Source organism: Rhinoderma darwinii, chromosome 11 (genome assembly GCF_050947455.1).
Source record: "Rhinoderma darwinii isolate aRhiDar2 chromosome 11, aRhiDar2.hap1, whole genome shotgun sequence".
In the NCBI taxonomy this organism is placed as follows: domain Eukaryota; kingdom Metazoa; phylum Chordata; class Amphibia; order Anura; family Rhinodermatidae; genus Rhinoderma; species Rhinoderma darwinii.
The window spans coordinates 96,112,677-96,184,765 of NC_134697.1; the positions used below are offsets into that span (position 1 = coordinate 96,112,677).

General features: G+C 42.7%; 1 protein-coding gene across 1 annotated transcript; it reads left to right on the plus strand.

Moving 5' to 3' along the window:
- The first annotated feature begins 2,823 nt into the window (after positions 1–2,823).
- Positions 2,824–28,317, plus strand: LOC142663084 (membrane-spanning 4-domains subfamily A member 4D-like). The gene is made up of 9 exons (XM_075841385.1): positions 2,824–2,836; positions 2,909–2,969; positions 3,585–3,589; positions 4,271–4,554; positions 4,729–4,839; positions 5,321–5,377; positions 8,044–8,187; positions 11,833–11,955; positions 28,168–28,317. The coding sequence occupies exons 1-9, from the start codon at positions 2,824–2,826 to the stop codon at positions 28,315–28,317; spliced, it is 948 nt and encodes a 315-aa protein (XP_075697500.1).
- Positions 28,318–72,089: the final 43,772 nt, after the last annotated feature.

Here is a 72,089-nt window from a genome sequence, read left to right on the forward strand (position 1 = left end):
AACACGGCTTCTAAGCGGTTAATCGGCGGGGACAACGCGTTGGGAAGGAGCTGCGGCAATTGCTGTTCGAGACACAGCTCATAAATGTGCAGGGAGGGGGGCGGAAGGGCGGCTATTCCCATGATCTACTATTATCTACTATTACTAATAGTAGGTCCTTGAGCGGGAAGGGGGAGGCGTATTCACACGAATGGGTGTCAAACCGGCCGATTTGCATCCGTGCGGTACCCAATTTCACAGATCTCTCATAGACTTGAGTCTATTGAGGGATTCGTGAAAACGGGCAAAAAAGGACTTGACCTATTTTTTCACGGGCCGTTCACACGATCCGTTAAAAAAAAATAGCCATGTGAATAGCCCCTTAGACGTACCTTGATTTTAATGGTGGCTATAAAAAAAAATGTCCGTCGCACGGCCGATTATGCCATTCCTGTGAATAACCTCTAAAATAGCAGTGTTGGGTCCCTACTTGCTTGCCATATAGGGGTATATTCTTTATTCAAATTCAGAGTAAGAGAGGGCTCTCCACGACAAAATCACATACACCCGGCCCCGGTGCCAGGCTGTGCCAAGAAAAAAATATTTCTTATATCTTCAAATGGGTAGTACCAGAACTGGTTGGGAAAACAGGAGTTACAATTAACTTTACAAAAACGCATATTTCCAGTTGCCACCAGAATATGTAAATTATTTGTGGTCTCTGCAGTAAAGAAACATTTTTGGAATCCTTTCGATTCCTGTCTTGTCGAATGGGGGAAATTAACAGGCTTTCCAATCAGCTCCCTGCAGACAATGGGGGCACACAGCAAAAACAGAAAAATAGTCTTGTTGTTCAGCTACCCTCTGGCTCCCGCTAACTTGAAGCGGAGATCTCTTTTTCTGTGGGTGGTCCCTGGATGAGGTGGTGAAGGATCTGCGGCCAGAAGTGTAAACACGGCGTGATCTGGCGATTTAAGATGACACTACCATGACACAGACTGCTGGGGAAAGAGAAATCCTGCCCAAAGTAGGGGCCAAACACAGGGGAAGAGTATCTTCTTATTGGCTGCCATGTTAGGTGCAGACTATTTTACATTAAAGCGACGCTCCGGACTCAGGACATAATGTGATGTATAAAAGGAGTATTATTACATGGTGCCCTGAAGTTCCGGCCCTTTGCCATGGATCTGCCGTTTCAGGGTCCCCTCCGTGTTGTTCCAAAATGGCCACAGCATTTGACAGACTGAGTCTAAGACTCTCCCTCCATTCACGGATTGGACGGAACAACTCACGTGAGCAGATCTGGCCAATCCGAGAACAGTGGGAGCGTCTCAGACTCTTAGTAGTAGTAGACTTTGTGTTGTCCCAACATGGATAGCGCTGCAGCCATGTTGGGACAACACAAATGGGACCCAAAAATGGCGGATCCATGGCAGAGGGGCACAATTGATGGGAATCAGGAAATATTACTCCATATACATCGTCATATTTAAAATGTTGTCACAGGACCGGAGGGTCGCTTCAATGTAAGTAGAAACTTATGCCTCATGCAAAAAACCGTTGTGCCACTCGAGCCATTTTTGATGGGATCCGAGTGGTACCCGATAGTCTTCACGGACCCATTCACTTTAGCGGGTGAATCGGGTCCGTGAAAAATGATCCGAGTTTCCAATCCGAGGAAAGATAGGACGTGTTCTATCTTTCATCAGATCAATGGATGATAGGTCATAGAAGGGGGGTATTTAAAAGGGCAGAACAGTCAGAAGCACTTTCTCTAACTGCTACACTGCCCACCACTAAATGAGGAGATGTCTATGCCGTGCAGAGGAAATAACGAATGGCTCCTCACCGCTTCCCATAGACAGTCCATTCACTAGATGCAGTGGTTATTGTCGTCTATGGGTCTGTCTTCCTTGGGACAAGCAAGTTTGAGAAGAAAGTCTGGAATATAATATTTTTGAAGGACCTATAACATTGCTCACCTGAGACTCCTCGTCATGAATGGAATGCTAGAAGTGCGGCACCTATACATGAAGATTTGTTCAGTTGGGAACTTATTGTGATTGGTTGAGAATTGGGCAAGATTAGAGTCATGGCTTAATAAACAAAAAAAATTGCTGCGTCGCGCTTCACACGGGTGTCCCTCTTTCTTTATGAAAAAAGCTGGGACACATGTTAAGTAGAGAATTTTGTTTTTCAAGAAGCAGAGTGTTCATGAGACCCAATTCACATCTATGCAATGCAAGACACGATGATACCAGAAGCGAAGAAACTTGAAAATCCAGTTTCGTTTCCTTGTTCCTAAACCACTAAGTAAACTGCATGGTAATACCAGAGGGACTATGTAATGGAATATTTATTATTCACTTTCCGTAAAAACATTGTTCATCAATCTTAAGACGTACGCAAGTTGAACATATGTAATCATAAACCGGGTCATTTTCGTTTCTCCATGTGAACCTCGTGCATGTGAATGTAGGAATGTACTTTAAGCTAACCAGTATGTTTGGAAGAATAAGCTCGAAGACCCAAACTCTCAAATAGGGTCAGACAATCCCACCAGAATACCAGAGGATCCCCCAGTCGGCCAAGGCTCCGACACAGTAATCGTTTGCAAAGTTCCAGCAGAAGACAACCCCATTATTAGCCAATCACTTACACCCAGGGTCCATATACTTATAACCTATTAGATCTTATTGATATGTCCTGTGTCTGTCCTGATACATGATACCCACAGTCCGTGAGCACCTGATAGAAACCGACATATTATCCGCAATTCATTGACAATCAGCCCACAGTACTACCTGCTGCACGTCTGACCTTCCTGCTCCAAAAATCCTAATGATGGACAACAAAGGTAAGGAGAGAGAGGATCAAATCGGCACACAAAGGGGAGTGACTACTCGTTAGGAAAATTTTGTCCGCTCAGCCTCGGTGGATGGAGGAAGGAGAGTACTCAACATTGATGCAACCGACTACTGCCCTGGAGGGTAGGATAGGTGATTTGGAAAACGCTCCCTTGTTCCAACTTCAGCGCAACCTTTCTATGAACTGGAGCCCAGAACTGAACTGCATATTCTAGATGAGGCCTCACTAATGTTTTGTAAAGTGGTAATATTACATCCCTGTCCCGCGACTCCATGCCTCTTATATTACACAACAATATACCGCTGGCTTTAGAAGCAGCTGATTGACACTGTGCTGTTATTTAGTTTATGATCTAGAAGTCCACCCAAATCCTTCTCAACAAGTGACTCCCCCAGTATAGCTCCACCTAGGACATATGATGCATGCAGATTATTACTCCCAGATGCAGAACTTTACATTTATCTACATTAAATCTCATTGGCCAAGTGGATGCCCAAACACTCAGTGTCCAGATCGTCTTGTAATTTATGAACATCTTCCATAGACTGAGCTACAGTGGTGCTTGAAATTTTGTGAACTCTTCAGAATTTTCTATCTGGGTCTGCTAATCCTCAAGGTTCACAAACTTTTGCTACTCACAGATATGTGACATTGGATCATTTTCCTCAAAAGTTAAATGAGAAATTCTAATATTTTTGATTCATTTGTTTGATTTGATTCTCTTTATCTTCCTTTAGGACTTGTGAGAAAATGTGATGTAGTTTTAGGTCAAATTTATTCAAAAATCTCGAAAATTCGAAAGGGTTCACAAACTTATAAGCACCACTGTAAATGTAAGGTTTGAATTTCCCCCAAAACACTACAACCTCATGGTTTTTATAATATTATAATATGTTTTATGGTATGACCTATAGTTTAAAATCAACTTTTTTGCCCTCCGGCACTAGATGATCGGCTGTGACTGGTGTCGGAAGCAGATGGCTCCAGTCATGGTATAGTGGCAGTACTGCGGGATGGCCGCTATACAGTGTATGGAGCCATCTGCTTCTAACACTGGCCACAGCATATCATCTAGTGCCCGGAGGCAGCCGGAACAGCTGATCGGTGTGGGATCCGTGTCTCGGACCCCCACCAATCATATACTGATGACCTTTCCGTGGATTGGTCATCAGTATGAAAAACCGCCCTGTGCCCTCGACAACTCCTTTCAAAGCGCAGTGCCCAAATTTTTGTCCCAGCATAACTACAATGCCCTGTTGGGCCCAAAATACAATCGCGTGTAAAGTAACATCCCCCTTTAAGCTTAGAGATTTATCCCCCACACTTAACCTCCTCATGAAAATGTGTAATGAGTTGGAAATGACTTACAGTTGATGTTATAGTAGTTACTGGACTCACGTTATATTTCTACTTTCCGTTCCAGCGCCCACAATGTCTGCACCAAACAATGAGATTTCACCCAATACCTACGAGATATTACAGGGCCAATCTTCCGCTAATGTTCCCAATTGGAATATGCCAGTTCCAGCCTACCGACAAGACGCCTTTCCACCGCCCCCTGCATACAATACCGCTCCTTCAACACAGGTGTGGGCTGTCCCTACTGTGGTACCACAGTGGAGTGTGGCAGGGGTAGTGGCACCGAATACACAGACATCACCGCCTTTTTACCAAACATTCCTGAAAGCCAAACCAAAGGCCTTGGGGGTAAGTAGCAACAAAAGCAGTAATTTTATTTATAATTCAATTCTTAATACTTAAATTTGTCAAATTTGATTTATTTTTAATTTAAAAAAACTCAGATAATTGACCTATGCAAAAAGTTGTCGTGTCTACCTAAAATGGGATCATTGTTAAATTTTTTACCTTCTCTTTTCTTAGATTGTATTGATCGTTTCAGCCATCATAGAGATTGCTTTGGGAATTGCTCTGGTTTGCACCCAAATATCCACAACTGTATTCATTGGTATTCCTTTTTGGGGGTCAATTTTTGTAAGTACCAGTAACATTTCTATACTGTAACATGTTATATCAATGTGAATCTCCCACGAGTGAGTATTATGGGTTCATGGGCACATGTACATCTGACGGGCAATAACCACCACCAAAATCACCTCAATTTATTTCAGCGGTCTAGTCATACTGGATATAGAAAGGAAAAATAGCTCCAGCTTTGTGCTAGCTCCTTCAAATACGGAAAGGGCACCAGACCTTACAGTCCTTTTTTTTTTTTACCTGGGATCCCACAAGTTGGTCACATTATTTTCCATGAAAGTGAAGAAGAGTCCACCTCTCAACATAGCTTGTTGAAGACTAAGCTCAACTTACTAGTTAGGCTTCTGAGGATCTTCTTCCAAAGAAAAAATTATACCATTTTTCACACCTTTTTCTGGTGATATTGAGCTGACACCGTATTTTCAGATCCTTAAATACATGTATTGTATGATTCTAATTGGAAGTTTATTTTTTTCAGTACATCATATCCGGATCTCTGACCATTGCTGCTCGTTCTAAACCAAACATCTGCTTGGTGAGTAACTTGATAATATCCAATGTCACCGGATCCCTGTTAGAAATGTAGGCTTATTCATTATTTTCCTGATTCTTGTGGGCAACTAATGGTCATTTGATGATATTAGGCTGGAATATTTACAATATATATTTTTTTTCTTCAGTAATATTCACAGCGTTATTTTTTTGTTACCTGTCACAAACATAGAATGGTAGCCACCATTTTAAACAACCTTTCCTTGCCAGGGACGTATATTATACGCCCTGGCAGAGAGGCACCTCAGGAGCCAAGGACGTATCTGATACATCGCTGCTACTAAAGGCTCTAGCTGAGGCTCCATTGCAGCTAGAACTGGGATCTAGGTTGTTTTTGTTTTTTTAAACTTAATAGCCCGCTGAACTTGGATCTGCATATATTTGCAGGTCTAACTTAAGTTTGGCTGGAGGAGTAGAGGGGTCCAAGCTGGGGATCTGCTAGCAGGGTGCAGGGACAGAAGGGAGATCTATGATTCTCCTCCTTTCCCTGTATGGCTGTAGATGACTCCAAGGGAAGGCGTAGCATAAACTTTTTTTATTTTATTACCCCTCCTTATCGATCATGGAGTATACTTGTTCTCTGTTTGTCACAGATGGTTGAGAGACAAGATAAGCAATAACTTACCTAAAATCCCCTCAGCACCTAAATAGACTGTTTATTGACTCCACGACTCGGATGTTTACCAACGTTTGGATCGCGGTGTCAAATAAGTCGCCCCAAGCACTTGCAAAACACAGAAACATGAATAGAGTTTGGAGATTTTACACTGTCCCTATCATGTCTGTACCCGATCATTAGCATCAAATCCACCAACCCCCTCTCCACGCTCCGATTACACGCTACAGTCATAGCGATAGCGTTTTTTAACAAGAGAGAAATGTCCAATACATTTCTGATGGATAAGATTTCCATCAGTCAGAAAAGACAATTTGATCCACTGATGATCGCCATAAACGATTATTTCCAACTAGTTCCACTAAAAAAAAATATTTTTGTGTGAATTTACAAATTTAAAAATCAGAGAACTCTAAATGTAAAAAAAAATACGTTTGTACAGTTTATCCCTAATAAATCTAAAAATGAAAAATATATATATATATTAATTAAAAAATAGGTAGAAAAATGGGCACTATGTGTCACACAAAAAAACAACGCAAAAATGGTTTTGGTGGCCCAAAAATAATAAGAAAAAGTTATCACTGTTAAACCACATTGCGACAAAAGTTTTTTTGTTAAAAAGGTTTTACAAAGATATTATGATACAATATTATGGACATTGATCTCGCTTGCTAGGTCACCTGTCTGATGTCAGTGGTAGATTGAGAACCCCCATTTTTAGGGGTGGTGGGTGTTCCAATTGATATATGTACGAAGGGGCCCTGGCGCTGAACTCCTCCTCCTTTCCGACATGAAGCCATAGCATTTTCCTGCTACCACTAAGGGGAGCCCGGTGCATAGAGATTTTTACAGTTTTCAGTGAGTTTAGTGATCTATGTATAAATTCATATGTACTGAGCTCCCCCCACTGGTGGCTAAAAGCGGCGAATTTTATCATGTACTGTGTAGAGGGAAGCAGGGGATTTAGTGAAGTATGGAGGAGATTTATCGATATATTTGTGCCAGTTGTACATACATTGAAAAATATGACGTTCAGTCGGAGGACCATATTTATGAAGCACTGTTCCACTACGTCTAACATACAAGTCGGGTAAAGTTGGCAAAACGTCAAAGTCGTGAAGAGCACAATTATTATTTATTAAACAATCCCTCTACTTATATACTTGTAAAAGGTCCGAACTGGAGTTTTTAGGCTTCTTTAATATGTAAGTGAGTGTTGTTTACATATAGATGGACGCTCCGGCACTCAGATGCACTGCTCTGCTAGTTTCATGGCCAGTCACGTGACCACCGAGTTCCGTTCTTCTTTGTGAGTCCTCTAAAATGGGCGAGTCATGTGAATCACACCCAGCCCGAATCCCTCCCTCTCCATCGTGACACCTAAACCCGTTCCTCTAAACCTCTGCGTGATGCATAAAAACAGCAAGGCCCTTTGACCTTCAGAGGCGGCGGCAGCAGGATCCATCTTCAATTCACTATGCATGCGCAGTAAAGACGCAAAGGATGTGGAGAAGGACCGTAAGCCAGAGGATGGATTCGAGTCACATGTCTGGATGACACGCAACTACTGGGTGAGTTTAGGTTCTACAGCAGCGGAGGAGGACCACCAATGAACAGGTGGGGCTGAGGACATCACGTGACTGGTGGTGAAACGGGAGGATTGGCGCATCTGACCATGAAAGCGACCCTTGGTATGTAAGTGACACTGAAGTCTATATTAATTTAGCCAAATGTGTTCTTTGCCCGGAAACCCCTTTAGGCCAGCTTCATCGTCAGGGCATGGACGCTTCATCAGTATTAACACATCTCCCCAATAAACATCTGTTGTAGAATTACAGGGAACATCAACATAAAAAAATTGTACAATTGTTGGAGCTTATTGTGGGGAAAGGTCCATCCTAAGCTTTGCTCTTCGATCCTATGATTTCTGGGTACGCCCTTGTGCCTTACCACAGTTCAAATTTATGATTTTATCCATGAGAGATATTTTACATTATGCATTTATATTGAATTAGATTTTATTTCAACAGGTGAGAGGATCCCTCGCCTTAAACATCATCAGCTCCTTGTTCAGCATTATTGCTGTAATCCTAAATATCGTTGATCTAGCAATAATTAGGTGCTACTATAATGGAAACTATTATGGAGATGACTACAGATGCGAGGGAGAGCTTGTAAGAATTAATTACATTTACAGACTAAAAATTTTGGAAAAAGAGGAATTTTTGGAAAAAGAATCCATGAAATTAAAGTTTCTATTGGTGTACTTGGTGATTGCGTGCTTGGTGACTGTGTGCTTGGTGATTGTGCGCTTGGTGATTGTGCGCTTGGTGATTGTGCACTTGGTGATTGTGTGCTTGGTGATTGTGTGCTTGGTGATTGTGTGCTTGGTGATTGTATGCTTGGTGATTGTTTACTTGGTGATTGTGTGCTTGGTGATTGTGTGCTTGGTGATTGTGTGCTTGGTGATTGTGTGCTTGGTGATTGTATGCTTGGTGATTGTGTTCTTGGTTATTGTGTGCTTAGTGATTGTGTGCTTGGTGATTGTGTGCTTGGTGACTGTGTGCTTGGTGACTGTGTGCTTGGTGACTGTGTGCTTGGTGACTCTGTGCTTGGTGACTGTGTGCTTGGTGATTGTGTGCTTGGTGATTGTGTACTTGGTGATTGTTTGCTTGGTGATTGTGCGCTTGGCGATTGTGCGCTTTGTGATTGTGCGCTTGGTGATTCTGTACTTGGTGATTGTGTGCTTGTTGATTGTGTGCTTGGTGATTGTGTGCTTGGTGATTGTGTGCTTGGTGATTGTGTGCTTGGTGATTGTGTGCTTGGTGATTCTGTATTTGGTGATTGTGTGCTAGGTGATTGTGTGCTTGGTGATTGTGTGCTTGGTGATTGTGTGCTTGGTGATTGTGTGCTTGGTGATTGTGTACTTGGTGATTGTGTGCTTGGTGATTGTGTACTTGGTGATTGTGTACTTGGTGATTGTGTACTTGGTGATTGTGTGCTTGATGATTGTGTGCTTGGTGTTTGTGTGCTTGGTGATTGTGTGCTTGGTGATTGTGTACTTGGTGATTGTGTGCTTGGTGATTGTGTGCTTGGTGATTGTGTGCTTGGTGATTGTGTGCTTGGTGATTGTGTACTTGGTGATTGTGTGCTTGGTGATTGTGTGCTTGGTGATTGTGTGCTTGGTGATTCTGTACTTGGTGATTGTGTGCTTGGTGATTGTGTGCTTGGTGATTGTGTACTTGGTGATTGTGTGCTTGGTGATTCTGTGTTTGGTGATTGTGTGCTTGGTGATTGTGCGCTTGGGGATTGTGCGCTTGGTGATTGTGTGTTTGGTGATTGTGCGCTTGGTGATTGTGTGCTTGGTGATTGTGCGCTTGGTGATTGATTGTGCGCTTGGTGATTGTGTGCTTGGTGATTGTGTGCTTGGTGATTCTGTGCTTGGTGATTCTGTACTTGGTGATTGTGTGCTTGGTGATTGTGTGCTTGGTGATTGTGTGCTTGGCGATTGTGTGCTTGGTGATTGTGTGCTTGGTGATTGTGTACTTGGTGATTGTGTGCTTGGTGATTCTGTGCTTGGTGATTGTGTACTTGGTGATTGTGTACTTGGTGATTGTGTACTTGGTGATTGTGTGCTTGGTTATTGTGTGCTTGGTGATTGTGTGCTTGATGATTGTGTGCTTGGTGATTGTGTGCTTGGTGATTCTGTGCTTGGTTACTGGTGTACATGACTATTGGTGTGCTTGGTGATTGTGTACTTGGTGATTGTGTACTTGGTGATTGTGTGCTTGGTGATTGTGCGCTTGGTGATTGTGCACTTGGTGATTGTGCACTTGGTGATTGTGTACTTGGTGATTGTGTGCTTGGTGATTGTGTACTTGGTGATTGTGTGCTTGGTGATTGTGTGCTTGGTGATTGTGTGCTTGGTGATTGTGTGCTTGGTGTTTGTGTACTTGGTGATTGTGTGCTTGGTGATTGTGTGCTTGGTGATTGTGTGCTTGGTGATTGTGTACTTGGTGATTGTGTGCTTGGTGATTCTGTACTTGGTGATTGTGTGCTTGGTGATTGTGTGCTTGGTGATTGTGTACTTGGTGATTGTGTGCTTGGTGATTCTGTGCTTGGTGATTGTGCGCTTGGTGATTGTGCGCTTGTGCGCTTAGTGATTGTGCGCTTGGTGATTGATTGTGCGCTTGGTGATTGTGTGCTTGGTGATTGTGTGCTTGGTGATTGTGTGCTTGGTGATTGTGCGCTTGGTGATTGTGCGCTTGGTGATTGTGCACTTGGTGATTGATTGTGCGCTTGGTGATTGTGTGCTTGGTGATTGTGTGCTTGGTGATTGTGTGCTTGGTGATTCTGTACTTGGTGATTGTGTGCTTGGTGATTGTGTGCTTGGTGATTGTGTGCTTGGTGATTGTGTGCTTGGTGATTGTGTGCTTGGTGATTGTGTACTTGGTGATTGTGTGCTTGGTGATTGTGTGCTTGGTGATTGTGTGCTTGGTGATTGTGTACTTGGTGATTGTGTGCTTGGTGATTCTGTGCTTGGTGATTGTGTACTTGGTGATTGTGTACTTGGTGATTGTGTACTTGGTGATTGTGTGCTTGGTTATTGTGTGCTTGGTGATTGTGTGCTTGATGATTGTGTGCTTGGTGATTGTGTGCTTGGTGATTCTGTGCTTGGTTACTGGTGTACATGACTATTGGTGTGCTTGGTGATTGTGTACTTGGTGATTGTGTACTTGGTGATTGTGTGCTTGGTGATTGTGCGCTTGGTGATTGTGCACTTGGTGATTGTGCACTTGGTGATTGTGTACTTGGTGATTGTGTGCTTGGTGATTGTGTACTTGGTGATTGTGTGCTTGGTGATTGTGTGCTTGGTGATTGTGTGCTTGGTGATTGTGTGCTTGGTGTTTGTGTACTTGGTGATTGTGTGCTTGGTGATTGTGTGCTTGGTGATTGTGTGCTTGGTGATTGTGTACTTGGTGATTGTGTGCTTGGTGATTGTGTGCTTGGTGATTGTGTGCTTGGTGATTGTGTACTTGGTGATTGTGTGCTTGGTGATTCTGTGCTTGGTGATTGTGCGCTTGGTGATTGTGCGCTTGTGCGCTTAGTGATTGCGCGCTTGGTGATTGATTGTGCGCTTGGTGATTGTGTGCTTGGTGATTGTGTGCTTGATGATTGTGTGCTTGGTGATTGTGCGCTTGGTAATTGTGCACTTGGTGATTGATTGTGCGCTTGGTGATTGTGTGCTTGGTGATTGTGTGCTTGGTGATTGTGTGCTTGGTGATTCTGTACTTGGTGATTGTGTGCTTGGTGATTGTGTGCTTGGTGATTGTGTGCTTGGTGATTGTGTGCTTGGTGATTGTGTGCTTGGTGATTGTGTACTTGGTGATTGTGTGCTTGGTGATTGTGTGCTTGGTGATTGTGTGCTTGGTGATTGTGTACTTGGTGATTGTGTGCTTGGTGATTGTGTGCTTGGTGATTGTGTGCTTGGTGATTGTGTACTTGGTGATTGTGTGCTTCTTGATTCTTTACTTGGTGATTGTGTGCTTGGTGATTGTGCACTTGGTGATTGATTGTGCGCTTGGTGATTGTGTGCTTGGTGATTGTGTGCTTGGTGACTGTGTGCTTGGTGATTTTGTGCTTGGTGATTCTGTACTTGGTGATTGTGTGCTTGGTGATTGTGTGCTTGGTGCTCGGTCAGTATGATATATAATAAAGACATCAATTCCAATGGCGTCTGTTATATTAGAGCATTTTTGTCCAGAAGTCCTTGATAATTATCTCTCTTAGGCACTGACTCATTTTGGTTTTGTTTGCAGAACGGAGCATATACATTGCTGTCAATCTGCTTTCTGATCAATTTGTTGATATTCTGTGTGTCCCTGTCCATCTCCATTTTTGGATGTCGTTCTCTATCAAATGAATCTTCAAATGCTCCTCAGGTAAGAGTACAGAGAGTGCACTGAATAAAATGTACAGTCGTGAATATCCAATAGGAATTGACAAAACCTTCTGTGATGGTGCATTATGTGTGGTTTATTGTGAGTCCTCAGCAGAGAGGGATTACTCTCTAATCAAGTACCACAGGTCGCGTCTCCAGCCTATGGACAATCCGACAAGTCAGAGGTGAAGTCCACAAGACCTAAAGTGTTGTCATTGTCCAGTCCCCACAGGGGGTCATCAGGAGGCACCACAGTTATATTCAGCTCAGGTGCAGACCAGCAAACAAAGGTGATCCAATTATCCCATTGTGTCCTCATCCCTGCTGTGGCATTACACATGATAGCACAAAGGACCACAACTCACATACAGACAGTGAAACTGAAAAGATGTTCCTCCCCCTGAGGGGATATAAGGGCTTGTCCTGGGGAGGATGGGGATCTTCTGGATTTAGACCTGAAGGAGAGCTGAAGCTGAGGCCAGCACTCTGAAGATGTTCCTGTGACTACCTTATTTTGTGGACTGTGTGTTGTTCCTGCATTGAACGTGACTTGTTCTGTCAACATTGGATGCAATAAACCCTGTTGGAGTTGCCCTGTCGTCTCTGGCTCTGTTGATCGTGTATTAATGTAACGAACCCCATGACAACTGGTGTCAGAAGTGGGATCAACAGAGTGCAGGAGAGATGGACAGAGGTCTGAACACCAGGATGTCTATCGTGAGGAGAGCAATTGTATTTTACCAGGAGGCAATGGACTGCCTTGGACCAAAGTTTACAGAAGACATTGAATGTTGGGCTTGGGATAAGGCTCTAACTATGGCAAGGAAGGAACAAGTCCTTGTGCGAGCTCGGGAGTTGCACCAGGAGACCATGGATGCTCTGGGATGTTTGGCCTCCAAGGATGATAAGTTCTGGGACTGGGACTGGAATTGGTGTCTGGCAACAGCGGAGCGAGAGGTGCCGCAAACATGGTGTGAACGGCCAGCACAGTGTTATAAGGATTGTGCTGCTGCTCCAGGCTCGGATCGCTACAGATCTCCAGAGAAAGCTCCAGAGTGTCCTGAGGTGAGTGATGTGAAGTCTGTGGGAAGCTTATACCATAAGACATGGGAGCACCAGGAGGAAGTAAAGGATTCTGGGCTTGATTCAGGACTGGAAGGAGTGCATACAGAGGATGTCAGGGTATCTGCAGAAACGGGTCCTGTGGATGATGAAGATGCAGGAGATGTGGCTAGCACTGGTGTGGACGATGAAGATACAGGAGATGTAAGTGGCACTGGTGTGGATGATGAGGACACAGGCGATATGGCTAGCACTAGACCTCCTGAAATCTTTGGCACTGAGATCACCAGTGCCAGTTCTGAAAGCCCAACTGAGGTTAAGTCACACGATACAGCCCCACTAGTGAGCAATGATGTTTGTGCTTCTCCTGGCAATGTGTTTCCTGCATTCCCTTCACCCCAGGATTTCCAAGAGGTTGAGGAACCCAACTGTATTGTTACCTTGAGGTCTGATTTGTCTGAGTCCAATGATTATGGGGATGTTACAGTCAGTATTGACTCTCCAGGCAAACAGTCTTCCAACCTGGATGAGGATGACACTGGAGTGTCAGCGAGTTCTAAGGTGGAAGAAGGATCATTGGGGGAGCAGGTCTGCGAAGGACAGCAAGACACTGGTCCCAACAGCAGTGGTGACCTTCATGATGGTGAGACTTCAGACCCTTTTCAAATATGCCCAAGGCCCTTGTTTTCTAAAAACGGTTGGACTTCTATCTCCCCATCTTCTGCCACCAACTTCTCTGGACTCACTACAATTCTGAACAGTGACTGTATTTTCTGGAATGATCTTTGCCTGGGTGATGGGTCAGATAGCCGGCCAGCATTACCCAATATATTGTGGTGGGATGCAGTGGGGAGGAAAGCGTCTGGATGGGCCATGTGGAGTCTGCAGAAACCTGTAAACTGGATAAAAGGTCCCAAGAAACCCCCTGACCCCAGAGACTCCATCTCACGGGCGGGACTGTCCTGGAGGCCACCGGATCAGCTCTTCCAAAGTGAACAGATGACGTGGAACTTTTGTGGAAGTGTCTTGAACTTTGTGATTGTGTTTCCAGACATTGCTCTTAGCCCCGGATATACATGTGCACTGGACTTTCTTTACAGCCTGTGGACTGTTCTTATTGAACTGTAATAAGTGGCTTATGAGTGAGGTGGCCAGCGGCCTGTGTAGGCCACATGGCCAGCTCACTTATTATATGAGGGGAGAGGTTGTGATGGTGCATTATGTGTGGTTTATTGTGAGTCCTCAGCAGAGAGGGATGACTCTCTAATCAAGTACCACAGGTCGCGTCTCCAGCCTATGGACAATCCGACAAGTCAGAGGTGAAGTCCACAAGACCTAAAGTGTTGTCATTGTCCAGTCCCCACAGGGGGTCATCAGGAGGCACCACAGTTATATTCAGCTCAGGTGCAGACCAGCAAACAAAGGTGATCCAATTATCTCCCCCATTGTGTCCTCATCCCTGCTGTGGCATTACACATGATAGCACAAAGGACCACAACTCACATACAGACAGTGAAACTGAAAAGATGTTCCTCCCCCTGAGGGGATATAAGGGCTTGTCCTGGGGAGGATGGGGATCTTCTGGATTTAGACCTGAAGGAGAGCTGAAGCTGAGGCCAGCACTCTGAAGATGTTCCTGTGACTACCTTATTTTGTGGACTGTGTGTTGTTCCTGCATTGAACGTGACTTGTTCTGTCAACATTGGATGCAATAAACCCTGTTGGAGTTGCCCTGTCGTCTCTGGCTCTGTTGATCGTGTATTAATGTAACGAACCCCATGACACCTTCTGTACTAATAAACTGGTCTTTTATAAGAAATAGTCCTTTTGTCCTATTAAGACCGTTCCTGCCTATGAGCCAGAGCAGGGAGCTGCTAATATGGTTGACATGTAATTCCACATCTCCCCAGCAGCGGCCGCTACAGGGGGAAATATGTTTCCAGCCACAGCTTCTCTTGGCGATCTCAACGATCACCAGGGGTCTCTAAAGCCAGAACTGTTACTGTAATCGAATTGCCTGGCCGGTTTCTGTAGTAAAAGGGATCATCTCGAAATAAAACCTCTATTTTATCATCAGACAAGGTTTGCCACTACCCAACCCTGTTCCAAAAAATGTCTTTATTTTTTAACCCCTTCCCGACATTTGCCGTACATGTACGTCATGGAAAGCATTGACTTCCCGCATCTTGCCGTACATGTACGTCAAATGCAGAAGGGGTTACCGTATCAAAAATAAAAGTTTTAAAGTAAAGATGGCTGCTGTTCATAACAGCAGGACATCTGTACACGATGCCCAGGGGGGTGTCGCCTCCCCCCCGCATCGGCGATCGCCGCCATTGGCCGTTCAATTCAGACCGGCCAATTGCGGCTGTTTGCGGCTTTTGCCAATCACTGTGCCACAGGGCACAGTGATATGGTGGTGATTGGTGCTGTCTAGGACAGCACCAATGACTACCATGTTCCATGTAAAAAATGGCGGTGATGCCAGCCCCCAGATCGCTATGGTTGGTCGGTCAGCACCGACCGACCAATCGCAGCCATGGCGGGTGTTTGAAACACCCTACACCAGCCCTGCCCACCTCATTCCGGTTAGGAACGGTGAGCAGAGCTGGTGTGACCGTCTGTGAAGCCAACTTACCGAATCTGAGGCCTTCTGTGCTGCGATCCTGCTGTGACGTCTTCATCCGACTGCTTCCTGCAGAAGAGTGAACCGTCATCATCATCAACTGTGCTGCTGCTGATTTTTTTTTTTTTTAGCAGCAGCACTTGTTTTTTTTCCTAAACTTCTTATCCCTGTACCCTCCCCCCCCATCCCACCCTCCCCATCTTTCCCTTTTTACGTCCTGCGGCCGCCGAGTGCGGATCAGTGACCGCCATCACTGACCGCCAATTTTTGGCACAGGACTTCCTTTTTTTTTGTATTTTGCACCTCCCTGTGTGCGCCCTGCGGCCACTGAGTGCTGATCAGTGACCGCCATCACTGATCAGCATCCGTGGTAATTTTTTTTATTTTTTGGCCTTTTTTATTACTGCACCTTTTTTTTGCGTGCGCCCTGCGGCTACTGAGTGCTGAGTCTAATAATCAGCCTCAGTGGTAATTTGTTTACGCAGGTTTTTTTTTGGCCTTTTTTTCTTCATTTTATAAAACTGTAAAAAAAAAAGACTAGCATTAGAGTAGCGGACGTTTACTGACGTCCGTTTTGTAAAAAAAGATATATAGCAGAAGTTCTAGCTATATATTTTTTTATACAGTTTGAATAAATTGACTTCTTATAGTTAGCGTCCATTTAGTGACGGACATTTAGTTCGTTCACTAAATTTTTGATAGCGTAGCGACAGTTAGTATAAATTTATAGCGTTATAGTCAGCGTCCGTTTAGTGACGGACATTCAGTTTTTTTTAACTGAAGTTCGTTCACTAAATTTTTGATAGCGTAGCGACAGTTAGTATAAATTTACATCTTATAGTCAGCATCCGTTTAGTGACGGACATTCAGTTTTTTTTTAACTGAAGTTCGTTCACTAAATTTTTGATAGCGTAGCGACAGTTAGTATAAATTTATAGCGTTATAGTCAGTGTCCGTTTAGTGACGAACATTCAGTTTTTTTTAACTGAAGTTCGTTCACTAAATTTTTGATAGCGTAGCGACAGTTAGTATAAATTTATAGCGTTATAGTCAGCGTCCGTTTAGTGACGGACATTCAGTTTTTTTAACTGAAGTTTGTTCACTAAATTTTTGATAGCGTAGCGACAGTTTTAGTATAAATTTACATCTTATAGTCAGCGTCCATTTAGTGACGGACATTCAGTTTTTTTTTAACTGAAGTTCGTTCACTAAATTTTTGATAGCGTAGCGACAGTTAGTATAAATTTATAGCGTTATAGTCAGCGTCCGTTTAGTGACGAACATTCAGTTTTTTTTAACTGAAGTTTGTTCACTAAATTTTTGATAGCGTAGCGACAGTTTTAGTATAAATTTACATCTTATAGTCAGCGTCCATTTAGTGACATACATTCAGTTTTTTTTAACTGAAATTTGTTCACTAAATTTCTGATAGCGTAGCGACACAGTTGTAGCTCAGTTTTTTTTACAGTTCTATATTGAACGTTCAATAAATTTCTTTCTCCTAAATTTTTCTTATTCTTCTCTTCTTTTTCTTTTTTTTTTCCTATAAATTTCATATTACACGTGTAAAAGCACAACATACAAAACCACCTCTATAAAGAGTATTACACGTGTTGAAGCACTACATACCCCCCTAATAAAAATGGCCCAATCATCTCAAAGGCTCTACTCCGCTGAGGAGGCATACGCCATCCTGGCCTCTGACACTGAATCGGCCAGCGAGGGAGAAGAGGAAATTGCCCCATTCATCTTGACCTCATCATCCTCATCCAGTGATGAGGAACCCCCGCAAAGACGCCCCAGGACATCAGCTGAGGCAACCCCCCAAATGAGCGATACCCTGTGGAACCCACCCCCTGATAATTATGAGCCTCACATTCCAGATTTCACAGGGAGCTCTGGAATTCTATTTGAGACTGTAGGCCTCGCAGAAATTCACTATTTCAATCTGTTTTTCACTGAGGATTTTGTTAATGTAATGGCGGCCCAAACAAATTTATATGCCCAACAATTTTTAGCCCAAAACCCCACGTCATCATTTGCTAGGTGGACCCCCATAGAGGCAGCGGAGATGATGAAATTTTGGGGCCTTGTCCTACATATGGGCCTAGTAAAAAAACCAGAGATTAGGCAATACTGGAGTGCGGACATTTTATACAGCACCCCATTATACCACATGGCAATGACCCGGGCACGATTTGAAATTATTCTGAAATTTTTGCATTATAATGATAATGCACAGTGCCCGCCCCGTGATGACCCCACATACGACCGCCTATTCAAAATCAGGCCAATGATTGATTATTTCTGCACCAAATTTCAGGAAGTGTACACCCCCGAAAAGAACATAGCAATAGACGAGTCCCTTGTACATTTTAAGGGGAGACTAAAATTCCGCCAATACCTGCCAAGCAAGAGGGCGAGGTATGGAATTAAAATGTACAAGCTGTGCGAGAGCAGCTCAGGGTACACCTACAGGTTTCGGGTTTATGAAGGGAAGGACACCAGGATAGAACCTCCAGAATGCCCCCCTGTCCTGGGAGTTAGTGGAAAAATAGTGTGGGACTTGATGCACCCACTGCTGGACCAGGGTTATCACCTTTACGTGGATAACTTCTATACCAGCATCCCACTATTTAAATGCCTCTCCACCAGAAGTACTGTAGCATGCGGCACCGTGCGCAAAAATCAGAGAGGCCTCTCTAAAAATCTGATTGGGCAACCCCTAAGAAAAGGAGAAAGCAGGGCACTACACAGCGATAACTTGTTGCTGGTCAAGTATAAGGACAAGAGGGACGTCCTTATGTTGACCACAATACACGGTAGTGGCATCACCCCTGTCCCTGTCCGAGGTAGCACCACAATGACCCCCAAGCCAGACTGCATCCTCGGCTACAATAAGTACATGGGAGGTGTTGATCTCTCTGATCAAGTACTGAAGCCGTACAGTGCCATGCGTAAAACAAAGACGTGGTACAAAAAGCTGGCCGTGCACGTGGTACAGATGGCATTGTATAACGCTTACGTGCTATACCGATGTGCAGGCCGGACAGGGACATTCCTTCAGTTTCAAGAAGCGGTTATCAAGGCCCTTGTATTTGGGGACCAGGAAGGGGAGAGCCCCAGTACTTCTAGAAGCGATGGTCCACGTATTGTACCAGGGCAACACTTTCATGGCGAAATCCCCCCCACTGGTAAAAAGGGAAGGAGCCAAAAAAGGTGTAAAGTGTGTTACAACAGAGGGAGAAGACGAGACACAACTTATCATTGTGAAACCTGTCCCGACAAACCTGGCCTGTGCATAAAAGAGTGCTTCAAAGTTTATCACACATCCATGGATTTTAATTGAAACATTTTTTTAAATGCTCACTATACCCCTAGATAATTTACTCAAGGGGTGTAGTTTCCAAAATGGGGTCACTTGTGGGGGGTTTCCACTGTTTTGACCCCTCAGGGGCTTTGCAAATGCGACATGGCCACCGCAAACCATTCCAGTTACATTTGAACTCCAAATGGTGTTCTTTCCCTTCTGAGCCCTGCCGTGTGTCCAAACAGCCGTTTATGACCACATGTGGGGTACTGTTTTACTCAGGATAAACTGCTCTACAAATGTTGTGGTGCTTTTTCTCCTTTAGTCCTTGTGGGAATGAAAAAAAATTTTGCTAAACCTACGTTTTATTGGTTAAAATTTACATTTTCATTTTCACGGCCTACTTCCAATAAATTCTGCAAAAAGCCTGTGGGGTCAAAATGCTCACTATACCCCTAGATAATTTACTCAAGGGGTGTAGTTTCCAAAATGGGGTCACTTGTGGGGGGGTTCTACTGTTTTGACCCCTCAGGGGCTTTGCAAATGCGACATGGCCACCGCAAACCATTCCAGTTACATTTGAACTCCAAATGGTGTTCTTTCCCTTCTGAGCCCTGCCGTGTGTCCAAACAGCCGTTTATGACCACATGTGGGGTACTGTTTTACTCAGGATAAACTGCTCTACAAATGTTGTGGTGCTTTTTCTCCTTTAGTCCTTGTGGGAATGAAAAAAAATTTTGCTAAACCTACGTTTTATTGGTTAAAATTTACATTTTCATTTTCACGGCCTACTTCCAATAAATTCTGCAAAAAGCCTGTGGGGTCAAAATGCTCACTATACCCCTAGATAATTTACTCAAGGGGTGTAGTTTCCAAAATGGGGTCACTTGTGGGGGGGTTCTACTGTTTTGACCCCTCAGGGGCTTTGCAAATGCGACATGGCCACCGCAAACCATTCCAGTTACATTTGAACTCCAAATGGTGTTCTTTCCCTTCTGAGCCCTGCCGTGTGTCCAAACAGCCGTTTATGACCACATGTGGGGTACTGTTTTACTCAGGATAAACTGCTCTACAAATGTTGTGGTGCTTTTTCTCCTTTAGTCCTTGTGGGAATGAAAAAAAATTTTGCTAAACCTACGTTTTATTGGTTAAAATTTACATTTTCATTTTCACGGCCTACTTCCAATAAATTCTGCAAAAAGCCTGTGGGGTCAAAATGCTCACTATACCCCTAGATAATTTACTCAAGGGGTGTAGTTTCCAAAATGGGGTCACTTGTGGGGGGGTTCCACTGTTTTGACCCCTCAGGGGCTTTGCAAATGCGACATGGCCACCGCAAACCATTCCAGTTACATTTGAACTCCAAATGGTGTTCTTTCCCTTCTGAGCCCTGCCGTGTGTCCAAACAGCCGTTTATGACCACATGTGGGGTACTGTTTTACTCAGGATAAACTGCTCTACAAATGTTGTGGTGCTTTTTCTCCTTTAGTCCTTGTGGGAATGAAAAAAAATTTTGCTAAACCTACGTTTTATTGGTTAAAATTTACATTTTCATTTTCACGGCCTACTTCCAATAAATTCTGCAAAAAGCCTGTGGGGTCAAAATGCTCACTATACCCCTAGATAATTTCCTCAAGGGGTGTAGTTTCCAAAATGGGGTCACTTGTGGGGGGTTTCCACTGTTTTGTGCCCTCAGGGGCTTTGCAAATGCGACATGGCCTCCGCAAACCATTCCTGCTAAATTTGAGCTCCAAAAGCCAAATGGGGTTCCTTCCCTTCTAAGCCCTGCCGTGTGTCCAAACAGCAGTCTATGATCAAATGTGGGGTACTGTTTTACTCGGGACAAACTGCTCTACAAATGTTGTGGTGCTTTTTCTCTTTTAGTCCTTGTGGAAATGAAAAAAAATGAGCTAAACCTACGTTTTATTGGGAAAAATGTAGATTTTCATTTTCACATCCTACTTCCAATAATTTCTGCAAAAAATTTGTGGGGTCAAAATGCTCACTATACCCCTAGATAATTTCCTCAAGGGGTGTAGTTTCCAAAATGGGGTCACTTGTGGGGGGTTTCCACTGTTTTGTGCCCTCAGGGGCTTTGCAAATGCGACATGGCCTCCGCAAACCATTCCTGCTAAATTTGAGCTCCAAAAGCCAAATGGGGTTCCTTCCCTTCTAAGCCCTGCCGTGTGTCCAAACAGCAGTCTATGATCAAATGTGGGGTACTGTTTTACTCGGGACAAACTGCTCTACAAATGTTGTGGTGCTTTTTCTCTTTTAGTCCTTGTGGAAATGAAAAAAAATGAGCTAAACCTACGTTTTATTGGGAAAAATGTAGATTTTCATTTTCACATCCTACTTCCAATAATTTCTGCAAAAAATTTGTGGGGTCAAAATGCTCACTATACCCCTAGATAATTTCCTCAAGGGGTGTAGTTTCCAAAATGGGGTCACTTGTGGGGGGTTTCCACTGTTTTGTGCCCTCAGGGGCTTTGCAAATGCGACATGGCATCCGCAAACCATTCCTGCTAAATTTGAGCTCCAAAAGCCAAATGGGGTTCCTTCCCTTCTAAGCCCTGCCGTGTGTCCAAACAGCAGTCTATGATCAAATGTGGGGTACTGTTTTACTCGGGACAAACTGCTCTACAAATGTTGTGGTGCTTTTTCTCTTTTAGTCCTTGTGGAAATGAAAAAAAATGAGCTAAACCTACGTTTTATTGGGAAAAATGTAGATTTTCATTTTCACATCCTACTTCCAATAATTTCTGCAAAAAATTTGTGGGGTCAAAATGCTCACTATACCCCTAGATAATTTCCTCAAGGGGTGTAGTTTCCAAAATGGGGTCACTTGTTGGGGGTTTCCACTGTTTTGTGCCCTCAGGGGCTTTGCAAATGCGACATGGCATCCGCAAACCATTCCTGCTAAATTTGAGCTCCAAAAGCCAAATGGGGTTCCTTCACTTCTAAGCCCTGCCGTGTGTCCAAACAGCAGTCTATGATCAAATGTGGGGTACTGTTTTACTCGGGACAAACTGCTCTACAAATGTTGTGGTGCTTTTTCTCTTTTAGACCTTGTGAAAATGAAAAAAAATTAGCTAAACCTACGTTTTATTGGGAAAAATGTAGATTTTCATTTTTCACATCCTACTTCCAATAATTTCTGCAAAAAATCTGTGGGGTCAAAATGCTCACTATACCCCTAGATAATTTCCTCAAGGGGTGTAGTTTCCAAAATGGGGTCACTTGTGGGGGGTTTCCACTGTTTTGTGCCCTCAGGGGCTTTGCAAATGTGACATGGCCTCCGCAAACCATTCCTGCTAAATTTGAGCTCCAAAAGCCAAATGGGGTTCCTTCCCTTCTAAGCCCTGCCATGTGTCCAAACAGCAGTCTATGATCAAATGTGGGGTACTGTTTTACTCGGGACAAACTGCTCTACAAATGTTGTGGTGCTTTTTCTCTTTTAGTCCTTGTGGAAATGAAAAAAAAATGAGCTAAACCTACGTTTTATTGTGAAAAATGTAGATTTTCATTTTCACATCCTACTTCCAATAATTTCTGCAAAAAACCTGTGGGGTCAAAATGCTCACTATACCCCTAGATAATTTCCTCAAGGGGTGTAGTTTCCAAAATGGGGTCACTTGTGGGCGGTTTCCACTGTTTTGGCACCGCAAGAGTCCTTCAAACCGGATATGGTGCCTAAAATATATTGTAATAAAAACAAGGCCCCAAAATCCTCAAGGTGCTCCTTTGCTTCGGAGGCCTGTGTTTCAGTCCATAAGCACGCTAGGGCGACATGTGGGATATTTCTAAAAACTGCAGAATCTGGGCAATAAATATTGAGTTGCATTTTTCTGGTGAAACTTTCTGTGTTACACAAAAAATGGATTCAAAATGAATTTCTGCAAAAAAAAACGAAATTTATAAATTTCCCCTCTATATTGCTTTCATTCCTGTGAAACGTCTAAAGGGTTAAAACACTTTCTGAATGCTGTTTTGAATACTTTGAGGGGTGCAGTTTTTAAAATGGGGTGACTTTTTGGGGGTTTCTAATATATAAGGCCCTCAAAGCCACTTCAGAACTGAACTGGCCCCTGTAAAAATAGCCTTTTGAAATTTTCTTGAAAATGTGAGAAATTGCTGCTAAAGTTCTAAGCCTTGTAACGTCCTAGAAAAATAAAAGGATGTTCAAAAAACGATGCCAAACTAAAGTAGACACATGGGGGATGTTAATTAGCAACAATTTTGTGTGTTATAACTGCCTGTCTTACAAGCAGATACATTTAAATTGATAAAAATGCTATTTTTTGCAATTTTTCACTATATTTTGGTGTTTTTCACAATTAAATACTGAATGTATCGGGCAAATTTTGCCAGTAACATAAAGTCCAATGTGTCACGAGAAAACAATCTCAGAATCGCTTGGATAGGTACAAGCATTCCGACGTTATTACCACATAAAGTGAAACATGTCAGATTTGAAAAATGAGGCTTGGTCAGGAAGGTCAAAAGTGGCTAAAGAGGGAAGGGGTTAATGATGGAAATATCGAGTCTTCATATGTAGCTCAATCTGAAATCCGCATGCCAGGCCAGTGGATAGTCTAGGAATTCCGCCATTAAGTCGTTCCTCTGCTGTTGTAGGTGATATTCTTGGCTTGAGGTCAACGAATATATAAAAAATTACATAGTAAAATACAGTTGTAATAGAAATATTATCTAAGGTGGTTACATTGCTTTATGAAGGCCATTGCATAGTCCCTCAGTTATAGATGTCAGAGCTATTAATTCACTGTATTTAAACGATATATATTGTGCTCCCACAAATATGAAAAATTATAAATTCACTGAAGTGATAAATGAGTAAAATGTATATCTTTTATTTCATAGCTATCTAAAAACAGGGGTACAATCACCACTGTGAAAACCCAACCGTGTATTTTAAAAACGTATTAAACAAATACTCCAAGTCCTAATTCGTTTGCGAACCCTTAATGACTGGGTATATAAACAAAGATAACAATTATGGAATCAGCGTTTGAACAATGGTGTAACAGTGGTTTAGACCCTAAAACACACCGGAGCCTGCAGTTAACCGCACCTAGATCTCCTGATGTTAAGGATACACAACAATGCCACTGCCCCCTACGCAAAATTCCCTCACTTAACCCGACCCTACGCGTTCCTATACTTATCATCAGGGGTCTGTAGCTTGGTCAGTCTGGCCAGGATGCCAGCGATATTTCTTCAGCAGCAGATATTCTACTGCACAACACGGAAGCATGCACGCATAGATGTCAGCGGCATGTTTCACTATGGGACTCTGAGTTACTATGAACTGGATACTCCTCCCCCTAGCTCCGGCGGCATACTACGAACCAGCCAATCCCACTCGCCCACCACATCCGTGACGCTCGACCATGTGACTCACGGCCGTCAGCTGACATACCCGGAAGCAACATCGTAAACACCACAGAACGTGCAGACTCAATGGGAGGCTGTAGAAGTATCTACTTACTGCACAGAGCCTCATACTATTCAAGGATAGAGTATAACAATATTAGGTTGGATACATATTGCGGATCAGCTCAAGACCGCAATTGGACTGCCACGATAGGAACACCTACCCTGGAAATACATATTGTATGAATGAAAAAACGATATTAATGTCAACCACACTTTAGACATTTTGAAACCCTCCTGGACTGAATTACCATGCCTGTTACTATTGAATGGTGTACTTCAAGTAACTGTGCTAGGACTAGGATTAAATTGCCATACCCCTACCCAGAGGACCGACAAACCCTGTACCCTTAACTGGATTGTATATTTAAATAAAACAGGTATAATTTGTTTGCTCGTTTAAACCTTCAGGCTGTACGCAAGCCAGTCTGTAAATCCATTGGGCCTCTTTGATGTCAGAGCTATTAAATTAGGAAAACCTCAGGAATGACAGGTCTTCTTCAACAATGTGGTCTCCTTACAGAAGATCAAACCAGGATAGACTGAGTGGAGAGTAGCCAAGAAAGGTAGACTCTTCCTCTATTGGACCCAGTCCTTCAAGGTATTACATGGTTGGCCATTGTTTGAATGGCCGGCATATGAAACCACAATGTATGACTGGTTGAGCTTCTCTCCAGGTCTCCTGATCACTGGAGTTTCTGAATCCAACGTACGGCTGTTTCCATCAGCCCCATGGACATTACATGGAGCGGCAGGGCACATACGCGACCGCCACTCCATTTAAAATCCCTCTTATTGTGATCGCACAGGGAGGAGGGACAAGAAGGGACAGAATCAGTGGGGACCCCACTGGTGAGGCCCCCAGCGATCCAACTATCACCTATCCTGTGGGTAAGTCATAAATGTTCTTAATATGAAGACCCCTTTAAATTGCATTCCAATTTCTTACATTCAGTTTCAGAAATGTGATTTTTCTTTCATTTTGTGGGCACATTTAGCTTCATTGTTGTTTTGTAACAAATTGATCTTCTTATCCTGTGCCACAGTCCACTTCTTCACTCACCGATAATCACCCCTTTATTTTCTTCATTGACCTCCCTCCTCAGCCCTAGTTTAAACACTCCCTTACCCATCACAGAAGATCCCCTTCCATTCAGGGGCAAATCATCCACAGAATACAGTCTGTACCCCAATGAAAAGTCAGCCCAGTGCTCTAGGAACCCAAAGCCCTCTCCTCTACACCAAGACTTAAGTCATGCATTTACCTCCCGGAGCTCCCACTGTCTTTCCTGTGATGCGCATGGTGCAGGCAGTATTCCTGAGAATACAACCTTGGAGGTCCTTCCCTTCAGCTTATAGCCTAATTCTTAAAAATTATTCTTAAGGCTCCTCCACCTACCATTTATTCTGTCATTGGTTCCCACATGGACCACCACAACTGGATCATCACCAACCCCTGCCAGTAATTTATCAACGCATTTCACCACATGCCGAACCCTGGCACCAGGGAGACCGCAAACCATTCAGTTGTGGAGGTCTTGGCGATAAATTATTCTATCTGTCTTTCTGATCATAGAACCCCTTTAACCATTAACTGTTTTGCCTTACCAGCATTACCATCCCCCTGACTACTAGCTGGGCTGTTCTCCCAGGGAAATCAGGATACACTAGACCGGCCATTTCTGAGACCGACACCCTCGCATCATCACCCAACTTGGCAATTTTGCTTTGAATAACAGAAACGGGGGTGACCTTCCTTTTCAGGAAACCCTTTCTTCCCCCCCATTTGTACTAACCAAGCTAATTGCTTGGTCCTCCTAAACCAGTTCCCCCCATCCAGATCTACCCCACTAAGTGCGTGCTCAGTGATCAGCAAGATTGTCTATCTTCCTCAGTGTTGCATTCTGCTCCTCCAGATCTCTAGTGTGAGCTTCCAGGTGGACAACATGCTGACATCTGCCACAGAGTTATTCACCCTGGAACTCCTGCTCCAGGCCGGAATACATATGCAAACTGTGCATTGACGAAAACCTCCAATCTTGTTATCCATTATCTAAGTTATTGCGGAATCTCTGCTCTTCTGTTGCCATTGAATTCAATGAGAGGTAAAACCCGCAACAAATGTTGCAATGTTTGTGGCAGAAATACGGCGATTTTGCCACATTGATCGCAAATCAGAAAAAACTAAAGATTTTTGGGGGTATAAATTTAATTAAAAAGTTAATACTTACCCTGCGGGCAAAGATATTTGAACCCCCACTCCTCCATGGTCACTCTCCTACAGTTTCGGACCCACCAGAGGACATGATTGTGAGGACACACGTAGAACATGTGCTCGTCCACTTTAACCCCTTAATGACCGCCGATAAGCCTTTTCACGGTGGTCATTAAAGTAAAGTAAACAGAGCGGGGCAGATGTAGCTGAGGGCTGGGGGTGTCCCTGTTCGACCGGGTGAGATCAATATAAGTATCGATCTCACCCGTTTAATACCCTCAGATGCGGTGCTCAATAGCGAGCACCGCATCTGAGTGGTTTTGGAGAGCGGGAGGGATAAGATCGCCGAGTGTCTGTGTCTCCGATGGCAGCTGGGGGCCTAATAAAGGACCCCAGGTCTGCCTGTAGTGAATGCCTGCTAGGTCATGCCGGAGGCCTAGCAGATGCCTGTCCGTTTTAAACGGACAGGCAGTAATACGCTGCTATACAAAAGTATTGTAGTGTATTATAAAAGCGATCGGATGATCGCATATGAAAGTCCCCTAGTAGGACAAGTAAAAAAAAAAGTTGAATAAAGTTAATTAAAAAAAAGGTAAAAAAAAAATGAAAAACCCACTTTTTCCCCTTACAAAATGCTTTACTATTAGAAAAACACAATAAAGCAAAAAAGTTGCACATATTTGGTATCGCCGCGTCCGTAATGACCCCGACTATAAAGCTATTACATTATTTAACCTGCACGGTGAACGCTGTAAAAAATAAAATAAAAAACAATGGAAAAATTGCTGTTTTCTGTTAATCCTGACTTAAAAAAAATGTGATAAATAGTGATCAAAAGTCGCATCTACTCCAAAATGGTACTAATAAAAACTACAAGTCGTCCCGCAAAAAAAAAGCCCTCATACAACTGCATCGGCGGAACAATAAAATAGTTATGACTCTTCAAATATGGAGACGCAATAACAAATAATTTTGAAAAAAAAGTGTTTTTACTGTGTAAAAGTAGTAAAACATACAAAAACTATACAAATTTGGTATCTTTCAATCGTAACAACCCGCTGAATAATGTTATTGTGTTATTTATACCACATGGTAAACGGCGTACATATAGGGCGCAAAAAAAGAGTGTTGAAATTTCAGGTTTTCTTCTATCCCCCCCAAAAAAAGTTAAGAAAAGTTAATGAATAAATTATATGTACCCCAAAATGGTGCTATTAAAAAGTACAACAAAGACCAGCTACCCAGTACAGTCATGACATTTTGGATTCAGCTCACGATTGTGAGTTGGGTAGGGTTGAAAACGGCAGTAGGTCCTCCAGTGCAGAAGATAGTAGAAGAACATACAACAGAGATAGATAAAAGGACCAGGGACACGGTAGTAGACGTTGCTCCAATTTTTGGTGACAGAGCTTCGAATGCAAGCCTTCCAGAAAGTCATCCGTCAAGAAGGAAAGCAATACCGGTCTCAAAATGTGTGGCAGATGTCTGTTACTTGTTTACTGCACTTGACTCATGCTTTACTGTACTTTGTTGTCTCTGGTTGTAGGTCTTGTTGATCCAAAATGATGTTGTGGTTTCTATGAGTTCTTCCGGAGTTCCAGCCACATTTCCAGGATTTGCTCAACCATTTCCATCAGCAAACGTTCCACCAACACCATATGGGTTCCAAGAAGTCAAAGCTAGACCATTGTCATAGTGACATTAAGTATTTCAAAGAATGTTCTCGAAATTGAGATGAAGCCGATCATTTTGAATCATTTCCAAAAAATATATATAGAACAATATCTGAGAATGCGGCCTATCAGTTCACTAGGATTTGGTATTTTACTAGTAGGCATCAAGCTAAAATTGGCATAAGAACTTGAGATGTCTTCTCAAATTAAGAGGTTTGTGATGAAACATTAGTGGTGGAACGTTCTCCAATGGTTTAAGGTTGTTCCACAGTAGGATGAAAATGCAACAAGATATATTCGAATCCTAAAGTCAATTTTTGCATTTTGGCCATATCTACTTACTCTATTGCTCTTAAACTGTTGCCTGAATGGGGCCCATGAATTACGAGCCAAAAGGATCAAGAAGTTTAAAGGGGTAATCCCATCTCAGACATTTATGGCATGTCCACTGGATATGCTATAATAGTTTGATAGATGCAAGTCCCAGCTCTGTCCGCCACATCCAAACAAAGAATCAGGGAAGAGGTGGCCAGGATCACGGAAACAGCCAAGCTCCCGATGCTACGCTGTTTCTATAACTCCCATAGTAAATGACGTTTCCGTAACTTGGGAGCCGACCCCCGTTCTGGGAATAGATGCGAGTCCTAAAGGAGGGAACACATCTATCAGATATCCACAGGAAACCAATGGGAATAACCCTTTAATGAAGAGTCTTAAATTCATAGTCTGCATTCTTAGTAATAATGTTTTATAAAAACTCAATAACATACTATCATATACTATAAGATGACATGTAAGGAAACAAATGAAACCTACAGCAAGATTCTATATATGGAACATTAGATAGATAGATAGATAGATAGATAGATAGATAGATAGATAGATAGATAGATAGATAGATAGATAGATAGATAGATAGATAGATCGATCAATCGATCTATCGATCAATCTATCTATCTATCTATCTATGTATCTATCCATTTCCAAGGTTTATCAGAAATAAAGTTAATTTGAGAAATAGGAAGAGATATATTGCTATAATTATCTGCTACATTGTTTTCTCCATTTATGTTCTTGTGATTTTTCTGTTTTCTAATAACTTATAGTGATAACAGAATATTATTAACCTGCAGAATTTTGGGCCGCTATGATTATTATACCTAAGGGGAATAAAACAATACATTTGTGATGGATTCTTTGAACAGAGCGGCTGTCGCTGGTGTAAACATAGCCTAAAGGAGTGGCACAGAATAGGGTAATAAGTAAAGAAGAAAAAAAGAAATGGGATAAGGGAAGGTTAGGCTTTATTCACACGACCCGGTGTCAAATCGGCCGTGAAAAACATTTGACACCAAACAACAAATTTGACACCAAACAACAAATTTGACACCTGATCGGAACCCGTTTTCACAGATCTCTCATAGACTTGAGTATATCGAGGGATGTGGGAAAACGGGCAAAAATAGGACATGTCCTATTTTTCCCGGGCCGTTCACACATGTGAAAAGCCCTATAGACATGCATTAATTTTAATAAAGGAATGATGGTCTGTTCTCGTCTGTGTTGGAGGCTCGGTTAGGGGCTTCCGTGGCAGATTTTGCACTATTCTGTCTGGAAAAATGGCGGAATCTACGACGAAAACCTAACGGAACTAATTAAAGCCAATGGGTTATGTCGGGTGCCAGTGGTTTCCATCATGCAATAGATTCGTTGGTTACGTTTTTTCGTTGTTTTGCTCCTATGACGGGGCAGAACAACGGAACACAGATGTGAACAAAGGCTAAGGATCTAAGGATAATGACGGAACAAAACCAAACAGATGATGAAATACAAAATACAACATTTTATGTATATACACCACCGTACGAAAAATTCATATATCTACACACATTCAACTAGTATAATTTCATAAATAAGTAACCAAAATGGTGGAAATTATCTAATGGGTCCACAGCTATAGGTTACAAGGTCACACCTATAAGTTGAAACTATTCCAGAACAACGTGCCCAAGACGGAACCCATTAAAGTCAATGGGTTGCCATCGGCCACCGTCGGTGTCCGTGTTGCCGTTGCATCCGGCATTCCCTTGTTCGGATCCTCTGACGGAGCAGAGCAACAGAATGTGAACAGCCTCTTGAGCCGTCGAAATTTTTTGAAAAAGTCAAGTTAAAGGTTCGTGCCACTGTGTATTTATCACATTAAAAGTCAAGTAAGACCTCATACACATGTAGTGGTTTTGCGTCCTGGGAAACCACAGATCCGTTGCGGTCCATTTGACCACAACATTTTTTATTGTGCATCTGTGTGCCATGAGGATTCATGGAACCACAAAAAAAAAATAATTCACCAGTTTAGTGAAGCCTCAAATCCGGACCGTAAAGTCCTGAGTTTTTGCATTCCGGATTTGCGGAACATGGGGTCGTGTTCATGGGGCTATAGAAATGTATGAGCGTGTAATCACTGCGTATAATAAATTGCAGAGTCCCGGCATATACAATTACTTTATGGCCTAGCAACTGCAAACTATAATTTGGCTCCAGGTAGCCAAGAAATGCACATCACATATCAGTATTGAGCGCATTCAGGGCATGGAGTGGACGGACTACCGTCCAGATACGTAGCAGTAATAAGCAGGCTGACTTTCCTCGCTCCGGGTACAACACTGGTTTGCTAACATGAAAGACGCTGGTCCCAACCAATGAGAAGAAAATGGAAAAACGAAACATGGTACTCAAGCAGCCAGCAGGTCTATACACAAAGCATGTCCATACAAAGGAAAGGACAACATCAACAAGTGGCCAGAAACAATTCTTTTATTCTAGAGCCTCAGATTTTGGAAGGCATTGGAGGGTCCAGCTAGATAAAGGGAAAGTGCCGATGCAGCAAATGGTAATGCAGTATATAGACCGCCGCATAAAATAAGCAGCATGATGTTATCGGCCCAATGGCCGAGGTAACCAGCATGGGCCAAACATTAGAACAGCACTGCAATATATATTTGCACATATAAAATGACGCGTTTCAAGGCCGAACCGGCCTCTTCATCGGGTTTGGTACCATGATGATATAATTTGTACCTAACCTGATGAAGAGGCCGATTCGGCCTTTAAACGCCTAGTTTTATATTCGAACCTCATCCATTGGATTTCACTCTCCACCATTTTATACCGTACCCACAAGTCGACGGAGTAATTACCCCACGGCTGCGCCCTTGAATATTCCGCTGTTTTTTCTTGACCTCCAGTGTATATCGAGACTACAATTGCTCTTGGATTGGAACTTGGGATGCAACCTTATCTAAACTTTTCACTTCGGTGGAGCACTAGATTACACTCTATTGGATATTGTGCTCCTAGCATAACCACACCAGGTCAGCATATTTGACCACCGTTCTTTACACTTATTGTTCATTTACTAGTTTGTGCACTATGTGCGCTTTGTTCTTTTTTTATTTTCCTGTTTAGTCATTCAGCATGTTAATTCAGCTAAAATAGGAGTAACTACGTGATCAGACCACGGGCCAACCTCAGTAACTATAAAAGAACAATACAACTATTCCCCTTACTCTCTTTGGAGTTTGAAAACTTATCTTATATTATTCTCTCTATCCCTGCCTGTCATGCGAGAGGTCCCGGGTTTCGGCACCATTATAATGGTGCCGAAACAAACCGGAAGATTGCCCGTCTGATAGCTGTAGCTATAGTGGTCTGGCTTTAATAAGAAATATTGTCACATTGCCTCTGATTGGTTGACCTCACGCCTACACCCCTTTTGAATTATATTATCGTAATTGAGTTTGGCAATAAACCCCCAGATGAGTATTTTGAGCACATCAGCAGCGTCTGTGTGTTATTTCTCCTCTCTCTATATATATCAGTATGAAATCTCCTGATTGGGATTCTGGATAAAGTTCCTGGCCTGAGTGTCTTTTGGAACACTCGTCTAAATTTTAGTCTAATATATTTTGAGCCATTGACTTCCACGACACCTCTATATAAAGCACTTGTAGAAAAATACCTATTAGAAAATGTCAAAAATTAATGGTACATTAGAAGTGTCTACTTCTACTATCTGTGTATAAAGCTTTCATAGGGGCATCTTTATTGAATGGCAGCAAGGTAAAAGAAAGCTGGATTGGAGAAGACTAAATCTTTGCTCTCTATTATTGCTCACCTGGAGGATTAACTCAAAAATAATTTGAGCCATCTGTTACCGGATCAGCCAACTGTATCAGATATATCAACACAAGTATGAAAACAAAAATTAAATGGACACTATCTTTTCAAACAACTTATGCTGATCTAATAGTATACCTGATATAGATCAACTTTGTAATTAACTTACTGTTAAAATTTTGTTCTTGTATCCATGCAAATTCTGGGTGAAGTTACTGCCACTAGGGTCTCCCTTTCTGTAATCTACTGTCCAGCCCCTGTTGTCAAGCAAAGTCCGTCCCTGATTACAGAGCAGAGCTGACGGGCTTCAGAAGGTGGGGTATGTCACTTCACTGCCTACTATACAAGTCTATGGAGAGGGTTGGGGGAAGCAGGATGTAGGAGCAGAGAGAGAGAGTGAGTCACACACACGCTGCATAAAAGTCTATGGAGAGTGGATTGGGAGCAGACGGAGGAAGCAAGAGCAGAGTAAGAAACACACAGGCTACTGGTAAGATTTCTGTGTCATCCCATTTTGGAAACTGCACCCTCAAGGCATTTATTAAGGGGTGTAGTGAACATTTTCACCCCACAGGTCTTTTTCATAAATGATTGCGCTGCGAATGGTGCAAAAAAAAAAATTAAAATTTTTCCCCAGATATGCCAATTCAGTGGCAAATATTTAATGCCCAGCTTGTGCTACTGGAGACACACACCCCAAAAATTGTTTGAATGGTTCTCCCTGGTTTGGCGATGCCATATATGTGGAAGTGAACTGTTGTTTGGGCATACTGTAGGGCTCAGAAGGGAAGGAGCGCCATTTGGCTTTTGGAGCGTGGATTTTGCTTGGTAGTGGTTTTGTTTGGAGTTTTACTGGTATTTCAGTTTATAATGTGGGGGTACGTCAGGGGCATAGTCAGGGGGTATAACAATGGGGTAAACAATTAAATAATCCATAGATGTGTGTTACGCTGTGATCAATCCTTTATGCACAGGCCGGTGTCGCACTGATAAATGTCCTTCCTTATCCCCTTTTAGTCCACACTCCGCACCTTTTGCTGGGAAGTGTTTTCCTGGTATAATACGGGCACCCTCACTTCCAGCAGATATGTTTGGGCCCTCCCCTTCCTGGTTTCCTAATTTTAGGCCCCCAATGAATCACCTCTTGAAACAGACTAAATGTTCCCCTCTGATCTGCACAATTGCAGATTTTTATTTCCTGACTTATTGGAGCCATAACTAATGTAATTTTTTTCATAGACGTAGTTGTACGAGGGCTGTTTTTTTGCGGGACGAGCTGTAGTTATTACTGGTACCATTTTTTGGTAAATGCGACTTTTTGACCACTTTTTATCCTATTTTTTGGGAGGCCAGGTAAACAAAAAAACGCAATTCTGCCATAGTTGTTTAGTTTTTTTTTATATAGTGTTAACCATATAAATTACATCTTGACTTTATTCTGCGGGTCAGTCTGATTCCGGTGATATCTAATTTATAGAACTTTTTTTAGGTTTTACTACTTTTTGCACAATAAAATTACTCCTGTAAAAAGAATGTATTTTCTCTGTCGCCAAGTTGTGAGAATCACAACTTTTTCATTTTTTCGTCGACGGAGCTGTATGAGGGCTTGTTTTTTGCGAGATGAGTTATAGTTTTTATAGGCATCATGTTTGGATACATGCGACTTTTTGATCACTTTTTATTTCAATTTATGTAGGGCAAAGTGACCAAAAAACAGAAATTCTGGAATTGTTTTATAAGTTATTTTTATGCCGTTCACCGCGTGGAATAAATAACATAATATTTTTATAGTTTAGGCCTTTACAGTCACGGCAATACCAAGTATGTGTGGTTTATTTTATTTTTTTCAATAATAAAGGAAAAAGGGCGTTTGTGTTTTATTTTATTACTTGAAACTTTTATTCAATTTTTTACAACTTTTCTTACACTTTTTTTTACACTTTGTTTTAGGTCCACTAGGGGACTTGAAGGTTCAACTGTCAATATTTTTTTTTCTAATACATTGCACTACCTATGTAATGCAATGTATTAGATCTGTCAGTCATTCACTGACAGCAAGCTGATTAGGCTTCGCCTCCGGGCGGGGCCTAATCTGCTTTCATAGCGGCAGAGCAGGAAGCCATTGTTAGGTCTCCTGTTGCCATAGTAGCAGTCGCCAGCAGCGCGATTGCAGGGCTCAGCTGCTGATCTGCTGACAACCACAAAGATGCAGCGATCGCTTTCGATCACTGCATCTAAGGGGTTCCTGCCATTATAGGTAGATGTCAGCTGTAACATACAGCGGACATCTGCCGCTGATGACGCCGGCTCATCTCCTGCGCCAGCGCTATCTTTCTGGCGGCTACGGAAGCCTTTTAGGCCCCGCCTCCAGACGGGGGCTGAAAGTTTTTCGTACTAGGCAGACCAGGAGGCCACAATTAGGCCTCCGGTTGCCATTGCAGCCACCAACACCCCGTCGATGAGCTGCAAACACCTTAAATGCAGCGATCAATTTTGACCACTGCATTTAAGGGGTTAATGGTGGGATCGAAGCTAATTTCCTCAGCTTCTGAGACGGTGCCATCCATTTGTCGGGAAGCACTGGCTTTCCATGACGTATACTTACGACAAATGTCGGGAAGGGGTTAAAGAGGCTGTCACCACATTATAAGTGCCGTATCTCCTACATAAGGAGATGGGCGCTATAATGTAGGTGACAGTAATGCTTTTTATTTTTAAAAAAACGATCTATTTTTACCACTTTATTAGCGATTTTAGATTTATGCTAATGAGTTTCTCAATGCCCAACTGGGTGTATTTTTACTTTAGACCAAGTGGGCGTTGTACAGGGGAGTGTATGACGCTGACCAATCAGTGACTAATCAGCGTCATACACTTCTCTCCATTCATTTACTCAGCGCATAGAGATCCTGCTAGATCACTATGTGCTGTCTTATACTAACACATTAACAATACTGAAGTGAATAGACATTCCACGGGATGTCTATTCACAATCTCTGCACTTCGTTACTCTGTCTGTGGTAGTTACAGCAGAGGAAGCGTGATCTCGTTGTAACCTGTCATTTACCGCGTAATCTCGCGTAATTTGACATCTTCAGAGCAAATCCTGCGTGCTCGTTAAAATTCCCCTACCGGAATGTTGTTAATGAGATAACCGGGATGTGCAGACGTAGCATGAAGAACAGTGGTCACTGAGGAGCTTACTCAAAATAAATCGGTTTGAATTACTTTCATCAATTCTGCAGGAACAAAAAACGTGTTCACATCTCCATGCGTCATACTCTTTTGCGCTGTCAAAATGATAAAATAAGTCTTCCAGGATCCTGGGAATGACTATTGTGGATGCTCAGGGAGGAAGGGCTTCATAGGAGTACAAAGATGACCATGTCAACCATCATTACCCCGCGATCATGTTGCGAGGGGGCCATGCAACATCACAGGGGGCCGCCCCATTTCTATCGGCTTAGATGTCGCGGACGCTTTTGACCACGGCATCTAGGGGTTTAAACGAGCGGGATCACGCTCATTACACTGAAGTGTTATACACAGCCGACACGCTCGTTCTATAGAGTGGGCTCAGCCTGTGAGCCCGCTCCATACTCCCCCACCCGACCTCCGCCCTGTATATTCGGTGGATGTCGAGAGTTAAAGTCCTTTTCCAGCATACAAGGTGTGTAGCATATAAACCCCTCTGAGCACTAACTAAAAACCAGGTTTCCTCACCTATTATAAACCAGGAGTACAATGTTCCTTGGATGAGGCTTCCCCCACTATCCTTGTGTGGATTTCCAGGATCTGACACTGGACTGCAATGACTGCAGCCCTAAATATCCCACTGATAACACCTGTACTGATTTCACCTAGGGAAAACCCCTGTATTGTAACAAAGCGGGGAGGAATAGCAAGTCTCTCTACCAGCCCTACACTATATGGACAAAAGTATCGGGACACCTCTTAGTCATTGAGTTCAAGTGTTTCATTCAGTCCCATTCCCACATGTATAACATCCAGCACGTCACCACGCAGTCACTTTACAGACATTAGTGATAGACCGGGTCGTTGTAAAGAGATCAGTGACCTCCAGCACGGTCCTGTAATAGGACGCCACCATTGTAACAAGTCAGTTCCTGAAATTTCATCGTTCCTAGATATTCCACCATCTGTGGGTAATATTATTGTAAAGTGTAAGGAACCGCAGCAACTCAGCCACGAAGTGCAGACCACGTAAAGTTACAGAGCGGGGGGGGGGGGCGACGACGAGTGCTGAGCAACAAGTGCAGAAAAGTCGCCAACACTCCGCTGACTCCATAACTGCAGAGTACAGACCTCCTCTGGTATTAACATCTGCACCAAAGCTGTGCGCCGGGAGCTCCATGACATGGGGCCGAGCAGCTGCATGCCTGCCTTATATCACCGAGCACAATGCCAAGCGTCAGATGGAGGGGTGTAAAGCCGCTATCACTGGACTCTGGAGCAGCGGACACATGTTGTGTGGAGTGACATTTCTCTATCTGGTGGTCTGATGGATGAGTCTGGGTTTGGTGAATGCCAGGAGAACGTTACCTGCCTGACTGCATTGTGCCAGCTGTAAAGTTTGGTGGTGGAGGGATAATGCTATGGGGTTGTTTTTTTAGGGGATGGCCCATTAGTTCCAGGGAAGGGAAATCTTAATGCTTCACCATACCAAGACATTGTGGTTTATTCCAACTTTCTGGGAACGGTTTGGGATTTTGGACATTTTCTATTCCAGCATGACTGCGCCCAGTGCACAAGGTCCATAAGGACATGGTTGGTTGGGTGAGTTTGGTGAGTTAAAGGACTTGACTTGCCCAACCCCATCCAACACCTTTTGGATGAACTAGAATGGAGATTGTGAGTCAGGACCAATCTTCCAACATCAGAGTCTGACCTCACAAATATTCTCCTGGATGAAAGGGCAAAAATTCCCACAGATGCTTAAAATCTTGTAGAAAGCCTTCAGAGAAGAGTGGAAGATGTTTTAGCTGCAAAGGGGTGGGGGGGGGGGGGCTACCCCATATTAATGTCTATGGATTTAGAATGGGATGTCATAAAAGCTCCTGTAGGTGTAATGTGGAGGGGTCCCAATCCAATCTAATGCCAATGAACGTCATTGCCGTCCCCACTTCCTGGTCTGTATTGGTTCCAAGTTCCGTCATGTTATATGATCTTTTAGGGTTATGGTATAATCTTTCACACATACATTTATAAACGTCATTTGTTTGTATTTTAGGCTTGGCAACAATTTGAAGCATTTACTTATTTCTCACTTCCTCGTTTGTATGCCTTGGGAGCGGCTTCGTATGTGTGTTGTAACACGGACTCTGTAACTGTAATAAATCCAACATTATATATTGTGGCCAATGTGCTCCTTTCTATAATACTGAGAGTGTTAAGTGAGGAGCTAATTCCCATATAAGGATGGATATATCGGTCTTCTGATTGGGTGGGTACTGCCAGTGTACCCATGCGATCAGCGGCAGGAGCCCGGCTGTTATACACAGCCTGGCTCCTGCCCCAACTTCCGGAATCGAAGCGCGTTCCAATTCCAGCAGTTTAACCCATTAGATGCCGCTGTCAATAGCAACAACGGCAGCTAATGTGTTCGATAGAGGGATGGAGCTCCCTCTGTCACCCCATCGGCGCCCCCGCTACAAAATTGCAGGGCCTAAGACAAGTTTCCATGGCAGCCGGGGGCCTAATAGATTGCCTGTCAGTTTTACACTATACTAAGTATACCAAACGCATTATATAAGCGATCTAAAGATTGCAAAGTAAAGTCCCCTGGTGGGACAAAAAAAAAAAAAGTAAAACAGTTAAATTGGTTTAGGAGAAAAAAAAAAAAAAAGATTACAGTAAAAATAAAATAAAAACACTTGTTTTATTTAGTAAAAGTGTAAAAACAAATAACACATACACAAATAAGGTATCGCCGCGATTGTAACGACTGGACAAATAAAATGAACACATTAATTAAACCTTCGGATAAATGGCATCCAAAAAAAAAAAAACAATGTAAAAAATTTTTTTTCTCCCTTTCCCCCCATAAAATATAAAATAAAAGTTAATCAATAAATCCCATGTACCCCATAATAGTACTAATGAAAACTACACCTTGCCCCGCAAAAATCAAGCCCACATACGGCCACATTGGTGGAAAAATAAAGAAGTTACGGCTCTTTGGAATGCGGCGATGCAAAAACAAGTACATTTTTCCTAGAAGGGTTTTTATTGTACAAATGTAGGAAAACATATAAAACCTTTACATATTTGGTATCCCCGTTATCGTGCCGACCCATAGAATAAAGTTAACATGTTATTTACGCTGCATAGTAAACGGCGTAAATTTATAACGTGAAAATCAATCCTGGAATAGCTGCTTATTTTCAATTCTCTCCTAAAATAAAGTTAATAAAAGTTAATCGATATATTATAGGCATCCGAAAATGGCGCTCATTGCCTCGCAAGAATCGGTGTCCCAGTCGTTGATGAGTGGCTTCACGAGCTAGAGCACAGAGTTCAGGCCATGGAAAATGATTGAGATTATGCGTAGTCACAACTGCAGGACGTTCTCCAGGAAAATAAGGTACTCCGGGACAGAGTCGAGGACCTAGAGAAAAGATCTCACCAATAATCTGTGGATTTTTAATATCTCCGAATCCACGCCAACACAAAAGTTTGCTTCAACATCTTGCCTTCCACATTAAGCATTCAATCTCTCTGCGCACCGAATTGGCCCAGATAGACGCCAATATGTTACGACCAAATCAGACAAGCTGCTCGATGAGCCGCGAACACGATAAATTATTGTGAAATATTTGGATTTTACTTAAGGGCCTTCAAGACCAGAGTGGCACCTCCTGAATTATGCGGGGAGCGTATTATTCTCTTTGGTGACTACTCCGCTATCTTTACCAGAAAATGCACGGCCTTCTCCTCATTGTGTTCTTTCCTATACAATAGGAAGGTCAAGTTTGCATTACAATATCCTGCTACCCTTCGCCTCCTCAACTCAGATGGCACATCTGCTTCCTTTACCTCTCCAGTGGTGGCGTAAAAAGCCCTAAAATCTGGTGACTCTCCAGAACGTGCGTCTCATTGTCCAACGCGGTCTGTCCATCAATCTCTTTTCAATATTGATAAAAATCCTACAACAACTGATGGAAGGGCTGAAAAGGATCTTTACCAAAATACCAATGTCCACCCAAGGCCTCCAGATCTCCTGAAACCTGAACTTTCCGTTAGAGGACATTCTTGCTCGGCCTCCCACGAGAGGGCGTTTACCTCTAGGTGCCGATTATTCTGAAGGTTATGCGTTTTGTGAGTACGCCCTGCACGGGGATTGAGGTTGTTACGTGACCTCACATTTACACTGATGTTCCATATTAGGTCTTAGAAATGGTCATTGCCGTGTTGAACTTTAGATTATGCTTCACGGTATATGCTCGTTTAGATGCCCGCTGTACTTATTGTCTTTAGTTTACAATTTGTGTTTTTGCCTTATACTATAGCTAGCACTAGTTTCTTTACTTTGTTATGTGGTTTGTACATTTTTCAAGTTTGGGTTACAGGGAGGAGAGGTTGTGGGTGGCCTGGTGGGATACTGCATCTGGGAAAAAGTGAAGTCTTGGGCGACATATCAGTGCTGTGTAATGGACCTTGCGGTCCTCACCTTGATTTTCGACATATGCTGATGAGTTTTGCACTCATTTATATTTGTCTGTTACTGTTGAATGTTTCTATGGGTTGTTTTGGGGGTAGGGAGGGGGATTTCACTTGGATGCCATCAGTTTCTGTATAATCTGTTACTGTAGGAACTCTTGCTATTGATACTGCCTGTTTACAAGATACCCTGAATGACTTCCTATGCGGTTAGTCTCTTGGAACGTGAAGGGGTTGCGCTCCCCTCATAAGCGCATGATTATGTTGGGTCATTCAAAAAGCCTAAAAGTAGATGTTACCCTTCTCCAAGAGACACATCTCGATACTGCTGATTTCTGCCGTATGCGTAGACTTTGGGTATACTGCTCTGGGGTTTACGGCGATACACGGGAAAGCCGGTGTTTTGGTCTTGATACATAAAAACCTGCAATGTCAAACTATGAGTGGGGATGGGATAATGCCGGACGGTTAATTAAACTCCACCCGTCCACTTCAACGGGAGACCTTCGTTTATATAATATCTATGGTCCTAATGACTCTAGCGCTTCTTTTTTCGCGTTCTAGCTAATACTATTTCGGTGAACCCCATATAGCATAAAAGAGTAAGGGGCGATTTCAATACGGTCCTGTTCGGAAGATAGAAGGAATGACTCCTCTACTTCCTTTGTTCACGCCCTCACTACTGGAACAGGCTGATCTTCTGGATCTCTGGGGACAGGACCACCTAGATGATAGGGAGTTTACCCATTTTTCATTTGCCCATTACTCATTGGCCCATTTATCAAAGGGGATGCAAGGAATTGCTCCTATTAAGAACATCAGGGACTCCACTGGCACATTGTTGCCTCACTCTAAAAAGATTAATGAGGTGTTTTATGCTTTTTACAAGATTTGTATACGGATGGTACATATCTGCCTGCAGAGTCAGGAGGATTTCTAGAGCACATTACGTGGTCCTCGCTCTCGAACATGCAACTGGAAGCACTCAATGCTCTGATCACGACTGGGGAAGTGTGTGGCACTATCAAGTTTTTGGGGTCAGGAAAGACTTCAGTGCCTGATGGGTTCAAAGGGGATTTTTTTTAAAATAATCCTGGATCAAGTTAGTCAATGTCTTGTGTCCCTTTATAATGGTCTTCTCCATGATACTGCGCTACCAACATCAGCCATAACGGCTCATAATAAGGTGCACCCAAAACCTGGTAAGGACGTGTTGATACCCAGATCCTATCACCCTATTTCCCTGATCAATGTGGACATAAAAATAATATACAAATTAATGGCTGATATGTTAGCAATAGTCCTACCGGACATAGTAATGATCGCTCATTCCCATACACAGCTCCTTGTGAAAGGAGCAAACGAGTGTCGATCAACGAGCTGTCTCATTGATCGGGTGTAAAGGATCTGCCAGACACAGCTTCTGTGTCGACGCCCGTGGTTAGTCAGTCTGCACCTGCTCCTGATCAGGCTGGGAGGCTGAGTGGGAGAGCCTATCACAGCCTGGCCAGACGGAGCTAGCTCCCGCCCTCTGTCTATTTATACCTTCACTTCCTGCTCCTCCTTTGCCTGTGATTCTCCTGTTTCCTGGCTCTGCTGCTGCTGCTTGAACTATTTGTCCCTGCTTCATATTGACCCTGGCTTACTGACTACTCTCCTGCTCTGCATTTGGTACCTCGTACACTGCTGGTTTGACTCGACTCGTTCACTACTCTCCTGCTCTGCGTTTGGTACCTCGTACACTCCTGGTTTGACTCGGCTCGTTCACTACTCTTGTTGCTCACGGTGTTGCCGTGGGCAACTGCCCCATTTCCCTTAGCTTCTGTGTACCCTTGGGACCGTCGCCCAGTTTTACGCCGTCGCCTAGGACGGGCCTTTGCAAGTAGGCAGGGACTGAGTGGCGGGTAGATTAGGGCTCACCTGTCTGTCTCCCTTCCCTGTCATTACATAATCACAGGCCCATATAACTTTTCTACCCTGGTCCCTGACACAACTATGGACCCCCTTGAGACCCTGGCTCAGTAAATGCAGGGCCTCTCCCTACAGGTCCAAGCCCTGGCTCAGAGGGGCAACCAGCATAATGCTACCCTGGTAGTGCCCCCCACCTCACCTCTTGAACCCCACCTCAAGTTGCCTGACCGGTTCTCAGGGGACCGGAAGACCTTTTTCTCCTTTCGGGAGAGTTGTAGGCTCTATTTCCGTTTAAAACCCCACTCCTCAGGTTCTGAGAGCCAGCGAGTGGGTATAATTATGTCCCGGCTCCAGGACGGGCCCCAAGAATGGGCCTTCTCCTTGGCTCCTGACGCCCCTGAACTTTCCTCTGTTGATCTTTTTTTTTTCTGTTCTCGGGCTTATATATGACGAGACTGACAAGACTGCCTTTGCCGAGAGTCAGCTGGTGACCTTACGTCAGGGTAAGAGACCCGTTGAGGAGTACTGTTCTGATTTTAGGAAGTGGTGTGTAGCTTCTCGGTGGAATGACCCTGCCTTGAGGTGCCAGTTTAGATTGGGTCTGTCGAACGCCCTGAAAGACCTGTTAGTTAGCTATCCCTCTTCTGACTCCCTAGATCAGGTTATGGCTTTAGCGGTACGTCTTGACCGACGTCTCAGGGAATGATGACTTGAACGTTTTGGTGCCTTCTCCTCTGACCCCCCCATGATGGCTCCCGAGGTTCCGTTGCTTCGTTCTTCCACGGAAAACTCGGATGAACCTATGCAACTCTGGGCCTCCGTGTCTCCCCAACAACGTAGAGAGTTCCGCAGGAAGAATGGTCTCTGCTTCTACTGTGGGGATGACAAGCATCAAGTGAACAACTGTCCTAGGTGTAAGAATAAGCAGCCGGAAAACTTCTGCGCCTAAGTGATCATCGGGGAGGTCACTTGGGCGCACAGGTATTTCCCGTAAATATGAAACCTAATAAAATCTTGCTTCCCTTTCAGGTCTCTTTAGGTATATGAAGGAAGAAAAAAGGAGGATCCTATAGGGCGCTGCTGCGTGGTTGTGGTGGAAAGTCAATGAAAGATAGAAGATATATAATATAATAATAATAATTATTTATTGAACAATAGGTGGCTACGCGTTTCAACACTGAACTAGTGTCTTCCTCAGGCCATTAAAAACATATACAAAGGGGTTCCTTATATACCCATAGGTATTAGACAAACAGGAGTCAGAGGTGGGAGAGGTTAAGAGGTTAATTAGAACGTCATGATTAACAGCTGTATCAAAGGGCTAACTTAGAAAAAATCATTAACACATGGAATAACACCTACACAGGGGAAAGAAAAAAGCGGGAATCACACCCGTATTAGTTTCATAGAATAAATGAATGAATTAATACATAAATAAATGTTGAATCCATCATACACAACATTGAAATAGTGTATAGACAAATATACATGTAAAAATATCATTAAAAACAAGAAATGCATTACATTAAATAATGAATTGACAGAAAAATAAATATATATATATATAAGCGCGTATAGTTTGATACAGTAAATGTTTTTTAGTGTCTCTAATGTTATTGTAAGATGATGTAAACAACAATAAAGAAAATAAAATATATAAAAATATATATTTTAAAAACCATCAGATGTATAAAACCGGTGTACAAAAACGCAAAGTGTCAATGGTAGCCAAATCAGCTTAACATACGATTTTACAATCAGAAAAAAAACACAATAATGGATAACCATTGTGATGTGACAAAACGAAAAAATAGGGACTATAAGTATAAACAGAATTTAACAAATATATATAATACACACTTAGGAGAAAATAAATAGATATTTTTAAAAAAAATATATATATATACATAAAAGCCGCAATGGTTTGATATTAAGGACAGTTCACATTACTAAACCCCTTGGTAACATGCAAACCGACCCATTAGTGTAAATCAAAGGGGACACCTTCAAGGGGTCAACGTTGTCCCCTTTGATTTTTAACCTTGGCCCTAGTGATTCTGTAATATTGTTGACGATCCTCTTGGTTGCTTAGCTACGGAGATAATATCACATACTATTCTAATAACCCGTTAATTCTTGTTGGTTAATCGAAAATTCATTGTTTGGTTGCCCTTAAATAACTATTTTTCTAAAATTTTGCCCTGCATTAATTGCTCCTTGTGACTTTGTGGATTACTATATTTAATATTTTTAAATTATGGGTGGACAATACAAGACATCCATAAGTACCGTCTAAATATGGCTGACTATGGGTCATCTATTTATTCTTTTCTTCTTTTTATATTTATATTTTAAACACAAATATTATGTATTATACTAGGATCATTTTTTTAATAATCTGATTATTTCCTTTGTTGCTTATAGTTATATTTGTTTACTCCTTCTAATATTTTGCACTTCGCTGATAGTTTTTTGTGATTCTGTTACTAATAAAAGATTGACATTTGTCAATCTTTTTATTTTGTCACTTTGACAACACTACTATGTTTAAATGCCGTTTAAATACGGCACATTTTAGCGCTTGTGGTTGACATTCTAAATTTCTGTCGTGTAAGTGACAGATATTTCTGCAGTAGTATTTCAAATATTAATGACTTATGATTTACACTAATGGGTCGGTTTGCATGTTACCAAGGGGTTTAGTAATGTGAACTGTCCTTAATATCAAACCATTGCGGCTTTTATGTATATATATTTTTTTTTTTTTTAAAAATATCTATTTATTTTCTCCTAAGTGTGTATTATATATATTTGTTAAATTCTGTTTACACTTATAGTCCCTATTTTTTCGTTTTGTCACATCACAATGGTTATCCATTATTGTGTTTTTTTTCTGATTGTAAAATCGTATGTTAAGCTGATTTGGCTACCATTGACACTTTGCGTTTTTGTACACCGGTTTTATACATCTGATGCTTTTTAACCCCTTAAGGACGCAGCCTAGTTTTGGCCTTAAGGCTCAGAGCCCATTTTTCAAATCTGACATATTTCACTTTATGTGGTAATAACGTGGGAATGCTTAAACCTACCCAAGCGATTCTGAGATTGTTTTCTCGTGACACATTGGGCTTCATGTTCGTGGTAAAATTTGGTCGATATATTCAGTGTTTATTGGTGAAAAATTGCAAAATTTAGAGAAAATTTTGAAAAAATTGAATTTTTCAGAATTTAAATGCATCTGCTTGTAAAACAGACGGTTATACCACCCACAATAGTCACTAGTTCACATTTCCCATATGTCTACTTTAGATTGGCATCGTTTTTTGAACATTCTTTTATTTTTCTTGGACGTTACAAGGCTTAGAATATAAACAGCAATTTCTCGTATTTTTAAGAAAATGTCAAATGCCTTTTATTTAAGGTACCTGTTCAGTTCTGAAGTGGCTTTGAGGGGCCTATGTATTAGAAACCCTGATAAAACACCCCATTTTAAAAACTAGACCCCTCAAAGTATTCAAAACAGCATTTAGAAAGTTTTTTAACCCTTCAGGCATTTCACAGGAATTAAAGCAAAGTGGAGGTGAACTTTGCAAATTTCATTTTTCTTGCGGAATTTCAATTTTATTCATTTTTTTTTCTGTAACACAGAAGGTTTTACCAGAGAAACACTACTAAATATGTATTGTCCAGATTCTGCTGTTTTTAGAAATGTCCCACATGTGGCCCTACTGCGCTCGTGGACTAAAAGACAAGCCCTAGAAGCAAAGAAGCACCTAGTGCATTTTGAGTCCTCTTTTTTATTAGAATATATTTTAGGCAGCATGCCAGGTTTGAAGAGGTGTTGAGGTGCCAAAACAGTAGGAATCCCCCAATAGTGACCCCATTTTGGAAACTACACCCCTCAAGGAATTCATTTATGGTTGTTGTTACCATTTTGACCGCACAGTTTTTTCACAGCACCTATTTGAATTGGGATGTGAAATGAAAAAAATGACATTTTTTCCAATAAAATGTCATTTGTGATCAAAATTTCTGATTTTCACAGGGAACAAAATACCCCATTTGGTTGCCCAATTTGTCCTTAGTGCAGCAATACCCCATTTGTGGTGATAAACTGCCGTTTGGGCCCATGGGAGGGCTCAGAAGGAAAGGAGCGCTATATGTTTGTTGGAGTCCAGATTTTGCTGGATTGGTTTTCGGGTGCCATGTCGCATTTGCAGAGCCTCAGGGGTATCAAAGCAATGGAAACCCACCAAAAGTGACCCCATTTTGGAAACTACACCCCTCAAGGAATTCATTTATGGGTAATGTGACCATTTAGACTCCATAGTTTCTTCACAGAACTTATTTGAATTGGGCTGGGAATTAAATAAATATATATTTTTTCCAATAATATGTCATTTTAGCTCAAAAATTCTTATTTTCACAAGAAATAAAATACTCCATTTTGTTGCCCAATTTGTCCTGAGTGCGGCAATACCCCATTTGTGGTGATAAACTGCCGTTTGGGCCCATGGGAGGGCTCAGAAGGAAAGGAGCGCTATATGTTTGTTGGAGTCCAGATTTTGCTGGATTGGTTTTCGGGTGCCATGTCGCATTTGCAGAGCCTCAGGGGTATCAAAGCAATGGAAACCCACCAAAAGTGACCCCATTTTGGAAACTACACCCCTCAAGGAATTCATTTATGGGTAATGTGACCATTTAGACCCCATAGTTTCTTCACAGAACTTATTTGAATTGGGCTGGGAATTAAATAAATATATATTTTTTCCAATAATATGTCATTTTAGCTCAAAAATTCTTATTTTCACAAGAAACAAAATACCCCATTCTGTTGCGCAATTTGTTCTGAGGGCCGCAATACCCCATTTGTTGTGATAAGCTGCCGTTTGGGCCCATGGGAGGGCTCAGAAGGAAAGGACCACCATTTGGCCTACTGGGGATTTTCTAGTGCGAAGTCATGTATGCAGAAGCACCTGAGGTACCAGTACAGTTGAAACCCGCAAGAAGTGACCCCGTTTTAAAAACTACACCCTTAAGGCATTCATCTAGAGGTGTAGTGAGCATTTTGACCGGAGACCTACACCCCATAAACTGTAATGTGGGTTCTCCCGGGTATGGCAATACCCTACATGTGGCTGTTATCAGCTGCCTGGGCACACAGCAGGGCTAAGAGGGGAAAGACGAGGGGGGATAAGCTGTGCGGAGGGCATCAGGGTAAGTAAAATTGGGGTAAATTATAAACCAAGGGATGTAAGATAAATTTTAAAACACTCTTTCATACAGAGCTCTGGTTATTCGGGACACGTGTCACATTGATATATTGAGTCATCCCTTATCGCCCTCTTATAGCAGACTTTGCACCTCTTTTGACTTTTTCCCTTCTTGCCAGTTTGGGGAACTTCCCCTGGAAAGTGTTGCCGCCCTGGTACGATGCATGTGGCCCCGCTTCCAGAAGTACTGGGTGCCCCCCCCTTCTTGGTCCCTAAAGATTAGGTTCTTGATAATCACCTCTTGAAATTCCAGGAAAGTTCCCGTCTGGCCTGCACATCGACGTAGCACGTACGCATTGTACAATGCCATCTGTATGATGTGCACGGCCAGCTTCTTATACCACACCGCATGGTGCTGTAGGGCTTCAGGATTTGATCTGACAAGTCCATCCCTCCCATATACCTATTGTAGTCCAGGATGCAGTCTGGTTTGGGGGTGGCCTTTCCTTCATATATCCTAAACCTGTAGGTATACCCGGATGCACTCTCGCAGCTTATACATCTTCACACCATACCTTGCCCTCTTACCCGGCAGGTACTCGCGGAATTGAACCCTCCCTTTAAAATGTACCAGGGACTCATCAATAGAAATACACTTCTCGGGGTGTATGCTTGGGAAAACCGGGCACTGAAACGGTCTAATAGGGGTCTCCATTTATATAAACGGTCAAAACTGGGGTCATCTCGGGGTGGGCACGGCTCATCAGTATAATGTAAGAAATGAAGTATTGCCTCATTTATTTATTTTTTTAGGTTCCAGTTCAGTTCTGAAGTTGCTTTGAGGGGCCCATATATTAGAAACCCCTATGAAATACCCCATTTTAGAAACTAGACCCCTCAAAGTATTCACAACAGCATTTAGAAAGTTCATGAACCCTTTAGGTGTTTCACAAAAATTTAGAGCAAAGTAGAGGTGAAATTTACATTTTTTTTTTTTGTCAGAAAATCCTCTTTATACCATTTTTTTTATAACACAAAAGGATTAATCAGTGAAACGCAACTCAATACTTATTGCCCAGATTCTGCAGTTTTTAGAAATATCCCACATGTGGCCCTAGGGCGGTAATGGACTGAAGCGCCGGCCTCCGAAGCAAAGGAGCACCTAGTGGATTTTGAGGCCTCTTTTTTATTAGGCACCATGTCCGGTTTGAAGAGGTCTTGTGGTGCCAAAACATTGGGAACCCCCCAAAAGTGACCCCAATTTGGAAACTACACCCCTTGAGGAATCCATTGCAGTTTTCTTGGGGTGCATGCGACTTTTTGATCAGTTTTTATTCTATTTTTAGGTGGCGTGGTGACTAAAAAACAGCAATTCTACTATTGTTTTTTTATTCTTTTTTTTCTACAGCGTTCACCGTGCGCTATAAATGACATTCACTTTATTCTGCGCGGCGATACGATTACGGCGATACCAGATGTTTATAGTTTTATTTTATGTCTTATGGCGTTTGCACAATAAAATACGTTTTGTAAACAATCATTCACTTTTTGTTACCTTATTCTAAGCGCCATAACGTTTTTATTTTTCAATCAATAAAGCCGTGCGAGGACTTATTTTTTGCGTAACGAACTGTAGTTTCCATCAGGACCATTTTTAGGTACATGCGACTTTTTGATTTCTTTTTATTCCATTTTTTGGGAGGTGAAGTGACCAAAGAATTGTGATTGTGGTACGGTTTATTATTATTTTATTTTACGGCGTTCACCGTGCGGGATAAATAACGAAATAGTTTTGTAGTTCAGGTCGTTACGGACGCGGCGATACCAATTATGTATAGTTTATTTGTTTGTTTATATATTTTTATTAATAATAAAGGACTGATAAGGGAAAAGGGGGGATTTTGACTTTTATTACTTTTAAATCTTTTATTTTCTTATTTTGACATCTTTTTTTAACTTTTTTTTAACTTTATTACTTTGTCCCACTAGGGGACTTGAGGGCAGGAGGCCCTGATCGCTATTCTAATACACTGCACTACATGCGTAGTGCAGTGTATTAGAACTGTCAGCTACTCACTGACAGCAAGCATAGTGGGTCCTGACGTTGTCAGGACCCACTAGGCTTCCGTCTATGGCATAGCCGGACGCCATTGTTTGGTGTCCGGTTGCCATAGTCACCATCGCCGGCCGCTATCGCGTAGCAGGCCGGCGATGGCAGCTTAACCCCTAAAAAGCCGCGATCTCTATAGAACGCGGCTTTTAAGGGGTTAATCAGCGGGGACACAGCGATCGGTCCCCGCTGTAGGAGCTGTGACAGCTGCTGAACAAGACAGCAGCGTCACAGCTCCTGTATGTGTCGGGAGGACGGCCGAAACGGCCGTTACTCCCGAGACGTACTATTACGGCATGGAGCGCGAACGATACAGCTGCCATGACGTAATAGTACGTCAAGGAGCGGGAAGGGGTTAAAATATATATTTTTATATATTTTATTTTCTTTATTGTTGTTTACATCATCTTACAATAACATTAGAGACACTAAAAAACATTTACTGTATCAAACTATACGCGCTTATATATATATATATATTTATTTTTCTGTCAATTCATTATTTAATGTAATGCATTTCTTGTTTTTAATGATATTTTTACATGTATATTTGTCTATACACTATTTCAATGTTGTGTATGATGGATTCAACATTTATTTATGTATTAATTCATTCATTTATTCTATGAAACTAATACGGGTGTGATTCCCGCTTTTTTCTTTCCCCTGTGTAGGTGTTATTCCATGTGTTAATGATTTTTTCTAAGTTAGCCCTTTGATACAGCTGTTAATCATGACGTTCTAATTAACCTCTTAACCTCTCCCACCTCTGACTCCTGTTTGTCTAATACCTATGGGTATATAAGGAACCCCTTTGTATATGTTTTTAATGGCCTGAGGAAGACACTAGTTCAGTGTTGAAACGCGTAGCCACCTATTGTTCAATAAATAATTATTATTATTATATTATATATCTTCTATCTTTCATTGACTTTCCACCACAACCACGCAGCAGCGCCCTATAGGATCCTCCTTTTTTCTTCCTTCATATGCTTCAATTAGCGGTGACCATTCGTTTTCACCGGTTTTGGATCCTGGCAGCAGCAGAGTGGAGTTATTTATTGCCTTTACCTACTACTACGTGGTGAGCAAATTAACTACGTTTTACATTTATTTTTAGTCTGATTGACCTGCACTATGTGGCGCCGTGCCTTTTGCTTCTTTATTTACTTATAGGTCTCTTTAGGTGGTAGGTCTGCTACCAGCAGTGCCTTCGTGGATTCAGGGTCTTCTGCTAATATTATGTCTGTGGAATTTGCTATGTCTCTAGCTATGCCATTGATTGACTTGCCTAAACCTGTCCCGGTAGTGGGTATCGACTCCACTCCTCTTGCTAATGGTTATTTTACGCAGCATACCCCTGTTTTTCAACTCCTTGTTCGCTCCATGCATTTGGAGCAGTGCTCTGTACTGGTGATGCAGGGATTATCGTCCGATTTGGTTTTAGGCCTTCCCTGGTTGCAGATGATTAATCCCACGTTTAATTGGAATACTGGGGATCTTACCAAATGGCGTAATGAATGCATGACGTCGTGTTTTTCTGTTAATCTAATTTCTTTGCCTAAGGAGGTGAACACTCTACCTGCGTTTATTCAGGACTTCGCTGATGTTTTTTCTAAAAAGGCCTCCGAAGTGTTACCTCCTCATAGAGAATACGATTGCGCAATCGATTTGTTACCAGGAGCTAAGCTCCCTAAGGGTAGGATATTTAATCTCTCTTGTCCCGAACGTGAGGCCATGAGAGAGTATATCCAGGAATGCCTGGCCAAGGATTACATTCGCCCCTCTACTTCTCCTGTAGGTGCTGGATTTTTGTTCGTAGGGAAGAAGGATGGTGGTCTTAGGCCGTGCATTGACTACCGAAACTTGAATAAGGTCACTGTAAGGAACCAGTATCCCCTTCCTTTGATTCCTGATCTCTTCAATCAGGTTCAGGGGGCCCAATGGTTCTCTAAGTTTGATTTACGGGGGGCTTATAACCTTACCCGCATCAAAGAGGGGGATGAGTGGAAGACTGCGTTTAACACGCCCGAATGCCATTTCGAATACCTCGTCATGCCCTTTGGGTTGTGTAATGCTCCCGCGGTCTTCCAGAATTTTATAAATTAGATTTTAAGAGACTACCTGGGGGTACCTTGATGACATACTTGTGTTTTCGAAGGACTGGTCCTCCCACATTGAGCATGTCAGGAAGGTGCTTCAGGCCCTTCGGGAAAACAAACTGTTTGCTAAAACCGAAAAGTGTGTGTTTGGGGTGCAGGAAATACCATATTTGGGTCAAATCCTCACTCCTCATGAATTCCGCATGGACCCTGCCAAGGTTCAAGCTGTGGCTGAATGGATCCAACCTGCCTCCCTGAAGGCGTTACAGTGCTTCGCGGGGTTTGCTAATTATTACAGGAGATTTATTGCTAACTTCTCGGTCATCGCTAGGCCTCTTACGGATCTTACTCGCAAAGGTGCTGATCTTCTCCACTGGCCTCCAGAGGCGGTCCAGGCTTTTGAGGTCCTTAAGAAGTGCTTTATCTCGGCCCCAGTGCTGATTCAGCCTAACCAAATGGAGCCATTCATCGTGGAGGTTCACGCCTCCGAGGTGGGAGTGGGTGCTGTCTTGTCCCAGGGTACCAGGTCCCTCACCCATCTCCGTCCCTGTGCCTACTTCTCCAGGAAGTTCTCGCCCACTGAGAGTAACTATGATATTGGCAACCGCGAACTCTTAGCCCTTAAATGGGCATTTGAAGAGTGCCGCCACTTCCTGGAGGGGGCTAGGCACCAGGTAACGGTCCTTACCGACCACAAGAATCTGGTTTTCCTAGAATCTGCCCGGAGGCTTAACCCGAGACAAGCTCGATGGGCGTTATTTTTTACTAGATTCAACTTTTTGGTCACCTATAGGGCTGGGTCTAAAAATATTAAGGCTTCTGCACTGTCACGTAGCTTCATGGCCAGCCCTCCTTCGGAGGAAAATCCTGCTTGTGTTTTGCCCCCAGGTATAATCATTTTGTAATGACGGGGTAGGGAGACAGACAGGTGAGCCCTAATCTACCCGCCACTCAGTCCCTGCCTACTTGCAACGACCCATCCTAGGCGACGGGGTACAACTGGGCGACTGTCCCTACGCTCAGTAAGTGCAAGACAGACAAACAGACAAGGGTACACAGAAGCTAGGGAAACGGGGCAGCTGCCCACGGAGACACCGTGAGCAACAAGAGTAGTGAACGAGCCGAGTCAAACCAGGAGTGAACGGGATACAAAATGCAGGAGAGTGGTCAGAAAGCCAAGGTCAATAACAAGCAGAGGATCAGTAGTACAAGCAGCAGCAGCAAGGCCAGGAAACAAGCAGAGCAGAATCTCAGGCAAAGGAGGAACAGGAAAGGCAGGTATAAATAGACAGTGGGCAGGAGCTAGCTCCGTCTGGCTAGGCTGTGATAGGCTCTCCCACTCCTAAGCCTGCCATCCTGAGTGGTGGAAGATGGAGTCAGTCTCACAGACATAGAAGCAGGTGCAGACTGATTGCCCATGGGCATCGACACAGAAGCTGTGTCTGGCAAATCCTTTACACATTTCCTCTGTTGATTCTGACCTAGTCTCCGAAATTGCGGCTGATCAAGGTTCAGCTCCCGGGAACCTTCCTGAGAACAAGCTGCTTGTTCCCCTGCAATTCCGGCTAAGGGTACTCAGGGAAAATCATGACTCTGCACTATCTGGCCATCCAGGCATCCTGGGTACCAAGCATCTCATTGGCAGAAACTATTGGTGACCTGGGTTCCTTAGAGACGTTAAGGCCTACGTCGCCGCTTGTGAAATTTGTGCTAGGTCCAAGACTCCCAGGTCCCGACCAGTGGGCTTACTATGTTCTTTGCCCATTCCTCAGAGACCTTGGACCCATATTTCCATGGATTTTATCACCGATTTTCCTCCATCTCAAGGCAAGTCGGTTGCGTGGGTTGTAGTAGACCGCTTCAGTAGGATGTGCCATTTTGTGCCCCTCAAGAAATTACCCAATGCTAAGACGTTAGCTACCTTGTTTGTCAAACACATCCTGCTTCTCCATGGGGTTCCTGTCAATATTGTTTCTGAAAGAGGGGTACAATTTGTTTCATTGTTTTGGAGAGCCTTCTGTAAAAAGTTGAAGATTGATCTCTCCTTCTCCTTAGCCTTCCATCCTGAAACTGTCAGGGATCATTACTATGTATATTGTCTGAAAAATATTATCCTCACACATATGTATATACATTTCAGTTCTTTGTGTAATATACTGATATATATAACAAGTTCTTTGTTCATGTCGGACACACCTATGGAAGACACCGCCCCCTGGAATGCAAAGAGGAGTGTGCAGAAGAATGTATAGGAAAACTTATAGGGAGGGGCATGTGTCTTCTCTGTGTGTGTTTCTTTGTTCTGAATAAAGTTCAGTCCCTCCTGGCTGACATTGAAGCTGTACCTCAGACATTTGTGTGGTGTACTTCTCTCCAGGCATGCCTTCAGCTTTCAATTTACAGAGGTGGTTATTCGGTGTGAAATACGGACCTGACATTTGGCGACCCAGATGGGACCTCACTCGAGGAAATATCAAAATCCGGACAATCGACAATCACAGGGTGAAACAGATAACTCAAAGTTGCCCACTGAAGGAATTTGATCACCTCCGCAATAACACGGTAAGCGAATTGATTTTATAAATCTTCGTCTTATCTGTGTTAGTGGACAGTCTTGTGGCGATCTGTAGAACCCTTTTGTTGATTTCCTGGACTATCTCAGGCGACAGAGGTGATATTTTCCGCTGTGAGGTAAAAAACCTGTGAGACCTTAGTCGCGCCCGACTAACCATCCTCTGGGTAATTAGGGACTAGATAGAAAATACGCGGGCACAATATATATGTGTGATAAGTCGTGGATAGTATTATAACCTGTCTTATACAGGGGCACGCGGGCATAAGTACATGTGTGATAAGTCGTGGATAGGCACGCGGGCATAAGTACATGTGTGATAAGACGTGAGACGCGGGCACGCGGGGTGCAATGATGCACTGATAAGACGTGTGATAAGACGTGAGACAAAAACACTGATAAGTCGTGTGATAAGGCATGCGGGGTGTATAAACTGAAAAAAACAAAAAAAAAACTGTTAAGTCGTGTATTAAATTGTAAGTAATATAGTGGCCAGACAAGAGAGTTGTAGACCGAAAATTGTTATATAAGTTACGTGTATAATATAGACTGTTAGAATGGATGGTTTACGGTCCATATTCAAATCATCAGGATCACCCGATCCTATTCATGATTTGGTGAAGTGAATGGAAGTTAGTAATAAGAAAGGTATTGTATGTTATATGTATTAGAAAACACAGGACCAGCCGACGCCCGGTAATGGTGTCCGTAACCTCATGTTGAGTGTGTCCTCATTGTGGGTGGGGAACCCCCCCTTCACAGCTGCGCACTGTGTTTCCAATGGGAGAGGCTGCCCCCCACCACCCACCCCTGATGTGGCCACGCCCGGCCCAACCAAATCAGTATGAAATAATCACCTTGTTAATTTTGTCATTTGTAGTGTTTTTTTCTATTTACAGAAGTTCCAGTCTAGTTCACTGATGAAACAACACGTCATCATAATATAGAGATGGTGGCCGACAGATTGTACGGTTAAAGATGTGTTTGATACGTAGATAATTCCTATACAATGGTGTGATGAATGATTGCAGATACGTATGTTGTTTTGCCGGCATTGAAAGTGTTAAGATTGTGAGAAGCTGTGAGAAGTTGTGAGAAATGAGTGTGTGACCCCCCTCCCTCTCCCCTGTAGTGTGCTGTGTTTGGGAGGAGGAGGAGGGGGGCTGACTGGGTGCAGTCTGCAGGGCTGATGGGACAAAGGGATTTCAATATGCACTGCTGAGATATATATATATATATATATCAGTAATGTGTACAAACCGAAATAAATTTCTTCTCTTTTGCGCATGCGCTGTTGTTGATAAAAGTTACGATATTTATGTGATCAGATTTCATGTGTTTTGATGTTAATTCAGATGTATTAAACTACAGATACTGTGAGACACGGGGTTTTGAAAATGTATGTGCCCCCACCGTTCCCTATTTATATATACAGTTTATTGGTTTGCAGTAATTAATGTTATCAGAGATAATATTTTTTTGTTTTATTGAATAACTAACTACAATTGTTTTGTTTTTGATTTCACACATGAGTTGTGTCATTGTAAAGATCAAATGTATTTTCGTCAGGAAAAAGTCATTTTTGTTCCAGGCTGTTGCACATTACAGGGGGTTAAACTAGTGCCAGACTTTGTTATGTTGAGATGTAGTTTTGAACTCTGCTACATTACTTTCGCAGAGTCCACAAAGGGGGGAAGGGTGAAGGGACTGATCAGGTACAATTTTGGTTTGTTTTGAGTTAATTAATTTGGTTTCAGGAGATCTAAAAATGTGTAAGAGACCATCTCCCACCAGCAAATTTACACAGGAGGCAGAGGTGACGTCACTCACACGAGTCTTTATGGATTTAGATGAGGGAGAAGGCAAAACAAAAATTGTCTGGACATTGTTAATTTGATGTAAAGTTTTTGGGAATGTTTTCTTTTTATTTGTTTTTGTATTAAGCAAGTATTTGCAGAACCTGATAAAAGTGAGATTCTCAAAGTATTCTGGATTATCAGATGAGTGTGGAGAAGTGTATAACATTTGGTTTTATTTTAGAGGATGAAGACGCCACCCCTTTGAGATGTTCTATCTATATGTGACATGGGTTTTTAATGTAAATTTGTAATAAAGAGATTTTATTATACAGTATGTACAAGCCGGGATACGAGGCACCAGGTAAATTACCCAGAAACCACTCTCACCTTCTTGTTCATCTCAAGGAGCGGAGCTGGAGGTGCTCGCTGAGGCTTGTAACCTGGCAGAAGGTAAGACGGCCGACATTTACACTGACTCTGGGTACGCTTTTGGCATCGCCCACAATTATGGGCCCATTGGTAGTAGGAACTTTATTGGATCATCGGGTAAGCCAATTGAGAGAGCGAGAGAAGACAGAACTGACAACAAGGGTATGTGCGGCCAGTTATCAGTAAATTGGCTTGTCCCTGGATACAATAATGCCACCACTAGGTTTGTAGCAGCCGGCGTGATGTGCGCACGGCATGACATAGGTAAAACAGCAAAGGTACCTGTGAAGCCCGGCCAGATTACCCGTCCCAGCGACTGCAGAACATACAACTACCCGAGGTAGAAGTGTATGACAAAGTGCTCATGTGTGTAGACCTGTTCTCAGGGGGGGCCTGAAGCCCGGCCGGTATCTTCCCCATTGCAGACATTGTGTGTAAGTGACGAGGGAACAATGTTATCCCAAGTATTGAACTGGTGTTTGTACAATGATAAGATGTCAGCAGTTCTCTAGACATTGTCCCAAGGTTAGTTTGTTTAATAATTGTATTTAAGAAGTGTTGTGGGAATATTAAATACTGAGGTTAAGTTTTATGTAAAGTTCTGGATCAGCCTTAGCATTGGACTATTAGAGTCATGCGTCAGATAAAAGGTACAGAAGTGGAATATTCCCATTAGAAAACATTTTTATTTGTTTATTTTTTATTTTTGTTGTGAAAGGGAAATTTTAGAGCAGAGAATTCTGTGCAGTGTATATGTGTATGTATAGATATGTATATAAAGAAGAAGAATCAGTTTGTAAGTTTTAGTTACTGACCAGTGTGAACGTTTGATGTAAAGATGCTATTTGTTAATGTTTTTCTTCAAATTAATTATTTGGGTAAGATCTAATTGGTATGTCCCAGGTTTTACAGCTGTCGCTGCTAAATTCTGTTAGAGCTGTTTGATTTGCCTACAGAACAGTCCTGGCAGACCGGTGCCAACCTTATCATACCCGCCTCCTACGAAGAGAACCGACCTTGAGAGGCCTTCCCAGGTAGAACGAACCAGATTAGAGTAAGAAAAATAGGTTTAAGACGCTTGTCAGATAAACATGTGGAATCTGTGTATGTTTCTGTGAGGTGGAGATGTTCCAGGCAATCAGCTGAGATAAAGGTACAAATCCTGCTGAAAGGGTATCACCAAGTGCAAATGAAATGTACCCAGTAAGTTACACATCTTCTAGGTGCCCTGTCCATTGTAACAGAGAAGTTTTTCCTTATATAAAGGTGTTTGATGTCATTTAGGGGCCTGACATTATTGTATGTACTTAGAACAACGTTTATAGTGTATGCGGATGATGTTATCACCAGATTAGTATTTATTTTAACAATTGACAAGAGTTGGGGGTCCCCAGCAAGTGCCAGTAAATATGAACTAAAAGACTTTTAACACGATGAACTTTATCACTGAGATGCGGCAGGCACAGCCTGAGCCAGTACAACGCGTTTATCATGAACTGACGGCAGTGTCACAATTCTAAGCGGCCACCCAGACAAGTAACTTGCCAGAGGAAGAGTACAGATGCGGAGGGTTTGATAGTCACAATACAACTCCACTAATCCGCCTACGTGGGATCTCACCCCAGGCTCACAACATGAGGTGCTATGTACAGCCTGATGACGTAAACCAAAGGAGACGGTGTCGGACAGATGAGAAGGACCAAACCAAGTCCTGATGACATCAGCAAAGTAAAGACCAAAGACCTGAGTGAATCCGACAGCAGGATCAAGTGTTTTGATAAGTGACCAGGAGGGGGTAATAATAACTCCCCCACTGGACACCAACGTAGTCTGACTCCACAATTGTGTGGGTTACCCTGAGGGTGACAGTCAGTGAAGAGCAGAAGACAGGAGAAGAAGAAGATGATGGTGTACAGGACTGGCAATGAACTGATGGGACCCGAGACCTGAGGGTGATAGCATGAGATTGGTGATAGCATTATGTTATTAGCTGAGGCCCTATTGTTTATAATGTCTGAGGTTTATAATTATAATGTGTGTAAATATGCCGCGGTGCTGCAAATTACAATCTGAGGAGTTTTATGTGAAGGTGTGAGGTGAAGGTCACTGTGCTGCCCATGACCTGTCATATCTGCAGGGGTAAAGTCCCATTAGGACAGTAAGTGACAGTGCGACAATTATTACTGTTAATAAAAATGTAGACTGGATTAATATATATATATTACAACCAGCAGTGGTTTGTAGATTATATCAAGACAACCATCCTGTATCCAGAGGAGAATAGGGAAAGTTAGGACCACTCCGACACCTTAGAAGTCCAGGTACAAAGGGGGGTTACTCATCAGGAGTAGCTCGTCTCAAGCTGGTGAAGAAATCCAAAACCCCTACCCGCCTGGTTCGAGTGGTCAGTGGTAGGTTGCTAGGCAAGACTCAGGGATAGAATAATATTTTTAGGGGGGACTGTCAGGGATCATTACTATGTATATTGTCTGAAAAATATTATCCTCACACATATGTATATACATTTCAGTTCTTTGTGTAATATACTGATATATATAACAAGTTCTTTGTTCATGTCGGACACACCTATGGAAGACACCGCCCCCTGGAATGCAAAGAGGAGTGTGCAGAAGAATGTATAGGAAAACTTATAGGGAGGGGCATGTGTCTTCTCTGTGTGTGTTTCTTTGTTCTGAATAAAGTTCAGTCCCTCCTGGCTGACATTGAAGCTGTACCTCAGACATTTGTGTGGTGTACTTCTCTCCAGGCATGCCTTCAGCTTTCAATTTACAGAGGTGGTTATTCGGTGTGAAATACGGACCTGACAAAACTAATGGCCAAACAGAGAGGACTAATCAGTCTCTAGAACAATATTTAAGGTGTTTCATCTCTGACTGTCAATATGATTGGGTCTCCTTCAATTCCTTCGCCGAATTTTCCCTTAATAACGGGTCAGTAACTCGTCAGGGGTCTCCTCCTTTTTCTGTAATTTTGGGTTTAATCCACGGTTCTCCTCCGTTTCACCTTGTGGTTCCAACAATCCTGAGATAGATGTCGTTCATCGGGAACTGTGCACAGTCTGGGCCCAGGTTCAGAAGAACCTAGAGGCGTCCCAGAGCATACAAAAGACTCAGGCAGATAGAAGACGTTCTGCTAACCCCTTGTTTGTGGTCGGGGATCTGGTGTGGCTGGCTTCAAAAAATTTGCGCCTTAAAGTCCCATCCAAGAAGTTTGCTCCCCGGTATATAGGGCCGAACAAGGTCATTGAAGTCCTTAACCCTGTCTCCTTCCGACTGGAGTTACCCCCATCTTTTCGAATACACGACGTGTTTCATGCCTCCCTCCTGAAACGCTGCTCCCCGTCCTTGGTTCCCTCGAGGAAACCTCCGGTCCCTGTTCTCACCCCTGAAGGGCTAGAATTCGAGGTGGCCAAGATTGTGGACAGCAGGATGGTCCAAGGCTCTCTCCAGTACCTGGTCCATTGGAGAGGATACGGGCCTGAGGAGTGGACTTGGGTACCCCGCCTGGGATGTTCACGCTGCAGTATTGCTCAGGAGGTTCCATCTTCGGTTCCCCAATAAGCCAGGTCCACCTAGAAAGGTTCCAGTGGCCCCTCATAAAAGGGGGGGTACTGTAAAGGATCTGCCAGGCACAGCTTCTGTGTCGACGCCCGTGGTTAGTCAGTCTGCACCTGCTCCTAAGTCTGATCGAGTGACCCCTCCTTCTACCAATCAGGCTGGGAGGCTGAGGAGTGGGAGAGCCTATCACAGCCTGGCCAGACGGAGCTAGCTCCCACCCTCTGTCTATTTATACCTTCACTTGTTGCTCCTCCTTTGTGATTCTCCTGTTTCCTGGCTCTGCTGCTGCTTGAACTATTTGTCCCTGCTTCATATTGACTCTGGCTTACTGACTACTTTCCTTCTCTGCGTTTGATACCTCGTACACTCCTGGTTTGACTCGGCTCGTTCACTACTCTCCTGCTCTGCGTTTGGTACCTCGTACACTCCTGGTTTGACTCAGCTCGTTCACTACTCTTGTTGCTCACGGTGTTGCCATGGGCAACTGCCGCATTTCCCTTAGCTTCTGTGTACCCTTGTCTGTTTGTCTGTCGTGCACTTATTGAGCGTAGGGACCGTCGCCCAGTTGTACGCCGTCGCCTAGGACTGGCCGTTGCAAGTAGGCAGGGACTGAGTGGCGGGTAGATTAGGGCTCACCTGTCTGTCTCCCTTCCCCGTCATTACATCGGGGCTCGTTGTAACGGCCAAAATTGGTCGATGTAAAAGGACTCTTACTTTGTCCTGCAGACTAGAGAAACCACTGCTGCCCATTTCAACATCCCATATGCTTCAGATGGAGACAATATATGTACAGGTATTGATAATCTTTTTTGCATTTTTTGAATGGATTAAGATACCAAGTTATCAGTCATTTCAGATTAAAATTCCCCAAAATGTCCTAATATCCAAACACGAACTGTAGACCTGATTGATACCATGCATGGTACCTGTTGAAGGGAGCATCAAACATTGACATCCCTGCCTGATCCTTTCTAAGGATTTTAGAACATATTTGGGCATCTAAGCATACAAATCTGTGGGGTCTAGCAAACTAAAGGGGTTTGGAAAAATAACTGGTTCTTCACTATCTTCTATTTCGATTTTTTCCTAACGAGGGAAGAACACTAAGGAATAGATGTCATCACCAAGAAGATTCGGTAAAGGTTCACCAAATTTTCAAGACCTGCCATAGAGTTTGTGAGAATGAGATGTAATATTTCCAATACTTTTATTGTTTTCAGGTCACTGGAAAAGGTACAACCTCGATTTAATAATTTTCTAAGCAGTAATTGAAACCTGAGAAGGTTGTTAAATTGTGACGATTGAAAATATTGTATTCTTGTGTGAAGGAGAACTTTAGACACAGAAGCCAAGAAGAAATGCTAAAGGTATGAGAGGACTATATATTTCATTTACACTTTATATATGATGATCTATGAGATCTAGTTTATTTGTAAGATTCTTAATACAGTTCGATGCACAAAATGTTTGCTCGGTTCTTTGCACAACTATCGGCCTTCGAGAACCTATACTTGTTATTCGAAGCTCCTTGTGAAATGACTATGATCATACAATTATGGGACAAGTTGTGTTAAACCTTTTGCTTCTAACTGTAAGCCAATTACATAGCAAATGCAACCAACTACCTTAGTCGTATTATGTTTGGCAACATCTTAGAAAGGTTTTCCCTTCATAGAAAGTCGTGGCTAGGAAATATCATCACATTCTGATTGGTGGTTGTCCAACTGCTGAGCCCCCCACGATTCTCAGAATGAAGGGGCCTGCATCTGTTATGTTATCCTGAAGATATGCCATAACATTAGAAGATGGGAATACCTCTTTAAGAAACAACTCTATGTTAATACATCACATATTTTGTATTTTGGGGGAATCTAAAATGTAGGGTTTTTTTAAATAATTTTACATTTTAACCCGCTAAAGGGGCTTCCCATAAAATTGATAGGATAGACCATCAATATGTGACGGGTTCGACTCCCGGCACCCCCGCCGATCAGCTGTTTTGAAGGGGCCGCAACACAGCTCATTCTGTAAAGTTCACCGTATTACAGCCTTTTACCATCCATTCAAGTGTGTTGGCGATTCACAGTACGAGCAGTACAAATGAAGGGGAAGCAGTGCTTATATGACCTTCAAAACAGCTGGTCGGCGGGGATGCCGGGAGTTGGACCCCAACCGATCACATATTGATGGCCTATCTTGAGGATAGGCCATCAATTTTATTGTACTGGAAAACCCCTTTAAGGACCTCCCTAAAATAAATAATGTTCGATCTTAGGAACCATGTGCTCAGAGCAGGGGCGGATTAAGAAGACCATGGGCCCTAGGCTGTTACCCAAACTTGGGCCCCCTTCTCCACCGCCACCCTGCCACGCGGTAACTATTGCTAACACTACCTTTTTGCACAAGCATTAACAAATGGGTGTTATGATTCCCCTTTCACAGGGATGTGTCCCTACATACTGACAATATCACACTGTGCAGGGACACAGCGCCAACCCCCCATGTAGACAGCGCCACACACACACACACCCCTGTAGATAAAGCCACACACACACCCCCCTGTAGATAAAGCCAAACACTCACCCCCCTGTAGATAAAGACACACACGCACGCACGCACGCACGCACACACACACACACCCCCTGTAGATAAAGCCGCACGCACACACGCACACCTCCCTGTAGATAAAGCCACACACACACACACCCCTGTAGAGAGCATCACACAGCCCCCTATAGATAGAGCCACACAGCACTCCCCCTTGTATATAGTGCCACACAGCGCTCCCCCCCCCTTGTATATAGTGCCACACAGCGCTCCCCCCCCCCTTGTATATAGTGCTACAAAGCATCGCTACAGTGCAGCCCTGGGATGACATTTTATCCCATATGACTGCTGCAGTCTGTGATTGGCCTGTGATTGGCTGCAGCAGTCACATGGGGTGAAACGTCATCCCAGGAGGCCGGCCCGAACGAAAAAACAGAATTCTGGGCAAGTATAAGATTTTTATTTTTTCTAAATTGCGTTTTTACATAATATCTGCTATGCTATCTGTTGCAGGTTTTACCACCCCATTGAATTAAATGGGGAAAACCCGAAACAAATGAGCAGCGTTTACGCAAATACAATTGACATGCTGCGGAATAAAAAACCGCACCGCAGGTTAATTTCTGAGCTTTTTATTTCCCGCTTATCATTTACGCAGCGTGTGATGAGAATTGTTCACATCTAATCTACTCTGCTGCTACTGTATTAGGGCTTGTCCACACTTAATGGAATTGCTGTGTATTTTCTGCCCAGAAAATACCCAGAATACGGTAGCAGCAAAGTGAGTGAGATTTACCAAATCTCATCCAGACGATGCGTAAAATTTCTGACCAGACATTTTGTCCTGCGGTGCGTATTTCTCGTACTGTAGCATGTCAATTCCTGCTGCGGAAAGTGGACTGAATTGCTGCGTTTTTTCAGAGGAGACGTCACCATCCCCCAACATTCTGTAGCGGAATTTCTGCTACTTTCTGCGGAATTGCTGCTGAAATATATATATATATACACACAAACTATACATATGTATGTATATATACACTCTATCTCTATCACAGACACACAAAGTACGCACATTACGCACAAAGTGCGCACATTATACACAAAGTAGGCACATTATACACAAAGTATGCACATTATACACAAAGTAGGCACATTATGCACAAAGTAGGCACATTATGCACAAAGTACGCACATTATGCACAAAATACGCACATTATACACAAAGTATGCACATTAGACAAAGTACACAAAGTATGCACATTAGACACAAAGTATGCACATAATACACACGAGTATGCACATTATACACAAAGTACAAACGAGTATGCATATTATACACAAAGTACACATGAATATGCACATTAAACACCTTGTAAACACACATTAAACACCTTGTAAACACACATGAATATGCACATTAAACACACATGAATATGCACATTAAACACACATGAATATGGACATTAAACACACATGAATATGCACATTAGACACACATGAATATGCACATTAAACACACATGAATATGCACATTAAACACATTGTAAACACACATGCACTTACCTTTTATGTAGGAGATTTGTGAGTCTTCACTGCAGCTCTTCTCCTGCTCACAGCCCGACACAGAGCCCGCCGACACTCTCCCCTCCCCCATGTCCCGACAGCTAGCAGCAGAGGAGAGATGTTTAGAGCAGGGAAGGGGGGCTGGAGGGGGAGCTTCTAAAGCAGCAGAGACCACGGCTGCTAAGTAGCAGCGAAGCTCCCCTCGTCTCATGACAGGTGCTGTCCTGGCACCGGGACTCCCTCCGGTGCTAGCGACGCCACTGGGCATGAGAGAGTTCGGGCGGTCATGGGCCCCGGGAGGCCGCCCGAACCACCCTAATGATAATCCGCCACTGGCTCAGAGCCCAGAGGCACAGAGGGTCCCTGTGGCTTTATACTATGCTGCCATATGGTGCCTCCTACAGTATAAGCAAAGAATATATTCGTATTATGGTCTCTGATGGAACATGCCAAAATCTTTTCCTGTTCGAGTCCGTATGAATCCGAGAGACTAAAAAGACATTGTATGACTCTGTAGGATCAGTCTGGATCCTGTTCTCCAACAGGAAAGAAGAAAGGAGCCTGTTGCATCCTGTTTTAATGGTAATTAAAAAAATAAAAAAATAAATTAAAAAAAAAGCATTAACTTTTAACAAGATGCAAGAATGTGGTCCCAGAGGCAAGACCTAGTGGTCAGTGGACAAATAGCAATTACAAAAAATTGCCCATACACATCCTACAGATGGCATTGTATAATGTTTATATGCTGCCCTGATGTGCAGGCCAGAGGGAACATTTTTTCAGTTTTAAGTGGTGGTTATCAAGGCCCTAATATCTGGGTGCCAGGAAGGGGAGGACTCAAGCATAACTGCCCGAAAACGTCATCATCTCAGAGCAAAATCCGTGCTACAAAAGCTAAACGGCGGTCCTTTCGAGTCTACCAGTGTGCTCAAACAACAGTTAAGACCACGTATGGTGTAAAACTGTACTCGGAAGCACCCACTCAAATATTTATGGGGTGTGTGTCTCCAGTGGCGCAAGCTGGGCACAATATATTGGGCACTGAAATGTCATATCTATGGAAAATTGGCAATTTTAAATTTACAACATCTATTAGGCACTCATTTTTTGAAAAAAAAAAAAAACCTCCTAGATGAATACCTTTAGGGGTGTGTTTTCAAAATTGGGTCACTTCTTTGGGGTTTATTCTATTATTTCACCTAAGAGCCTTGGCGATAGTGGATAATGCTGTGTGAATCACAAAATGAAGCCTCAAATAAAGAAGTGTGGTTTCCAAAACGGGGTCACTTCTCGAGGGTTTCCACAGTACTGGTAACTCAGCGCAATGCAACATGGTATCCGAAAACCATTCCATCTGCACTCCAAAAAAAAAAACATTCCCTTCTGAGCCCTGCCGTATGTCCAAACAGCAGTTGACAACCACATATGGGGTATTGCCGTACTCGGGAGAAGGTGCGTAACAAATTTTGGGGTGTCTTTACAGATTGTATTCCTTGTGAAAATAAAGTTATGAGCTAAAACTACATATTACTGGAGAAAAATGTATTTACTTGTGGGGTCAAAATGCTCATTACTCCCCTAATTTAATTCCATGAGGGGTATAGTTTCCAAAAGGGGGTCATATCTGTGGGGTTTCCATTGTACTGGTACCTCAGGGACTATGAGAAAATGCTTTACATACATTGGGGTGCATTTTCTCCTATAGTCCTTGTAAAAATGAAAACATTTTGAGAATTTTTTTATGGCCCAATTCTAATACATTTCTAATAAAATGCTAATAAATTTGCTGCAATACCTGTGGGGTTAAAATGATCACTATAACCCTGAATTTCTTCAGGGGTTTAGTTTCCTAAATGAGGTCACTTTCCGGGGGTTTCCATTGTACTGGTTTCTCAGGGGTTTTGCAAATTCAACATGACGCCCAAAAACCAATCCAGCAAAATTTATGCTCCAAAAACCAAATGGCGCTCCTTCCCTTTTGAGCCCCACCGTGTGCCCAAACAATTTATGACCACATATGGGTTATTGCTATACTCTTATATTGCGTAACAAGTAATGGGCTGATATTTCTCCTGAATTCCTTGTTGAAATGATTATTTATTTTTTTAGCTAAAACAACATATAATTGGAAAAGAAAATTATTTTAATTTTCACAGACCAATTCTAATAAATTCTATGAGATCCCTGTCGGGTCAAAATGCTCACAACACCCCTAGATAAATTCCTTGACGGGTCTAGTTTGCCAAATGCTCCTTCATTTCAGAGTGTCTCAGTCACGCAGCACACTAGGGACACATATCGAATATTTCTGAAAACTGCTGAATCGGGGTAATAAATATTGGTTTGTGTTTTCGCTGTGTTACTGAAAGAAAAATTGGAAATTGAATATCTGCAAAAAATGAAATGTGTAAATGCTGTTTTGACTATGAAGAGCGGTGCAGTTTCTTAAAGGAGGTGATTTATGGGGGTTTCTAATATATAGGCCCCTCAAAACCAATTCAAAACTGAAGTGGGGCCTAAAAAAAACATGTTTTGAAAATTTGAAAAACTGATAATAAACTTATAAGCTTTATAACGTCCTAAAATAAATAACCCCTTCCCTCCGCAGCCATTTTTCAAATTTTCATTTTCGTTTTTTCCTCCCGACCTTCCAAAAGCCACAACTTTTTAGCTTTTTTTGCCGTTGATGTAGCCGTTTTTTGCAGTTGTAGATTTTCATGGCACAATTTATTGTACCATATAATGTACTAAGAAACTAGAAAAATTTATTTTGGGGTGGAAAAGGAAAATAATAGTGATTACTCCACTGTTTTTTGGGTTCCGCTTTTACAGCGTAAAACGATATGTTAATTTTATTCTGCGGGTCGTTACGATTACGGCGATACCAAATTTATATAGTTTTTTTTATGTTTTACCACTTTTAGAAAGCAAAATCTATTTCTTAAAAATAAAATTTATTTTGCCACCAAATTCTGGGAGACAGAATTTTTTGATGTTCCATCGATTGAGTGGATTGAGGGCTTTTTTTGCACGGCAATCTGTAGTTTTGCTAACATTTTGGGGTGCATCAGACTTTTAGATCACATTTTATTTTTCGTGGAAAATTAGGTGATTAAAAAACAGCGATTCTGGTGTTTTAATCTTTTGGGTTTTTTACAACCATTCACCAGGTGGGTTAAATAATTTGAATGGGATATACAGGGTTTATCTGGTATATACAGGGTTTATCTGGTATATACAGGGGTTATCTGGGATATACAGGGGTTATCTGGGATATACAAGGGTTATCTGGTATATACAGGGATTATCTGGGATATACAGGGGTTATCTGGGATATACAGGGATTATCTGGGATATACAGGGGTTATCTGGGATATACAGGGGTTATCTGGGATATACAGGGGTTATCTGTGATATACAGGGGTTATCTGTGATATACAGGGGTTATCTGTGATATACAGGGGTTATCTGGCATATACAGGGGTTATCTGGGATATACAGGGGTTATCTGGGATATACAGGGGTTATCAGGGATATACAGGGGTTATCTGGGATATACAGGGGTTATCTGGGATATACAGGGGTTATCAGGGATATACAGGGGTTATCTGTGATATACAGGGGTTATCTGGGATATACAGGGGTTATCTGTGATATACAGGGGTTATCTGGCATATACAGGGGTTATCTGGCATATACAGGGGTTATCTGGGATATACAGGGGTTATCTGGGATATACAGGGGTTATCTGTGATATACAGGGGTTATCTTGGATATACAGGGGTTATCTGGGATATAGTGGGGTTATCTGGGATATAGTGGGGTTATCTGGGATATACAGGGGTTATCTGGGATATACAGGGGTTATCTGGGATATACAGGGGTTATCTGGGATATACAGGGATTATCTGGGATATACAGGGGTTATCTGGGATATACAGGGGTTATCTGGGATATACAGGGGTTATCTGGGATATACAGGGGTTATCTGGGATATACAGGGGTTATCTGGGATATACAGGGGTTATCTGGGATATACAGGGGTTATCTGGGATATGCGGTTATCTGGGATATACAGTTATCTGTGATATACAGGGGTTATCTGTGATATACAAGGGTTATCTGGTATAAAAAAGGGGTTATCTGGTATATACAGGGGTTATCTGGGATATACAGGGGTTATCTGGGATATACAGGGATTATCTGGGATATACAGGGGTTATCTGGGATATACAGGGGTTATCTGGGATATACAGGGGTTATCTGGGATATACAGGGGTTATCTGTGATATACAGGGGTTATCTGGGATATACAGGGGTTATCTGTGATATACAGGGGTTATCTGGGATATAGTGGGGTTATCTTGGATATACAGGGGTTATCTTGGATATACAGGGGTTATCTTGGATATACAGGGGTTATCCGGGATATACAGGGGTTATCTGGGATATACAGGGGTTATCTGGGATATACAGGGGTTATCTGGGATATACAGGGGTTATCTGGGATATACAGGGGTTATCTTGGATATACAGGGGTTATCTTGGATATACAGGGGTTATCTTGGATATACAGGGGTTATCTGGGATATACAGGGGTTATCTGGGATATGCAGTTATCTGGGATATACAGGGGTTATCTGGGATATGCGGTTATCTGGGATATACAGGGGTTATCTTGGATATACAGGGGTTATCTGGGATATACAGGGGTTATCTGGGATATACAGGGGTTATCTGGGATATACAGGGGTTATCTGGGATATACAGGGGTTATCTGGGATATACAGGGGTTATCTGGGATATGCGGTTATCTGGGATATACAGTTATCTGTGATATACAGGGGTTATCTGTGATATACAAGGGTTATCTGGTATAAAAAAGGGGTTATCTGGTATATACAGGGGTTATCTGGGATATACAGGGGTTATCTGGGATATACAGGGATTATCTGGGATATACAGGGGTTATCTGGGATATACAGGGGTTATCTGGGATATACAGGGGTTATCTGGGATATACAGGGGTTATCTGTGATATACAGGGGTTATCTGGGATATACAGGGGTTATCTGTGATATACAGGGGTTATCTGGGATATAGTGGGGTTATCTTGGATATACAGGGGTTATCTTGGATATACAGGGGTTATCTTGGATATACAGGGGTTATCCGGGCTATACAGGGGTTATCTGGGATATACAGGGGTTATCTGGGATATACAGGGGTTATCTGGGATATACAGGGGTTATCTGGGATATACAGGGGTTATCTTGGATATACAGGGGTTATCTTGGATATACAGGGGTTATCTTGGATATACAGGGGTTATCTTGGATATACAGGGGTTATCTGGGATATACAGGGGTTATCTGGGATATGCAGTTATCTGGGATATACAGGGGTTATCTGGGATATGCGGTTATCTGGGATATACAGGGGTTATCTTGGATATACAGGGGTTATCTGGGATATACAGGGGTTATCTGGTATATACAGGGGTTATCTGGGATATACAGGGATTATCTGGGATATGCAGTTATCTGGGATATACAGGGGTTATCTGGGATATACAGGGGTTATCTTGGATATACAGTTATCTGTGATATACAGGGGTTATCTGGGATATACAGGGGTTATCTGGGATATACAGGGGTTATCTGGTATATACAGGGGTTATCTGGGATATACAGGGGTTATCTGGGATATGCAGTTATCTGGGATATACAGGGGTTATCTGGGATATACAGGGGTTATCTTGGATATACAGTTATCTGTGATATACAGGGGTTATCTGGGATATACAGGGGTTATCTGGGATATACAGGGGTTATCTTGGATATACAGGGGTTATCTGGGATATACAGGGGTTATCTGTGATATACAGGGGTTATCTGGGATATACAGGGGTTATCTGGGATATACAGGGGTTATCTGGGATATACAGGGGTTATCTGGGATATACAGGGGTTATCTGTGATATACAGGGCTTATCTGGGATATAGTGGGGTTATCTTGGATATACAGGGGTTATCTGTGATATACAGGGGTTATCTGGGATATAGTGGGGTTATCTTGGATATACAGGGGTTATCTTGGATATACAGTTATCTGTGAAATACAGGGGTTATCTTGGATATACAGGGGTTATCTTGGATATACAGGGGTTATCTTGGATATACTGGGGTTATCTGGGATATACAGGGGTTATCTGGGATATGCAGTTATCTGGGATATACAGGGGCTATCTGGGATATGCGGTTATCTGGGATATACAGGGATTATCTTGGATATGCAGTTATCTGGGATATACAGGGGTTATCTGGGATATGCGGTTATCTGGGATATACAGGGGTTATCTGGGATATACAGGGGTTATCTGGGATATACAGGGGTTATCTGGGATATGCGGTTATCTGGGATATACAGGGGTTATCTGAGATATACAGGGGTTATCTGGGATATACAGGGGTTATCTGGGATATACAGAGTTTATCTGGGATATACAGAGTTATCTGGGATATACAGAGGTTATCGGTGATATACAGGGGTTATCTGGGATATACAGGGGTTATCTGGGATATACAGGGGTTATCTGGGATATAGAGGGGTTATCTTGGATATACAGGGGTTATCTTGGATATACTGGGGTTATCTGGGAAATACAGGGGTTATCTGGGATATGCGGTTATCTGGGATATACAGGGGTTATCTGGGATATACAGGGGTTATCTGGGATATACAGGGGTTATCTGGGATATACATGGGTTATCTGGGATATACAGGGGTTATCTGGGATATACAGGGATTATCTGGGATATACAGGGGTTATCTGGGATATACAGGGGTTATCTGGGATATACAGGGGTTATCTGGGATATACAGGGGTTATCTGGGATATACAGGGGTTATCTGGGATATACAGGGATTATCTGGGATATACAGGGGTTATCTGGGATATACAGGGGTTATCTGGGATATACAGGGGTTATCTCGGATATACAGGGGTTATCTGGGATATACAGGGGTTATCTTGAATATACTGGGGTTATCTGGGATATACAGGGGTTATCTGGGATATGCGGTTATCTGGTATATACAGGGGTTATCTGGGATATACAGGGGTTATCTGGGATATACAGGGATTATCTGGGATATACAGGGGTTATCTGGGATATACAGGGGTTATCTGGGATATACAGGGGTTATCTGGGATATACAGGGGTTATCTGGGATATACAGGGGTCATCTGTGATATACAGGGCTAATCTGGGATATAGTGGGGTTATCTTGGATATACAGGGGTTATCTTGGATATACAGGGGTTATCTGGGATATACAGGGGTTATCTGGGATATACAGGGGTTATCTGGGATATACAGGGGTTATCTGGGATATGCGGTTATCTGGGATATACAGTTATCTGTGATATACAGGGGTTATCTGTGATATACAAGGGTTATCTGGTATAAAAAAGGGGTTATCTGGTATATACAGGGGTTATCTGGGATATACAGGGGTTATCTGGGATATACAGGGATTATCTGGGATATACAGGGGTTATCTGGGATATACAGGGGTTATCTGGGATATACAGGGGTTATCTGGGATATACAGGGGTTATCTGTGATATACAGGGGTTATCTGGGATATACAGGGGTTATCTGTGATATACAGGGGTTATCTGGGATATACAGGGGTTATCTGTGATATACAGGGCTAATCTGGGATATAGTGGGGTTATCTTGGATATACAGGGGTTATCTTGGATATACAGGGGTTAACTGGGATATACAGGGGTTATCTGGGATATACAGGGGTTATCTGTGATATACAGGGGTTATCCGGGATATACAGGGGTTATCTGGGATATACAGGGGTTATCTGGGATATGCTGTTATCTGGGATATACAGGGGTTATCTGGGATATACAGGGGTTATCTGGGATATACAGTTATCTGTGATATACAGGGGTTATCTTGGATATACAGGGGTTATCTTGGATATACTGGGGTTATCTGGGATATACAGGGGTTATCTGGGATATGCAGTTATCTGGGATATACAGGGGTTATCTGGGATATGCGGTTATCTGGGATATACAGGGGTTATCTT

Excerpts from the sequence above, each read along its gene's own strand:
- LOC142663084 (XM_075841385.1), top strand. Across the intron at positions 4,840-5,320 it reads CTTTTTGGGGGTCAATTTTT|TACATCATATCCGGATCTCT; the intron begins GTAAGTACCAGT and ends TATTTTTTTCAG. Across the intron at positions 8,188-11,832 it reads ACAGATGCGAGGGAGAGCTT|AACGGAGCATATACATTGCT; the intron begins GTAAGAATTAAT and ends TTTTGTTTGCAG.